Source organism: Lolium perenne, chromosome 1 (genome assembly GCF_019359855.2).
Source record: "Lolium perenne isolate Kyuss_39 chromosome 1, Kyuss_2.0, whole genome shotgun sequence".
In the NCBI taxonomy this organism is placed as follows: domain Eukaryota; kingdom Viridiplantae; phylum Streptophyta; class Magnoliopsida; order Poales; family Poaceae; genus Lolium; species Lolium perenne.
This window is the reverse complement of record NC_067244.2, coordinates 156,896,162-156,968,250: the sequence shown is the minus strand read 5'-3', so window position 1 is coordinate 156,968,250 and position 72,089 is coordinate 156,896,162. Positions and strand designations below refer to the sequence as shown.

Sequence of the window (72,089 nt, the reverse complement as noted above, 5' to 3'; positions counted from 1 at the left end):
ATCGACATCACGTTCGCCCCGTCCACTTCTCCCGGCGAGAAACAAATGTGGCGGCTAGGGTTCATGTCGCCGGCCAAATCCTCCCCGCTGCTGGCCGAATCCTCCGGCGTCCGCCCGTCCCCAAGTTCCCCGTATCCTTCTCCATCCATTCATGCCTCCCGCTCGCAGCCTCCGACCTTAGCCGGCCGTCGGGCACGCTGCTGAAGACCGATCTGACCTGCTCTGCCTCCGCCTGACCTGCGTAGAAACTCTCCTGGCACAACCGAAACACGAATACCGTCGATCCAATTCACCAGGCTATAGCTCGCATCTGCCTGCCCGCTTGCATACTCGCTCTTGCCGGAGCCACCTAGCTCGTCCGCTATGCTTGACACCACCCGCTGCTCCAAGCAATTGCTCTTGCGTTTGCTGATTTTTTTGTATGTACAACTGTTTCAGGGCCTGTCATGTGTGGAACAAAAATATTGTTGAGTTTTACAAGATAGGTATATGCAGAATTTTGAAGTTAAATTTTCTGCTAAGCCGCAAAACTAGCATAATTAAAACACATCTAATTTAGAGGCGTTACAGACATTTCTCACTAACACATCAAATAAACCAAGTTTCCATAAGCCTAAAAGAATAGGAGTAACTAGTTTCTAAGAGCTTCTTTCCACCACAGTTTTTCCCACCATTTTCTATAAGCCGTCTTATGCATAAGCAGAAGCCCAAAAGAAGTGGCCCTAAGATATCTTTGAGAAGCTCCTTCTCCCGACTAATCTTTGCTTGTGTTGGAGTTAGGAGAGTGAGGGCAGGCATATCCTGACTAATCTTTTCTTCTGTTGAAGTTAGAAAAGTGAGGGTATATTTATACATAATTGATGGCGTGCATGCACCATGCTTTTTTTTGAGGTTAAAGTATCTCATTCATTCAGAAAAAACAAGATCCCGATTACAATCATTGTTGGAAAAAGCTAATAAGAAGCGCCGCACTACATGCAAGCTTGTGCGGCGGCAGATTTTTGGTGCTCTCTCCCTATAGGAGTGACTACGATACATGCATGTACCAATGTGCCAGCTCACAATGGCATCATTGCATTACTACTAGTAGAATTTGAAAATTGAAAATGATTTTTCTTCCAAACCGTTTATCTAATTTATGGTCCGTTTGCACTATTGCGTTCGTCTCGGAGAGATCTTCAAAACTAGATCCGTTGTTGCTATGTTTGGATGATTTTTTTTTTCACCGCATCAGTTACCAGATTAATATCGAACAACTATCACAATAGTTATTGATGGCTGCCGGAAAAGTTTTTACGTGTCTTTTAAACATTGCATTAATATGCACAACTACACTATGTTTGTGAAATTATTTTCTGTAACACCAATTTCAGGTTATAGTAATATGATTTACCAGATTAGCAACGGACATACTATGATAATTGTACATGGTTATCGGATAAAAGTGTACTCATCTATAAATATTGCAATGATATGTACATCTAATGAACAGTGTTAAAGTGTCTCTAGGAGCTAAGGGATGATATCATTTCACACAAATTAGGTGTCCTGAAGCTTTACATTGGTGTACAATGACATACATGAGCCGAACAACCAACTTATTACAATCTGACAACTAACTAGTGAATAATCTGGTAAGTAAGTGATAACAATCTGGCAATTACTGACAGAAAAAAAAGTTCTCAAAACATACCAACATGGGATCTAGTTTTGAAGATCTCGTCGTAACTAAGCCTACGGTGAAAACGGATTTTCTAATGAATTAACGGTTTGAGAGATAATGGTTTTTAAATTTACAAATTAGAGGGAATCTTAATGACGTAATTGCATATGTCACTGCATGCATGCATGTATATTAGATAAGTGAAATCCGCCGCACGGAACAACCTTTGGTGCGGCGCCGCCGTGTAGTGCCGTCCATCATTGTTTAGGGCTCTATTGATCTGTTCTGGAAACATATTGTTCCAAAGGGTTCCAGATCCTAATCTCCTAACATAATTAGCACAAACATGTGCTACAACATTTCGCTCTCTTTTAACAAACATACATTTCCATGCTGGAAAGTTGGAACTATTATGAAGAAAATCAGAGACAAAACTCCTCAGCTTGGACTCGCAATCATTCTTCCGATGGATAGAATTCACTAGTGTCAGGCAATCCAATTCAAAAATGACCGGTTGTTTTGTCCAGTTCATCCCTAGACGGCATCCATCCAATAGGGCGGTGGCTTCAGCTTCCTCTGCACTGGGGCATTTTGTAATGATTGAGCCTCCCGCCAAAATTGTGTGTCCCATATGTGTAGGGATTCGTTGCATAGAAAACAAAAAATTTCCTACCGCGAGAACGCAATCCAAGCCAAGATGCAATCTAGAAGACGGGAGAAATGAGGAGATGATCGAGACTCACCCTTGAAGATTTCCAAAGCCTACAAGATGAGGCTCCTGTTGCTGCGGTAGACGATCACTTGCCGCTTGCAAAAGCGCGTAGAAGATCTTGATCACGGTGCCACGATCGGGCAGCACCTCCGTACTCGGTCACACGTTCGGTGTTGATGAAAACGACGTCCTTCTCCCCGTTCCAGCGGGCAGCGGAAGTAGTAGCTCCTCCTTGAATCCGGCAGCACGACGGCGTGGTGGCGGTGGTGGTGGAGAACTCCGGCGGAGCTTCGCTAAGCGTGCGGGAGAGATGGAGGAGAGAGGGGGCGGCTAGGGTTTGGGAGAGGGGGGCGCCGACCACTATGGGGTGCGGCCACCTTGTGGTCTTGGGGTGGTCGGCCCCCTCCCCTATGCCCCTCATTATATAGATGGATCCCCAAGTGTTGGACTACAAGTCTTCGAATAAGACCCCAACACAAGAACCTTCCATGTAGTAGGTAAACCTACCCAAGGTGGGTGATACGTCTCCAACGTATCGATAATTTATTATGTTCCATGCTACTTTTATGATGATACTCACGTGTTTTATACATACTTTATGTCATATTTATGCAATTTCTGGCACTAACCTATTAACGAGATGCCGAAGAGCCAGTTGCTGTTTTCTGCTGTTTTTGGTTTCAGAAATCCTAGTAAGGAAATATTCTCGAAATTGGACGAAATCAACGCCCAGGATCTTATTTTTCCACGAAGCTTCCAGAAGTCCGAAAGGGAAACGAAGTGGGGCGACGAGGCGCCCACACAACAGGGCGGCGTGGCCCAGGTGCTGGCCGCGCGGCCCTGGCGTGTGGGGCCCTCGTGACGCCCCCTAACCTACCTCTTCGCCTATAAGAAGCCTTCGTCGATAATAGTTCCAGTACCGAGAGCCACGATACGGAAAACCTTCCAGAGACGCCGCCGCCGCCAATCCCATCTCGGGGGATTCAGGAGATCGCCTCCGGCACCCTGCCGGAGAGGGGAATCATCTCCCGGAGGACTCTTCACCGCCATGGTCGCCTCTGGAGTGATGTGTGAGTAGTTCACCCCTGGACTATGGGTCCATAGCAGTAGCTAGATGGTCGTCTTCTCCTAATTGTGCTATCATTGTTGGATCTTGTGAGCTGCCTAACATGATCAAGATCATCTATTTGTAATGCTACATGTTGCGTTTGTTGGGATCCGATGAATATGGAATACTATGCTATGTTGATTATCAATCTATCTATGTGTTGTTTATGATCTTGCATGCTCTCCGTTGCTAGTAGAGGCTCTGGCCAAGTTGATACTTGTAACTCCAAGAGGGAGTATTTATGCTCGATAGTGGGTGATACGTCTCCGACGTATCGATAATTTCTTATGTTCCATGCTTATTTTATGACAATACCTACATGTTTTGTTCACACTTTATATCATTTTTATGCGTTTTCCGGCACTAACCTATTGACGAGATGCCGAAGTGCCAGTTCCTGTTTTCTGCTGTTTTTGTTTTCAGAAATCCTAGTAAGGAAATATTCTCGGAATTGGACGAAATCAACGCCAGGATCTTATTTTTCCACGAAGCTTCCAGAAGTCCGAAAGGGAAACGAAGTGGGGCGACGAGGCGCCCACACAACAGGGCGGCGCGGCCCAGGTGCTGGCCGCGCGGCCCTGGCGTGTGGGGCCCTCGTGACGCCCCCTAACCTACCTCTTCGCCTATAAGAAGCCTTCGTCGATAATAGTTCCAGTACCGAGAGCCACGATACGGAAAACCTTCCAGAGACGCCGCCGCCGCCAATCCCATCTCGGGGGATTCAGGAGATCGCCTCCGGCACCCTGCCGGAGAGGGGAATCATCTCCCGGAGGACTCTTCACCGCCATGGTCGCCTCCGGAGTGATGTGTGAGTAGTTCACCCCTGGACTATGGGTCCATAGCAGTAGCTAGATGGTCGTCTTCTCCTAATTGTGCTATCATTGTTGGATCTTGTGAGCTGCCTAACATGATCAAGATCATCTATTTGTAATGCTACATGTTGCGTTTATTGGGATCCGATGAATATGGAATACTATGCTATGTTGATTATCAATCTATCTATGTGTTGTTTATGATCTTGCATGCTCTCCGTTGCTAGTAGAGGCTCTGGCCAAGTTGATACTTGTAACTCCAAGAGGGAGTATTTATGCTCGATAGTGGGTGATACGTCTCCGACGTATCGATAATTTCTTATGTTCCATGCTTGTTTTATGACAATACCTACATGTTTTGTTCACACTTTATATCATTTTTATGCGTTTTCCGGAACTAACCTATTGACGAGATGCCGAAGTGCCAGTTCCTGTTTTCTGCTGTTTTTGGTTTCAGAAATCCTAGTAAGGAAATATTCTCGGAATTGGACAAAATCAACGCCCAGGATCTTATTTTTGCACGAAGCTTCCAGAAGTCCAAAAGGGAAACGAAGTGGGGCGACGAGGCGCCCACACAACAGGGCGGCGCGGCCCAGGTGCTGGCCACGCGGCCCTGGCGTGTGGGGCCCTCGTGACGCCCCCTAACCTACCTCTTCGCCTATAAGAAGCCTTCGTCGATAATAGTTCCAGTACCGAGAGCCACGATACGGAAAACCTTCCAGAGACGCCGCCGCCGCCAATCCCATCTCGGGGGATTCAGGAGATCACCTCCGGCACCCTGCCGGAGAGGGGAATCATCTCCCGGAGGACTCTTCACCGCCATGGTCGCCTCCGGAGTGATGTGTGAGCAGTTCACCCCTGGACTATGGGCCTATAGCAGTAGCTAGATGGTCGTCTTCTCCTAATTGTGCTATCATTGTTGGATCTTGTGAGCTGCCTAACATGATCAAGATCATCTATTTGTAATGCTACATGTTGCGTTTGTTGGGATCCGATGAATATGGAATACTATGCTATGTTGATTATCAATCTATCTATGTGTTGTTTATGATCTTGCATGCTCTCCGTTGCTAGTAGAGGCTCTGGCCAAGTTGATACTTGTAACTCCAAGAGGGAGTATTTATGCTCGATAGTGGGTGATACGTCTCCGACGTATCGATAATTTCTTATGTTCCATGCTTGTTTTATGACAATACCTACATGTTTTGTTCACACTTTATATCATTTTTATGCGTTTTCCGGAACTAACCTATTGACGAGATGCCGAAGTGCCAGTTCCTGTTTTCTGCTGTTTTTGGTTTCAGAAATCCTAGTAAGGAAATATTCTCGGAATTGGACGAAATCAACGCCCAGAGTCTTAGAATTGCACGAAGCTTCCAGAACACCCGAGAGTCACCAGAGGGGGGCCCTGGGGGCCCCACACGCCACCCTGGCGTGACCAGAGGGGGGCCGCGCCCCCCTACTGTGTCGTCGCCTCGTCAGCCCTCCGACTCCGCCTCTTCGCCTATATAAAGGTCCCTGACCTAAATCTTCGATACGGAAAAGCCACGGTACGAGAAACCATCCAGAGCCGCCGCCATCGCGAAGCCAAGATCTGGGGGACAGAAGTCTCTGTTCCGGCATGCCGCCGGGACGGGGAAGTGCCCCCGGAAGGCTTCTCCATTGACACCGCTGCCATCTCCACCGCCATCTTCATCACCGCTGCTGTCTCCCATGAGGAGGGAGTAGTTCTCCATCGAGGCTAAGGGCTGTACCGGTAGCTATGTGGTTAATGTCTCTCCTATGTACTTCAATACAATAATCTCATGAGCTGCCTTACATGATTGAGATTCATATGAGTTTTGTATCACTATTCATCTATGTGCTACTCTAGTGATGTTATTAAAGTAGTCTATTCCTCCTCCACGGTGTAAAGGTGACAGTGTGTGCATCGTGTAGTACTTGGCGTAGGTTATGATTGTAATCTCTTGTAGATTATGAAGTTAATTATTGCTATGATAGTATTGATGTGATCTATGCCTCCTTCATAGTGTGATGGTGACAGTGTGCATGCTATGTTAGTACTTGGTGTAATTGCAATGATCTATCATGCACTCTAAGGTTATTTAAACATGAATATCGAATATTGTGGAGCTTGTTAACTCCGGCATTGAGGGTTCGTGTAATCCTACACAATTAGTGGTGTTCATCATCCAACAAGAGAGTGTAGAGTATAGCATTTATCTATTCTGTTATGTGATCAATGTTGAGAGTGTCCACTAGTGAAAGTATAATCCCTAGGCCTTGTTCCCAAATACTGAAATCGTTGCTTGTTTACTGTTCTACTGCATCTGTACTGCCTGCAATATTCCCACCATCAACCACACGCCAGTCGTAGCATCAAGCTATTTTCTGGTGCCGTTACTACTGCTCATATACATTCATACCACTTGTATTTCACTATCTCTTCGCCGAACTAGTGCACCTATACATCTGACAAGTGTATTAGGTGTGTTGGGGACACAAGAGACTTCTTGCTTTGTGGTTGCAAGGTTGCATGAGAGGGATATCTTTGACCTCTTCCTCCCTGAGTTCGATAAACCTTGGGTGATCCACTTAAGGGAAACTTCCTGCTATTCTACAAACCTCTGCTCTTGGAGGCCCAACACTGTCTACAAGAATAGAAGCACCCGTAGACATCAAGCACTTTTCTGGCGCCGTTGCCGGGGAGGAAAGGTAAAAGGTACTCACACTCCGGATCTCGGCTACTAAGCTATTTTCCGGCGCCGTTGTAAGTACTCGAAGCTATTTCCTTTAGATCCTGCAGTTGCATCTTTTTGTTTCTTGTTTTACACTAGTTTGGCATAATGGAAAGCAACATGGAGCTTTTTATTCTTTTTCCTGAGTTAAGACATGGATGGTTTGATGCGAAAATTAAAAAACCCATGGAACAAATTAGTGTGAACACTTTGAACACCATTGTTGCTAATGATATGGAAAATTCTAAGCTTGGGGAAGCTGGTTTTGATGAGCATGATCTTTTTAGTCCCCCAAGCATTGAGGAGGAAATTTACTTTGATGATACTTTGCCTCCTATTTATGATGATTATAATGATAGTAGTCTTTTGGTACCACCTGTTATGGAGGATAAATTTGATTATGATTACAATATGCCTCCTATATTTGATGATGAGAATAATAATAATAGCTACTTTGTTGAATTCGCTCCCACTATTGCTAATAAAATTGATTATGCTTATGTGAAGAGTAATAATTTTATGCATGAGACTCATGATAAGAATGCTTTATGTGATAGTTATATTGTTGAGTTTGCTCATGATGCTACTGGACATTATTATGAGAGAGGAAAATATGGTGGTAGAAATTTTCATGTTACTAAAACACCTCTCTATATGCTTAAAATTTTGAAGTTGAGTTTGTCTAGTTTTCCTATGCCTGTTGCATTATGCCTACATAACTTGTTTATTTACAAGATTCCTATGCATAGGAAGCATGTTAGGCTTAAATTTGTTTTTAATTTTCTTTTTGATGCTCTCTTTTGCTTCAAATACTATTTCTTGCGAGTGCATCATTTAAACTGCTGAGCCCATCTTAATGGCTATAAAGAAAGCACTTCTTGGGAGATAACCCATGTGTTTATTTTACTACAGTAATTTTGTTTTATATTTGTGTCTTGGAAGTTGTTACTACTGTAGCAACCTCTCCTTATCTTAGTTTTGTTGCATTGTTGTGCCAAGTAAAGTCTTTGATAGTAAGGTTCATACTAGATTTGGATTACTGCGCAGAAACAGATTTATTGCTGTCACGAATCTGGGCCTAATTCTCTGTAGGTAACTCAGAAAATTATGCCAATTTACGTGAGTAATCCTCAGATATGTACGCAACTTTCATTAAATTTGAGCATTTTCATTTGATTAAGTCTGTTGCCCCTTAAAAATTTGTCTTTACGGACTGTTCTGTTTTGACAGATTCTGCCTTTTATTTCGCATTGCCTGTTTTGCTATGCTTGATGGATTTTTCTATTCCATTAACTTTCAGTAGCTTTGTGAAATGTCCAGAAGTGTTAAGAATGATTGTGTCACCTCTGAACATGTGAATTTTGACTGTGCACTAACCCTCTAATGAGTTTGTTTTGAGTTTGGTGTGGAGGAAGTTTTCAAGGGTCAATAGAGGAGGATGATACAATATGATCAAGGAGAGTGAAAGCTCTAAGCTTGGGGATGCCCCGGTGGTTCATCCCTGCATATTTCAAGAAGACTCAAGCATCTAAGGTTGGGGATGCCCAAGGCATCCCCTTCTTCATCGACAGATTATCAGGTTCCTTCTCTTGAAACTATATTTTTATTCGGTCACATCTTATGTACTTTACTTGGAGCGTCTGTGTGCTTTTGTTTTCATTTTTGTTTGGTTTGAATAAATGCATGCTTGTTTGGGAGAGAGACACGCTCCGCTGGTTCATATGAACACATGTGTTCTTACCTTTTAATGTTCATGGCAAAGGTTGAAACTGCTTCATTCATTGTTATTTGGTCGGTTCAGGAAATGCTACATGTGGTAGTGGTATAATGAAACACTTGCATAATCTTGTAGATCATTGAGCTTTGATAACTTGATTCTTTGCAAATGTTTTGAGGTATTTAGATGGTAAAGCTTGCTGGATGAATAAGTTAAAATTAGTAGTGGATTGTTGTCTTTAAAGCTTGTGCCGTACTACAAACTCTATTTAAATAGTTGAAGGTGTAGTTGGACTTGATAGCTTTCCATGTCTGAGAGTTCATCGTAATAACTAAGTTGTGCTGAAGGTCGAGGGAGCTAACGGGGTACTTGTGTCACCGTGAACGGCCCTCCTTGGAGTAAATTTTAATCATGCTCTTAATGATGAACCTGCTAGTTGTTTGCAATAAGCTTGTGAGTTCTTTTTGACTAATGTTAAGCTACGGTTTTTGGCACTTCCACCATCCAAATTTTGTAGCCTCTTCGGCACTGTGCATTGCCTTTTGCTCACATTGAGAATTGTGCATACTTCGCCGGTACATCCAAACACGTGGGAGGAATTTCTCTTGTTCTCCTACACATAAGCCCATACATCTCCTCAAAACAGCCACCATACCTACCTACCACAGCATTTCCATAGCTGTTCCGAGATATATTGCCATGCAACTTCCATCTTACATTACATGACTTGTTGTTATTCATTATTTACATATTGCTTTGCATGATTCTATACAACTGATGTGTGGTTTACCCATGTTACGCTAGATCATTGCACATCCTGCTACACTGGCAGAGGCATACAGTTTCATACATCATGTTTTATTCATTAAGAGTTATTTGTACCAAAAAGCGTGTTGTCATATTAGGATGTTGCCCCTAAAAATGAAAAGAGCCATGGAGGCCATCAAAAAGAGAAAAAAGAAAAGAAAGAAAAAGAAAAGAAAGAAAAAATAGAAAGAAAAGAAAAAAGAAAAAAAAGAGAAGGAAAAAAAAGGAGAATAAAGAAAAAGGGGGCAGCATTACTATCTTTTATCCACACTTGTGCTCATGTTTTAGCACCCGCATTATTCATAGTCATCATTTGTGCTCATGTTTAGCACCTACACTTCATATGAGAGAGTTTTCATGTTTTATTAGTATAACTATGTGGGGAATTTACACTATAGAACTTGGGTTGTATATTCCAATGATGAGCCTCCTCAAAAGTGCTCTAGGTCTTCGTGAGCAACCAAGTTGGATGCACCCCCACTAGTTCCATTGGAGAGCTTTCATACACATATAGCTCTATGTGCATCCGTTCCATGGCAATCACTACTCCTTGCATAGCTTCGATCATAAGGCTTCCTCTTGTCTAATGGTCACTTATAGCTTTGCAAGCCTTTCTTCCATTTGGCCTTCCAAACCCCCATTAACGTTCTTTATGCCATAACATCCTAGTGCTAATACCAAATGCTTGCGCTCACCAGTTGAGTAGACTTCGAAACAGTTGATTCATGACGTTCATGTTTATGTTTACTTGACTGAATCCTTCTTATGTTGTGAAAATTTACTTGATGCTTGGAATGAAGGATAGAACTTCTACGCTGAATACTTAACACATCTTTAATAAACTTTGTACGGTTTCATGTCTTTTAAGCAATAGTTCATGAAAACTTATAGTTTGTTTAACTCTTGCATTATCATCTCTTATATCAATATAGACATTTGCTTTGAGTGATTTGATCTCAGTTCATATGCTTTACATTATTATTGGATCAAGATTATGTTGGTAGCATGTCACTTCAGAAATTATCTTTGTTATCGTTTACCTACTCGAGGACGAGTAGGAACTAAGCTTGGGGATGCTAATACGTCTCCGACGTATCGATAATTTCTTATGTTCCATGCTTGTTTTATGACAATACCTACATGTTTTGTTCACACTTTATATCATTTTTATGCGTTTTCCGGAACTAACCTATTGACGAGATGCCGAAGTGCCAGTTCCTGTTTTCTGCTATTTTTGGTTTCAGAAATCCTAGTAAGGAAATATTCTCGGAATTGGACGAAATCAACGCCCAGAGTCTTAGAATTGCACGAAGCTTCCAGAACACCCGAGAGTCACCAGAGGGGGGCCTTGGGGGCCCCACACGCCACCCTGGCGCGGCCAGAGGGGGCCGCGCCCCCTACTGTGTCGTCGCCTCGTCAGCCCTTCGACTCCGCCTCTTCGCCTATATAAAGGTTCCTGACCTAAATCTTCGATACGGAAAAGCCACGGTACGAGAAACCATCCAGAGCCGCCGCCATCGCGAAGCCAAGATCTGGGGGACAGAAGTCTCTGATCCGGCACGCCGCCGGGACGGGGAAGTGCCCCCGGAAGGCTTCTCCATCGACACCGCTGCAATCTCCACCGCCATCTCCATCACCGCTGCTGTCTCCCATGAGGAGGGAGTAGTTCTCCATCGAGGCTAAGGGATGTACCGGTAGCTATGTGGTTAATCTCTCTCCTATGTACTTCAATACAATAATCTCATGAGCTGCCTTACATGATTGAGATTCATATGAGTTTTGTATCACTATTCATCTATGTGCTACTCTAGTGATGTTATTAAAGTAGTCTATTCCTCCTCCACGGTGTAAAGGTGACAGTGTGTGCATCGTGTAGTACTTGGCGTAGGTTATGATTGTAATCTCTTGTAGATTATGAAGTTAATTATTGCTATGATAGTATTGATGTGATCTATGCCTCCTTCATAGTGTGATGGTGACAGTGTGCATGCTATGTTAGTACTTGGTGTAATTGCAATGATCTATCATGCACTCTAAGGTTATTTAAACATGAATATCGAATATTGTGGAGCTTGTTAACTCCGGCATTGAGGGTTCGTGTAATCCTACACAATTAGTGGTGTTCATCATCCAACAAGAGAGTGTAGAGTATAGCATTTATCTATTCTGTTATGTGATCAATGTTAAGAGTGTCCACTAGTGAAAGTATAATCCCTAGGCCTTGTTCCCAAATACTGAAATCGTTGCTTGTTTCATCGTTCTATCGCATCCGTATCGCCTGCAATATTCCCACCATCAACCACACGCCAGTCGTAGCATCAAGCTATTTTTTGGTGCCGTTACTACTGCTCATATACATTCATACCACTTGTATTTCACTATCTCTTCACCGAACTAGTGCACCTATACATCTGACAAGTGTATTAGGTGTGTTGGGGGCACAAGAGACTTCTTGCTTTGTGGTTGCAGGGTTGCATGAGAGGGATATCTTTGACCTCTTCCTCCCTGAGTTCGATAAACCTTGGGTGATCCACTTAAGGGAAACTTGCTGCTCTACAAACCTCTGCTCTTGGAGGCCCAACACTGTCTACAAGAATAGAAGCACCCATAGACATCAGTGGGTTCATGTCTTCATTAAATCTGGGGGAGTGACAGCAACCTCTAAGGTTGTGGATGTGCTGTTGCCACTAGGGATAAAACATCAATGCTATGTCTAAGGATGTATTTGTTGATTACATTACGCACCATACTTAATGCAATTGTCTATTGTTTGCAACTTAATACTGGAGGGGGTTCGGATGATAACCTGAAGGTGGACTTTTTAGGCATAGATGCATGCTGGATAGCGGTCTATGTACTTTGTCGTAATGCCAAATTGAATTTCACAATACTCATCATAACATGTATGTGCATGGTCATGCCCTCTTTATTTGTCAATTGCCCAACTGTAATTTGTTCACCCAACATGCTATTTATCTTATGGGAGAGACACCACTAGTGAACTGTGGACCCCGGTCCATTCTTTTACATCGGATACAATCTACTGCAATACTCGTTCTACTATTCTCTGCAAACATCATCATCCACACTATACATCTAATCCTTTGTTACAGCAAGCCGGTGAGATTGACAACCTCACCGTCACGTTGGGGCAAAGTAATTTGGTTGTGTTGTGCAGGTTCCACGTTGGTGCCGGAATCCCTGGTGTTGCGCCGCACTACACTCCGCCGCCATCAACCTTCGACGTGCTTCTTGGCTCCTACAAGTTCAATAAACCTTGGTTTCTTACTGAGGGAAAACTTGCTGCTGTACGCATCACACCTTCCTCTTGGGGTTCCCAACGGACGCGTGCTGTACGCGTATCAGTGGGACTCCCACTTGAGGTGGGATTCCCCCCTTCCATGTGGGGGGGGGGGGGGTGGCCGGCCCCCTTAGGTGGAGTCCACCTTGGACTCCCCCACTAGGGTTGGCCGGCCATGGGAGGTGGAGTCCCTTCGGGACTCCGCCTTCCAATTTGATTTCTTCCAGACTTTTCTAGAACCATCTAGAAACTTCCATACAATCTTCCGGATCATTTTAAATCTTATAAAATGACTTCCTATATATGAATCTTATTCTCCGGACCATTCCGGAACTCCTCGTGATGTCCGGGATCCCATCCGGGACTTCGAACAATACTTCGAACTCCATTCCATATTCAAGTTCTACCATTTCAACATCAAACCTTAAGTGTGTCACCCTACGGTTCGCGAACTATGTGGACATGGTTGAGTACTCTCTCCGACCAATAACCAATAGCGGGATCTGGAGATCCATAATGGCTCCCACATATTCAACGATGACTTTAGTGATCGAATGAACCATTCACATACGATACCAATTCCCTTTGTCACGCGATATTTTACTTGTCCGAGGTTTGATCATCGGTATCACTCTATACCTTGTTCAACCTCGTCTCTTGACAAGTACTCTTTACTCGTACTGTGGTATGTGGTCTCTTATGAACTTATTCATATGCTTGCAAGACATTAGACGGCATTCCACCGAGAGGGCCCAGAGTATATCTATCCGTCATCGGGATTGACAAATCCCACTGTTGATCCATATGCCTCAACTCATACTTTCCGGATACTTAATCCCACCTTTATAACCACCCATTTACGCAGTGGCGTTTGATGTAATCAAAGTACCTTTCCGGTATAAGTGATTTACATGATCTCATGGTTATAAGGACTAGGTAACTATGTATCGAAAACTTATAGCAAATAACTTAATGACGTGATCTTATGCTACGCTTAATTGGGTGTGTCCATTACATCATTCATACAATGATATAACCTTGTTATTAATAACATCCAATGTTCATGATTATGAAACTAATCATCCATTAATCAACAAACTAGTTTAGAGGCATACTAGGGACTCTTTGTTGTTTACATATCACACATGTATCAATGTTTCGGTTAATACAATTATAGCATGGTATATAAAAATTTATCATAAACATAAAGATATATAATAACCACTTTTATTATTGCCTCTTGGGCATATCTCCAACAGTCTCCCACTTGCACTAGAGTCAATAATCTAGATTACATTGTAATGTACCTAACACCCATGGCATTCTGGTGTTGGTCATGCTTTGCCCTAGGGAGAGCTTTAGTCAACGGATCTGCTACATTCAGATCAGTGTGTACTTTGCAAATCTTTACTTCTCCATCTTCGATGTACTCGCGAATCGAGTGGTAACGCAGCTTGATATGCTTCAGCCTCTTGTGTGATCTTGGTTCTTGTGCATTGGCGATGGCACCCATGTTGTCACAGTAGATGACTAATGGGTCCAATGCACTAGGAACCACACCGAGCTCTACAGTGAACCTCTTCATCCATACCGCTTCCGATGAAGTCTCTGAAGCCGCTATGTACTCTGATTCTGTTGAAGACTTCGCCACCGTGCACTGCTTCGAGCTTGCCCAGCTTACTGCAGCACCATTCAATATAAACACGTACCCAGACTGTGACTTAGAGTCATAAGGATCAGTGTTCCAACTTGCATCGGTGTAACTTGTTACAACGAGCTCTTAGTCACCTCCATAACAAAGAAACATATCCTTAGTTATTTTCAAGTACTTCAGGATATTCTTGACCGTTGTCCAGTGTTCCATTCCTGGATCACTTTGATATCTGCTAGTCAAACTAACAGCATGTGCTATATCCGGTCTAGTACATAGCATGGCATACATAATAGAGCCTACTGCCGAGGCATAGGGGATCTGACTCATCCTTTCTCTTTCTTCTGCCGTAGCCGGTCCTTGAGTCTTACTCAAGACCTTGACTGGTAACATAGGTAAGGACCCTTTCTTACTTTCGTTCATTCTAAACTTCTTTAGAATCTTGTCCAGGTATGTACTCTGTGATAGCCCTATTAGACGTCTTGATCTATCTCTATAAATCTTGATGCCTAATATATATGATGCTTCACCAAGGTCTTTCATTGAAAACTATTATTCAAATAACATTTTACACTTCTTAATAGTTCTATATCATTCCCAATCAATAATATGTCATCTACATATAATATCATGAATGCTACAGAGCTCCCACTCACTTTCTTGTAAATACAGGCCTCTCCATGACACTGTATAAACCCGAAGTCTTTGATCACCTTATCAAAGCGTCGGTTCCAACTTCTCGATGCTTGCTTCAGTCCATAGATTGAACGCTGAAGTTTGCATACTTTGTCAGCATTTTTAGGATCGACAAAACCTTTGGGTTGTACCATATACAACTCTTCCTCAATGTCTCCATTAAGGAACGCCGTTTTGACATCCATCTGCCAAATCTCATAATCGAAAAATGCAGCTATTGCTAACAAAATCCTCACAGATTTTAGCTTTGTTATAGGTGAGAAAGTCTCATCGTAGTCAACTCCTTGAATTTGTCGGAAACCCTTTGCGACAAGTCGAGCTTTATAGACAGTAATATTACCATCAGCATCTATTTTTCTCTTGAAGATCCATTTATTCTCGACAGCCTTGCGGCTATCAGGTAAGTCTACCAAAGTCCATACTTTGTTATCATACATGGATCCCATTTCAGATTTCATGGCTTCTTGCCATTTGTTGGAATCTGGGCTCATCATCGCTTCTTCATACGTCGCAGGGTCCTCATCATTGTTGTCCACAATCATGACATTTAGACAAGGATCATACCAATCAGGAGTGGCACGTTCCCTTGTCGATCTGCGAGGTTCAGTAGTTTCCTCGTTCGAAGTTTCATGATCATTATCTTTAACTTCCTTTGTTGCCGGTGTAGGCGGTACAGGTACAACTTCCGGTACTGCGCTACTCTGATCAACGAGTAAAGATTCATCAATCTCATCGAGTTCTACTTTTCTTCCAGTCACTTCTTTAGTGAGAAATTCTTTCTCAAGAAAGGTTCCGTTCTTAGCAACAAAGATTTTGCCTTCGGATCTGTGATAGAAAGTGTACCCTATAGTTTCCTTAGGGTATCCTATGAAGACGCATTTCTCCGCTTTGGGTTCTAGCTTGTCCGGTTGTAACTTTTTTACATAGGCTTCGCAACCCCAAACTTTAAGGAACGACAGCTTAGGTTTCTTATTAAACCATAGTTCATACGGTGTCGTTTCTACGGATTTTAATGGTGCTCTATTTAAAGTGAATGCGACTGTCTCTAATGCATAACTCCAAAATGATAACGGCAAATCAGTAAGAGACATCATAGAACGAACCATATCTAAGAGAGTTCGATTACGATGTTCGGACACACCGTTTCGTTGTGGTGTTCCCGGCGGTGTCAATTGTGAAAGTATTCCGCATTTCTTTAAATGCATGCCAAACTCATAACTCAGATATTCACCTCCGCGATCAGATCGTAGAAATTTAATCTTCTTGTTACGTTGATTTTCTACTTCACTTTGGAACTCCTTAAACTTCTCGAAAGTTTCGGATTTATGTTTCATGATATAGATATACCCATATCTACTCAGATCATCTGTGAAGGTTAGAACATAACGATAACCACCGCGCGATGCTACACTCATTGGTCCGCACACATCGGTATGTATGATTTCCAATAAGTCAGTAGCTCGCTCCATCATACCAGAAAATGGAGTCTTAGTCATTTTTCCATCAGACATGCTTCACATCTATCAAGTGACTCAAAGTCAAGTGATTCAAGTAATCCAACGGTATGGAGTTTCTTCATGCGTTTCACTCCAATATGATCAAGACGACAGTGCCACATATAAGTAGAATTATCATTCAATTTAATTCGCTTAGCATCAATGTTATGTATATGTGTATCACTACTATCGAGATCTAACAGAAATAAGCCATTCTTTTCAGGTGCTCGACCATAAAAGATATTATTCATAAAAATAGAACAACCATTATTCTGAGACTTGAATGAATAACCGTCTTGCATTAAACAAGATCCAGATATAATGTTCATGCTCAACGCGGGTACAAAATAACAATTATTTAGGCTTAAAACTAATCCCGAAGGTAGATGTAGAGGAAGTGTGCCGACAGCGATCACATCGACTTTGGATCCATTTCCAACGCGCATCGTCACTTCATCCTTCAGTAGTCTTCGTTTATTCTTTAGTTCCTGTTTCGAGTTACAAATATAAGCAACCGAACCAGTATCAAATACCCAGGTACTAGTACGAGAACCAGTGAGATAAACATCTATAACATGTATATTAGATATACCTTCTTTCTTCTTCTTGACAAGGCCGCTCTTCAGATCAGCCAGATACTTGGAGCAATTACGCTTCCAGTGTCCCTTCTCCTTGCAGTAATAGCACTCAGCATCAGGCTTAGGGCTGTTCTTAGGTTTCATTGGAGGCGTGTCAGCTTTCTTGCCACCCTTCTTGAATTTTCCCTTAGACTTGCACTGTTTCTTGAAACTGGTGGTCTTGTTGACCATCAACACTTGGTGGTCTTTCTTGATCTCAATCTCTGCAGCTTTTAGCATGCCAAAGAGTTCAGGTAACTCCTTGTTCATGTTCTGCATATTGTAGTTCATCACAAAGTTCTTGTAACTAGGTGGCAGTGATTGAAGGACATGATTAATTCCCAGTCTATTAGGAATCACTATTCCCAAGTCACTGAGTTTCTTCGCATGCCCGGTCATGGCGAGCATGTGCTCACTAATGGAGCTGCCTTCTTCCATCATGCAACTGAAGAAGTGTTTCGATGCTTCATAGCATTCCACGGCCGCATGAGTTTCAAATATAGCTTTCAGTTCATTGACCAACTCATGAGGATCGTGGTGCTCAAAACATTTTTGAAGATCGACTTCCAGACTGCACAGGATGGCACACTGAACTTGAGAGTACCGAGCTTTCCGAGTCGCGTAAACATTCTTTACTTCATCGGTTTCAGTTTCTGCAGGAGGGTCACCTAGCGGTGCATCAAGCACATATTGCAGATTTCCGCCAGAGAGGAAGATCCTCACATGACGGAACCAGTCGGTGAAGTTGCTACCGTTGCTCTTAAGCTTTTCTTTCTCTAGGAACTGGTTAAAATTGATTGGGGATGCCATCTCTACAACATATTTTCAACATAATTAAAAATCTAGGTGAACTCCCACTCAAAACAATATCCCTCGCATTGTCTTAGTGATCACACGAACCAAATCCACCACACCTAAGTCCGATCATCACGAGACAAGGTGTAATTTCAATGGCGAACACTCAAAGTATTCATCATATCAATTATATGATTCATGCTCTACCTTTCGGTATCACGTGTTCCGAGACCATGTCTGTACATGCTAGGCTCGTCAAGGCCACCTTAGTATCCGCATGTGCAAAACTGGCTTGCACCCGTTGTATGCACTTGTTGATTCTATCACACCCGATCATCCTACGAGATGCTTCGAAATGACAAGTCTTGGCAACAGTGCTACTAAGGATGAACACTTTATTATCTTGATATTTTAGTGAGAGAGATCATCTTATAATGCTACCGTCGCGATCTAAGCAAAATAAGATGCATAAAAGGATTAACATCACACGCAGTTCATATGTGATATGATATGGCCCTTTTTATCTTTGCGCCTTTGATCTTCATCTCCAAAGCACGGAATGATCTCCATCATCTTCGGGCATGATCTCCATCATCGTCGGCGTAGCGTCAAGGTCCATGACGCCGTCTTCATGGTTGTTCACCTCATGTAGCAACTATTACAACTACTTTGAAATACTACTCAACATGAAATTTAAAGACAACCATAAGGCTCCTGCCGGTTGCCACAATACAATAATGATCATCTCATACATATTCATCATCACATTATGGCCATATCACATCACCAAACCCTGCAAAAACAAGTTAGACGTCTCTAATTTGGTTTGCATATTTTACGTGGTTTAGGGTTTTCGAGAGAGATCTAATCTACCTACGAACATGAACCACAACGGTGATACTAATGTTGTCAATAGAAGAGTAAATTGAATCTTCACTATAGTAGGAGAGACAGACACCCGCAAAGCCTCTTATGCAATACAAGTTGCATGTCGAACGAGGAACAAGTCTCATGAACGTGGTCATGTAAAGTTAGTCCGAGCCGCTTCATCCCACTATGCCACAAAGATGCAAAGTACTCAAACTAAAGACAACAAGAGCATCAACGCCCACAAAACCATTGTGTTCTACTCATGCAACCATCTATGCATAGACACGACTCTGATACCACTGTAGGGATTCGTTGCATAGAAAACAAAAAATTTCCTACCGCGAGAACGCAATCCAAGCCAAGATGCAATCTAGAAGACGGGAGCAACGAGGAGATGATCGAGACTCACCCTTGAAGATTTCCAAAGCCTACAAGATGAGGCTCTTCTTGCTGCGGTAGACGATCACTTGCCGCTTGCAAAAGCGCGTAGAAGATCTTGATCACGGTGCCACGATCGGGCAGCACCTCCGTACTCGGTCACACGTTCGGTGTTGATGAAAACGACGTCCTTCTCCCCGTTCCAGCGGGCAGCGGAAGTAGTAGCTCCTCCTTGAATCCGGCAGCACGACGGCGTGGTGGCGGTGGTGGTGGAGAACTCCGGTGGAGCTTCGCTAAGCGTGCGGGAGAGATGGAGGAGAGAGGGGGCGGCTAGGGTTTGGGAGAGGGGGGCGCCGGCCACTATGGGGTGCGGCCACCTTGTGGTCTTGGGGTGGTCGGCCCCCTCCCCTATGCCCCTCATTATATAGGTGGATCCCCAAGTGTTGGACTACAAGTTTTCGAATAAGACCCCAACACAAGAACCTTCCATGTAGTAGGGAAACCTACCCAAGGTGGGACTCCCACTTGAGGTGGGATTCCCCCCTTCCATGTTGGGGGGGGGGGGGTGGCCGACCCCCTTAGGTGGAGTCCACCTTGGACTCCCCCACTAGGGTTGGCCGGCCTTGGGAGGTGGAGTCCCTTCGGGACTCCGCCTTCCAATTTGATTTCTTTCGGACTTTTCTAGAACCTTCTAGAAACTTCCATAAAATCTTCCGGATCATTTTAAATCTTATAAAATGACTTCCTATATATGAATCTTATTCTCCGGACCATTCCGGAACTCCTCGTGATGTCCGGGATCCCATCCGGGACTTCGAACAATACTTCGAACTCCATTCCATATTCAAGTTCTACCATTTCAACATCAAACCTTAAGTGTGTCACCCTATGGTTCGCGAACTATGTGGACATGGTTGAGTACTCTCTCCGACCAATAACCAATAGCGGGATCTAGAGATCCATAATGGCTCCCACATATTCAACGATGACTTTAGTGATCGAATGAACAATTCACATACGATACCAATTCCCTTTGTCACGCGATATTTTACTTGTCCGAGGTTTGATCATCGGTATCACTCTATACCTTGTTCAACCTCGTCTCCTGACAAGTACTCTTTACTCGTACCGTGGTATGTGGTCTCTTATGAACTTATTCATATGCTTGCAAGACATTAGACGATATTCCACCGAGAGGGCCCAGAGTATATCTATCCGTCATCGGGATGGACAAATCCCACTGTTGATCCATATGCCTCAACTCATACTTTCCGGATACTTAATCCCACCTTTATAACCACCCATTTACACAGTGGCGTTTGATGTAATCAAAGTACCTTTCCGGTATAAGTGATTTACATGATCTCATGGTTATAAGGACTAGGTAACTATGTATCGAAAGCTTATAGCAAATAACTTAATGACGTGATCTTATGCTACGCTTAATTGGGTGTGTCCATTACATCATTCATACAATGATATAACCTTGTTATTAATAACATCCAATGTTCATGATTATGAAACTAATCATCCATTAATCAACAAGCTAGTTTAGAGGCATACTAGGGACTCTTTGTTGTTTACATATCACACATGTATCAATGTTTCGGTTAATACAATTATATCATGGTATATAAACATTTATCATAAACATAAAGATATATAATAACCACTTTTATTATTGCCTCTTGGGCATATCTCCAACAATATGATCTCTAATAACCACTCCGGTAGCTCCATTTTCTGTTTCCTGCACAGAAGAGCCATCTATATTTACCTTGAGCCAACCTCGTGGCGGGGGTTCCCAGTAGCCTTTTGCTTTGGATTTCTCTTCTTCATTCTTCATGTTTATTGTCAGGAGACGATCTATGGTGCGGTAGGTGGCTATGCGATAGTGAATCTCCCAGGCTACTATTGGCAACATGACCCGATAGGGTCCGCTACCAATAATCCGCGTTGGTTTTTTTATAATTTTTATATTGTATTTTTAAAACATGAAATTCTATCATAAAAGTTAATTTAGAAAAAATAAATATATACAAATCTGATGGATATAATATGTTTATTTGATTTAATGGCATCCATGCATATATCATGCGATAATTTATTTTTACATAGCAGAAAATAGAGTGGCACATCCTTAAACTAAGACACTCTTTTTTAAGTGAGAAGGATTCATGAAAAAACAAAAGCAATGAACTTGAACCTAACTAATAAGTAAGACTGATTCACGTTGCTTTCATCGTTGTCCGCGTGGTACTAGTTTCGGGACATTGTGTCATCAAACGCCTTACCGTGAGCATGTCATCTCCTTCAAATTTGAAGTGTAAGAAGGATCCGACCTCCACACTGTTGTCACGGGCGAATTTCTAACAGCTTTTGTTGAGGTACATCTGGCTTTCCCATCAAACAAGACCTCCATGGACTAGACACGAGGACCGCAATCGGATGCATGCAAATACACTTTAGCGGGCTCCATGCCTTCAAGAAATTGCATGAACTTTCCGAGATTTTCTGTGGGGAGGCCGAACATGGTTTTTCATTTATATAGGATCGGATGTACATGCTCGACCATAATCACATGGACACGATCGAGATATATACACATACCTTCTGAACCAAAGGGTTTTCATGGATGGGGATGAAGAACTCGAAGTACTCCTCTATGGACGACGATGGTGTTGACGATGATCCGTCACCAAGGCCACAACCATGGCCCTAGAACCTATAGCTAAGGATTCCTCCTTCATCGACGAGCAGACGTGACGATTGAGATGGGAAGCTGGTGAGATAATTGGGGAGCTCACACACGTCTGGTTAAAATGGGCGAAAAAGCCGGCCAAAATGAGACGCATAGTTAAACAGGCGTTGGCTTCATCAACAACTCGTGAGAAAGACGCATGCAACAGGAACTTTGGCCATCCGGGATCAAAGAAATTAGTAGCGCGACGAAAAAACTGCACACGACTAGTATTACTATATTTGAGGCGTGTTGCCGCAACCGGCCGCTGCCGATAATTTCTGGTCCCATGTACATATGGTCCCCACGTATTAGTCGTGTGCTCTTACTAGAGGTGCACTAAAATTAATGACATACTAGCAGCGTGGCGTTCTATGCCCCGATGCAAGAAATACATGTCGCGTGCAAGAAATCAGGCCCGCTTACATTCGTCCTATCCCTATAGCGTTTTCCCTACTAGTGATCACCTCTGAGCAAACCTTCCTTCTCCATTAGTTTCGATGTGATTAATCAATATTAATTTGGGAAAGAAAAGATGCTTTGACTCTTCGATTTCCTTGAGAATTTGGAGAGTTTGACATGTAATTTATCACCGGATTTATTCCTTGAACCAAAATGACGGAAAAGAGATGTCCATCCAAAGCCCTTATAGGGGAGACTTAGAATGTGGTTATTGCCCTCATCTTCTTCCCATACCAGATCAGTTCCTTCCATGAATCATGCTCCCAGAGGTAGTTGAGGTCGCGGTGGTGGTCGTAGCACGAACTTATCCCAACTATTGATTCAAGAAGAAGGTCCGCTGGAAGGAGGTGTAGTGCCGCACGGACACGACCATGGTCGAGGTAGAGGCCGCGGGGGACGATTGGGGCCATGGCGGAGGTTGAGGACGAGGCATCGGAGATGATTAGGGATTCTTTGATTCATAGGATTGGTATCAGAATCGTGTAGGATTTTGATCCTATAAGAATATTTCCTACACTAGTTGTTTGATTCGTAGGAACATATCCTGTAGGCACTAATCCTATAAGAATATTGTAGTCTAAATCCTAACGGAATAAAACATTAGGTCCTACCTCATAGAAAATTTTCTTTTGCAGAATCAAACACAGTTCATCTTTCTATAGGATTTAACTAGCATGGCATCTCAATCCTATGCTTTTCCTATTTCTATGATTTTCCTAACCTATGAATTAAAGGAGCCCTTAGGATCGTAGTTGTTCTTCTCCTTCATCATCATCCAAGGGGAGCGCCTTCGTCGACTTCATGTTCTTCGCCATCTTGCATGAAGATTTCCGGGAGCGGCTAAAATTCCTCGACAACTTCACACGATCCCTTGAAGGTCAAGAGCCACATCATGTATACCTGAAGGACTCCAATGTTGGCCAGAAGGTTTTGGAAGATGGGGGTGATGTTCGAATGAGAGGGGCACATGTTTCTCGCCACCGGCTAGGGGCGATTTGCCTTAACATACGGCTTGCATCATGGATTCTTCCCGATGTTCCACAGTCACGAGGCCCGAGGTTTACTGTCAGGATCTTCGACATGACGATGTGTTGCTGGTTGTACCACCCTGATAATGAAGATGAATCTTGACAATCTTCTTGTGTCTGGCTTGACGATGCAATCTGGGTAGGTGCCGCCTTGTGCCACCAAGCCACACCTGTCTTCGGTCTATTTGACTCCAATGTTCCTCTCCCCGCGGGCGAAACGTACAGAGCTTTCCAAATAGGCCGGTGTTCTCGCTCATGGCGAAGCTTTCCGGATCCCACTAATCGGGACCAGCTCGACGAAGTTCTTCGGGCCGACTCAAAGGTCCTAAGCCCCCCGAGTCGGTCCGCTTAGCTTTCTTGCAATTTCCCGCATCTCAAGTTTCGAGCTTTCATCTCCATGCATCATGAAATTCATGACGAGCAAGTTCATCCCCGACTCTGCAATTACCTCGTGGAGCATTTATGGGCGAGGAAAGGAAACACCCTTTAATGTGTGTCTTGAACTATTGGATTGCTTGTGTGAACTTCATTTTATTTGTTTTAATTATTGTAATAAACTATTTGATTTGGCACAAAATATTTAATTTATTGATTCAAATTATTTTAATAAATTATTTATTTAAATCGTGCAAGCATGCAAAAAAGTTAGCGTGACACTATAATTAATTATGAGAGAGATCATTGTGGTATCGTAGGTAGATACCGTATCATAGCAGTAGAACAAGAAAACTAATGCATATATTATATATGTAGATATCGTATCATAGCACGTGCAATTAAAAATATTAATATCAAATAGATCATAATTTTGCACTAAATTAAATTCTACAAATCAGCAAACATAATAAGGTAAATATATTACATGATATCATGTATTATAGAGATAGTATAATACGCTAATATCATATGCATACTATTATATGGTACTACCACTGTAAGTAGCCAAGGTCTGACTTTCTGCAATCAAAGTTTCTCGAAGAAAAAGAACTCTGCAGTATACATTTTGACCTGCGTACCCAAATCATTAACGGCCTAGCGGGCACTAGATGCCACTTCCAAGATGTGGTTTTATTTCTGTTTCCTCGAAGGTGTGATACTCTAGTCGTACGCACGTCAGCCGGTGGCTCCATTCCTCCATGATTCACTCTGTAGCCATGTTACCTTGTAGCTCTACACACCCTATACGAACTTAGTCGTCGTCGTCGTCGGGTGCAACTGCAACTGGCGGTCTGGCGCCGACTCGTCATTCTCACCTCATTTTGCCTCTCGGCCTACCTATAAATGCCCCGGCAATGTCCTCCCGTCCAGCCATCAAAACACAAACAGGAGTAGTACCACTCCGGCAAGCACCGATCCTACAAGTCTAAGGAGGTTCTCAATAGACCTCCAGTATGGCCGGTGTCACCACCACCAATGCGGTTGCCATTGTCGCAGTCCTCTCCCTGCTAGTGCTGTCCGTCTGTTCTGCAGAAGACTACGACACCTCCCTCGCCAAATCCTACAAGTCCGGCTGGCTCCCCGCCAAGGCCACCTGGTACGGCGCTCCTACCGGTGCCGGCCCCGATGACAACGGTACGCTCATATGAGATGACGGCACAATGTCTTGGTGCTTCACGCAGCGCAGCTCAGCAGTAATAACGCCGATCGATCTGTTTGCAGGTGGTGCTTGTGGCTTCAAGAACGTGAACAAGTACCCGTTCTCCGCCATGATTTCTTGCGGCAATGAGCCGCTCTTCCAGGGTGGCGCCGGCTGCGGCAGCTGCTACCAGGTTAGTTCGTAATTGCAGTACCATGCGTGGCGCCGACAATGTCAGTTTAGTTGGTCGATGCTAATCATTTTAATTACACTACATTGGTCAAACCCAAACCTGAGAGCATCTCCATTTAACGATATCGATCACCGTTAATTAGTGAAGGCCATGTGAGTGCAAGTACACACATCAATATGTTGACATTTTCTGCTTTCCTCTGTGTTTCAGATACGCTGCGTCAGAGCCAACAACCCTGCCTGCTCCGGCCAGCCTAGGACGGTCGTCATCACCGACATGAACTACTACCCCGTGGCCAGGTACCATTTCGACCTCAGCGGCACGGCGTTCGGCGCCATGGCTCTGGGAGGCCAGAACGACAAGCTCCGCCACGCCGGCATCATCGACATGCAGTTCAGGAGGGTGCCCTGCAACTTCCCGGGCATGAAGGTGACCTTCTTCATCCTGCCAGGGGCTAACCCCAACTACTTCCCGGTGGTGCCGGCGTACGGGAACCGGGACGGGGCCGTGGTGAAGATGGACGTCATGCGGAGCAGGAACGGCCGCCCGACGGGGAGCTGGGAGGCGATGTACCGTTCGTGGGGCACCGTCTTCCGGTTGGACACCAGGGAGCCGCTGCAGGGGCCATTATCCCTGCGCATCACCAGCGACTCCGGCATGACGCGCATCGCCAACAATATCATCCCCTATGGCTGGAAGGGCGGCAGCAGCTACTGGTCCAACATCCAGTTTTGAGTTACCTGCTTCTCGCATCGAGTTAATCGTTTCGGTATCATCTGATCGATTCCTATTTACGATGGATCGACGGATTTTAAGTTACTGCGTTGCCTACTGCCAGGCGTCTTTATTTGTGCGTCTTCCAGAATCCAGATGTGTACGTGCTTGTGAGCGTGTGTGTGCGTGTGTAAAAGGAGCTAGCTAGGCAAGTGGAGTAGCATCCATGTGCTACCCCGGCTTAGTGAATCCCGGCCTAAGGAGAGAAACATGCTTCTTTTCTTGTTTTATTGTATTTTGAAAATTATATGATCTATATACTATGGATGCAAATCAAATGTTTGTAAATGATGGGAGGGGGTGGCGGTGCACGGGAAAAAAGTGCTTCTCTCTCTCTCGCAACCTGGTCGCCTCCCATGCGGGCAACTAGGCTGTGCGGCCGACCCCCTTCCCCAACCCTCTCCCTCGACCCCTCCCCTCCGCTGTCACCAACATTCATCGCCGCGCAAGGCCTAGGCGGCACCGGCCGCAGCCCTGTGTTTCGTCCCTCGCGGTGGCTACCTTACGCGGGGCAGTGCCACACCTTCCAATTCAGCGATGGCAGGGTGGCATGCGGCCGCCCGGGTTGTGCACGCAGAGGTGGCACCATCGTTGGTGGCGATGGTGGCTAGTTTGAGCTCGGCTAGAGCCCTGCAGGCCCAGATTTAGGCCCTTTCGGACCGATCTGTGTTAGGGTGGGTCGGGCTCGCCCCGTCTAGCGGGTCTAGCCGGAACTATGGTGTCGATCAAGATGGTAGTGGTGGCGCTGGCCTACGTGTAGTAATGTGGCGGCAGGGACTTTACGAGCCCTATCGGAGCTTAGCCGGGCCTGCCTGACCTGGTATGTCCCTGCTGTCGTGTCCGGTCGGCACCTGGCGATGGCGGTGGAGGGTGTTCCCTAGGTGGTCGTGCTGCTGCCACCTTCTGGCTCCAATAGCCTGGTGTGCTCTTGTCGTTGTGTCTGGTCGACTGTCGTCTATGGCTGTGGAGGTTGCGCTCTCCCGCGTGGTTGTGGTACTACTGCCCTTGTCTAGCGTTGTCTCTTCTTAGTCCGATCGGTTTCGTAGATTTTTCCATGGTGAAACGACGATGGTGACTACAAGAACATGGTGGAGTATGTTGATGAGTGGAAAGATTGGTGTGGCGCTACGGATTGTCTGGAGATGTGGTTTTTTGGGGGGTCAGGAGAAATCCCTATATCTTGCCACCGATGCAGTGACGCTTGCTGGTGTCGTCATTTCTTCCTGAAGGGCATTGGATGTACCTCTTTCCCACTTCCTGTAGCGTAGCTACGGAAACCCTAAGATTATTTCGGGGATCGGTGTCTTCATCGTTCTTTCCTTCTTGGAGGTGTTGCGTAGTACGCGGCGATTCGGAGTGCTAGGATAGTAGTGGGAATACTCCGAAGGGCACGGCGGTTGCGAGTCATCTTCATTTAGGGGAACCACCAATTTCATCTTTTCTTTTCTTTTCTTCTCTCTTTTGTTTTTTGGGCTTGATTGTGTTGTTTTGTCCAGGAATGGTCTAGAAGTTGTATCGTGTTATTGCTATATTTATATAGCGGAGGGAAAGCGTGTTTTCACGAGGAGGAGGTGGCGGTGCAGAGAGGGAAGATAAACACTAGACATTATTATGTCCGTTATGACTAAGTCATATACAAGCGAGTATATCTTATTTACTACTACTAAATTGGAGTTGATGAAGGTGACAGTATGTCGCCCCTCTCCCCTTATCAAAACTTTTGAAAGATATAGATTTTGAACACAAGATTCAAGGTGCGTCGCCTTAATTATATCATTTGTAGATATATGAACATAAAAAATAGCAACGTCACGGGAGCATCGTTCCAACGTCTGTATCAAAATGATGCACGTAGACATCATTTGTCTGCAAAGTTCGAAGTATTAAGATTTGCAAATTCAAGTATCACTCAAAGTGGCAGAAAAAATCATCCATTTAAACAAAGAACACAAGTAGTAGACGTTTAGAATGTTGCCAGTCACCCTGACTAAATATAGCATGTACAACCGCCATCAGTCGATTAGACCCAGTATCTATAGGTCCCATCTTCTCGGCATAAAGGAGGTAAGTCCACATTATATATAGCATGTACAACATGCAAGAAATTTGGTTTTGCAACTTTGTAAAAAACTACTTTGTTTTGGAGAATTCCATGTTGCCTGCCAAACTAAAGCACACACTTTCACCTGAATTGGAGCTCGATCAGCTACTATATTTTCGTTAGTGTTTTAGAATAACTAATTGGAGTTGCATGATTGATATACTGTTGGAAAGCTAAACTTTGTGTCTTGATAGTTTATGAAATTTTATATTGTTTTAAGTTAATTTCGAATATACTAATTAGATTTTTCATGAATTTTACCATATTCGTACAGTACTTTGCTCGTGGTTTTCTAAACATTTATTCATACAGTAGTATCGGATTGCTACGGAAATTACAGAAAAATTTCTTCTTAAATCTTATTCGAAATTTTGTATAGATTAAAAATTAATTTCAATTTTTTTATGTAAAATGTGGACTAGGACCAGCCGGCAGCACCTCCTCTGCGCGGATTAACCAAATGTTTTTCTCCTTTTTATGTAAAATGTGAACTTTTAGGGCCAAGAAATATGTAAATTAAGTTTTTTTTTGCTCTAAAGTTTTTTTATTTTTGCGGTTGCCGGCGCTAGGTGCATTGCCATCCACAAATGGAGTTGGGCCGCTGACTTGTCAGCGGGCCACTACAAATAAATCGATTGAGACATTCTACGTATCCAAAATGCGATGAACCATTGGAGACACGCTAAGCTTCTTTTGTAACTGATTAATTTGCACTATTATTTATCTACGAAGAAGTCCTAGTTATTTTGTGCCGTTTATCATTTGAATCAGGATAAATTGTTGGAATTTTGCCTTAAGCCTTAGCTCATCATAGGCCAATACAAATTGTGAAATTCTCTTTGGCCCATTCATTTATGATAAAAGGGTGACTAAAGTTTAGTCCTAAATTGCTAGTTGAGAGACATGTGAAGTGGTTTATAAGGGTGTGTTATAGTCCCGATTAGTGAGTGAGAAAAGAAATATCCCTTGTGCACTCCTCTTCCTCCGCCGCATGCGCCACGTCACATCACGCCGCTGTTGCGGGAATTTCGCCAAGCTAAGGTAATCTCTTTGTTGTTCAGGAAATTAATCATGTTACTAATTATGCGACTACCTCCTTCTAGAACCTTATGCCGATGCCATCATCTTCCTCATCCCGTCCTTTGGCGTGCACCCACCAATAGGACAGTAGGCCTCCAGAACCCTGCCTCTCGTAGACCTGTATGGGTGAAGGGCAATCAGGTTTCTGGGAAGCACTTACTCTGGACTACTGGCAACAAGACGTCATTCGATGATGACTTCTTCCATGACGTCAACGACCTTTTCGCCAACCTCAACATGGGATACAACACCGACAATGCAGATGCCGCCGCTAAAGCCATTCCTGCTCACACTACATCTTAAGTGACTCTTCTATCTCTTTGTCAGATCTTGCTAGAGTTTCTATTTTTAGTGTTTGGAGTAGATGCGATAGGTTTGTCTTGTTTAGATGCTATATGTTCAACTACTATGTTAGTCGGCATGATTAGTTTTATTACTACCTCTATGATCATGCTATGTCAATTATTTGTTCGGATTAAATCATAAGGTAATTTGCTTATATATTCAACAATCAAAAGCCTGATTATAGGCAAATAAATTTCAAGTGGCGTTGCCGCTGGTACAATGTCATCTCTCTTTAATGGTTCGCACTATAATCGATGGCACATGATTCTAGTTCTCTGGTTTAGAAACCTGAACTGCTACAACGCCACTCGTGGCCAACCTGAGGGTGAGCTTTCTGCCGCTCAGGATCAAGCTTATAAAAAATCGATGCCATGTTTAAGGTGATTCTCTTTAGTGTTCTTGGGGACAACATTTTTGACACATATATGAAATTTGATCGACGCGTGGGATGCGCTAGAGGCAAAATTCAGGGTCTCGGACACTGGCACGGAGTTGTATGTCATTGAGCAATACTATGACTACATGATGACCGATGAGCACTTCGTTCTTGACAAAAGCTCACAAAATACACTCACTTGCCAAAGAAGTTGAGTAGTTTAAGTGTACCTTACCGGAGAAGTTTGTTGTTGTTGGAGGAACTTTGCTACTTCTTTGGAACATAAGAGACACAAGAGTTTTCCATTTCAGATCTCATTGGGTCTCTTCATGTGGACGAAAGGGCGAGAGCAAAGGACACACACGCTCAAGGCTTTGAGGGAGATTATAGTGTCAATGTGGTAAAGAAGAAAAACTTCCAATCCCACAAGTTCAGGAACAAAAACAAATCAGAAGGTAAAGGCAAGTTTTATGGCTAGAACAAGGCCTCACACTCAACCAACTTCAAGAGGAAGAGTGGTAAGAATAAAGGGCTTGCTACATCTGTGGTGATCCTGATCATTGGGATCCTAACTGCCAAAATCTCTATGAGAAGCGTAGGAACAGCGGCAAGACTGCAAATATTGTTGTTGGTGGTGATACTGAGATGAAGGGCGCGAGGTACAATATTTTTCCTATTATCCTTTTAGTATATAACTCTCCTGATTGGTGGATAGACACGATGCCAACACATGTATGTTCTGATATTTCCATATTTTCTTCTTATCAGGTCGCATGGACTTCCTCCATGCTTATGGAAAATGGCTCATGTGCTTCTGTTCATGTTGTTTGTACGATAAATATGAAGTTTTCTTCGGGGAAGACGTCCAGCTCAAGAATGGGTAGCACGTTCCCTCCATCAAGAGTTCCAAGTGTCAAGTGTTGATGACGTCGCAACTCCAAGTGCAGTGTGTTGTGGTGAGCGAAGAATTTCCCCCACAAGGGCGACTCGAGGGTTTATATCGAACTCTCGGGGAATTGGGAAAGAGTTTTCTATTTCCTCTTCTTCTAGCAATTCTGCAGAGTAAAATAATGTCTTATGTCCACAACCCACCGTGTTATTTTCAAGCACATGCTTTTGTATTAGTAATAGTAAATAAAAGATGTGACAAAAATAAAGTAAACTAAACAAATAAAGCAAACTAAGTAAAAGCAGTAAAGAGATAGTTGTTTTTGGGTTTTGTGTGTAATTAAGTGAACTAAATATTTTTGTATTTTTGGATTAAAATATTGCTGCAAATAGAGAGTAAGATAAAGTCAATGGAAATTTGTTTCTAATGATTAAAATTAGACCGGGGTTCATGGGTTCACTTGTCTACTCTCTGTTTAAAATTGTAGTTGATAATATCAATTCATCAATGAGATAATATTGGTGGAACTTCAAATGTGTTTGATAAGCATTCATATGAGCATTAAGTACTAACATAGAGATGATGCAACACATATCTCTTACACTCCACAAGAAATGGAAAAATCCATGCAATATGCTATTTAGAATTAATAGAGCATAGCCATAAGTAGTTTGACATGATATTTTAATATCAAATATGCTACCTTGAACAAACAAGATCATCACTTTTTTCATGTGACGAACATAGCACATGCATTCAGTTTATCTCTAGTGAGGTAACAAAGGAAAAGGCAAAACCATCATAGATTATGCATTTGTTCTCACTATCCAGCCACTAAAATCATGCTACTCCATCTAACACACACATCTCCCCACACATGTTCTTGCATATAAGTTCGATCAAAACCAATACTTAAGAACGGGGTACATAATATGCATTTATCAATACATCTTACACATAATAGATTCCACTCTCATATCACAATATCATAGAATAAAGATCCACCACGTAGAAATTACATATATGACCATAATCATGTGGGGCAGCTCATATGGTACGAAGATCATGAACAACAAGAGAGAAGTACATCAAGCTACTGCCACAAACCCATAGTACATAGGTGGACTACTCCCCCTTTAACATGGTGTTGATGATCCAGGAAGACGTTGGAGAAGGTGGAGATCCCTCCGGCAGCGGCTCTGGCGGAGTTTCCCCCTCCAATCTTTCCTGTTGTAGCCTCTGTTTTCATGTTTCGGTTGTTTTGTGGCGCTCTCCTAGAGGAAACCCTGGGGTCATATATGGGGTTTTTAGGTCAAAAGAAGTATGTGGACGCAAGATTGAAGCGAATCAGATGGTCTAGGGGGAGAGAGGCATGGTCCCCCCTCCCTATAGGGCGCGCCACCTCTGCTCTCTTGGGCCTCCAGGCCTTCCAGGTGAGGTCCAAGTGCTCTAGTTGTTTCTTATGATGAAATATTAGCATCCCGGAAATTCTAGATCAATTTGACTCAGTATAGGTCCCTGAAAAAGAAAAATACGCACAACATGGTTTTGTTGTCTTGCAGGGTTATAATCCAAATAAAGGAGATCATTGGTAAATCCCCATAAATCAGTATAAAACATGGAAATGACATCATATATGTTGCAAATATGTGGGAATATGTGTTAACAAAGTGCAATGTTCATGTATGCATTTTACATGCATCAAGTGTGTGTGCAAGCTTAGCAACCTTGGAATTCTCACAAGACTGCTAAGGTAAGAGAATTGGTACCGCTAGAACTCACACATTAAAATCTCTGTGAAATGAATGGCGAGTTGAAAAATGGTGGAAAGAGATAATTCATGAATTTTATTCATGAATCAAAAGTCTTTACTATTATGTGTACCTTCTGAAACCTAAATATGAAGCTTTTAATCACTTCAAAATCTATAAAGATAAAGAAGAAACCCAACTTGAATGTGAGATTAAACGTCTTAGGTCTGATCGTGGTGGAGAGTATTTTTCCAATACGTTTCATTCCTTTTGTTTGGAGTATGGTATTATCCATGAGAGGACGCCTCCCTACTCACCTCAGTAATATGGGGTGTCTGAAATAAACAACAATACTCTAACTGATTTGTTTAACATCATGTTAGATACATCGGGTCTATCCAAGGTACGGTGGAGGGAAGCGATAAAGACCATATGTCATGTCCTAGACCGTGTTCCCACAAAGAACAAAACCATTTCTCCATTTGAGGAATGTGAACGGAAAAGGTAAAACTCTCTTACTTACAGATTTGGGGTTGTTTGGCGGAAAATGAATGTGTCAATACCTAAGAAGCGTAATCTTGGACCAAAAACCATTGATTGTGTTTTTCTAGGATATACGTTTCGTAGCATTGGCTATAGAATTTTTATAGTGAAATCTAAGGTATCCGACATGCATGTGTGGCTCCCAAAGTGCATGACATCAGTTATAGTATTTTTCAATAAGAAAGGTTGTCGAACCCACGAGGAGCTGAAGGTATTGGTTAGTAAGTTTGATAAGTACAAAAATAAAAGGGTTCAGTGGTTTTGGTGTTTTGGGTTTGTAGTTTTCAATAAAATAAAGTATTGAAAGTAAATAGCAACAAATAATGCTATCAAAGAGAGAAATCCCATTCCTCTATGCAGCAAGAGGACAAGCTCAAGTGTGTGTGTGTGAACTTATATGTGACAAGCGTTCCCAAGTTTCATTCCTTTATAGCAGAGCCTAAATTAGGTGCAGCCATAGATATGAGAAAATACACCCTTTATGATGGGTCCTAACTAGAACCATTTTCATGAGAAAGTATAGGAATCATTAAGACATAAATGCCCCACCATAGCATTCGGTTCATGGGTCCCAGACATAAATCCCTCTAATGAAACTTAAAGATTGGAAGACAGTTTCTATCATTCCGTCCCTTCCAACCCTCATCATTACATCATAGTGCAACCTTTTGAGCCCATATAGTGATGTAATATGCAGTTGGTGTTCGCATAAAACCATCATATAATGACATAAAAGATAAAAACTTGACCAAATACTCATTGCATATTATATGGGGATATGGGGAATATGGGGATCTAATCACAAGTGACAAACACGGTATAGATCATATGCATATGGATTACAACCAAATCTTAAAATATAATATCTCCACCCAATAAAGACAAGTTGCCAATCACAAACATGCAAACATCACTTAAACAATATCCGGGGTTCATTAAATCATAAACGATGAGGGGGTGAAGTGGATCATGGAAATGGAGATGGTGATGGTGATGAAATGGTGCTGACGGGGATGTTGATGGTGATGCCTCCCCCTACTCCAAGGAGGAGTGGTGATGACGATGTCGTCGATTTCCCCCTCACTGGAGGCTCCGGTGCTGCAGGATCTTCCCTCTCCCGGAGTAGGAGAGAACTTTTGCCTCCGCCACCACCTCCGCAAATCTTAGGAAAAATATTGCATGGGTTCTCTAGCGAGATAGAGTCGTCTGTAAAAAAGATGGGCCGAGATGATGCTCGAGGCCCAAACGAGCCTGGGTTGCGTGCCCAGCTGAGGGGGCACACCACCTGGTCTCGTTTAGCCCTCATGCCCCCCTCTCGTGCTTCTTTGGCCCACGGTCTTTGTCTTGGTGAAAAAATGATCAGGTATATTCCTTTGATTGTTAGGCGTCCATAAGGTCCCTGAAAGAGCAAAATACGAAAAAGGAGGTTTTCTGCCACCCAGAAATTAAATACCAATGGAGGGGACTTTGTAGGAAAGTCCCATAAATCAACTAAAAAGGCATAAATAATGATGGATCATCGCAAGTATCATTCATAACTAACCATATAAGTCACTATACTTATGATGTAAAATGTACGTATCAGCATGTTGGTACAATCTGGAGTCAAATGATGGGACTTTCTTGGAGAGGGCGTCTTTCCTTTGAAAGACACGTCTAGCTCATCAAATCGGGAGATGCCTAGTTCATCCAGTCAAGAGTTAGTTATAATTTCTGAATCTACCATTATGATAGAACAATATGATAGTCCTTTGGAGGACGACATTGAACCTCCTAAAAGGAGCAAGAGACTGAGAACTGCAAAGTCCTTTGATGATGATTTCATTGTGTACCTCGCGGATCACACTCACACTTATTTTTCAGAACCCTATGCATCTCAGGATGCTGACTACTGGAAGGAATTAGTTCGTAGCAAGATGGATTCCATCTTAGATAATGCAACTTAAAAGATTAATGATCGTTCTTATGGGTTCAAACATGTAGGATGTAAATTGGTGTTCAAGCAAAAGCTTGGACTCTATGGTACTATTGAAAAGTACAAGTCACGACTTGTGTCTAGGGGTTATACCCAAAAATATGGTGAAGACTTCTTTGATGCATACTCACCTGTATCTCGACTGATCCCTATTCGAGTATTGCTTTCCTTGTCTACCGCACATGGTATTCTTGTTTATCAAATGGACATGAAGATAACTTTCCTAAACGGGGAGATCGATGAAGTAATTTATATAGAGCAGCCTAATGGATTTATAGTAGATGGTCAAGAAAGAAAGGTGTGTAAGTTATTGAAGTCTTTGTATGGTCTTAAGCAAGCACCTAAGTAGTGGAATGAGAAATTCGCTTTGTTGTAAACGAAGGTGACAAGTGCTGTATACTATTGCCATGGTGGGGCGAGTGTGTTATCCTTTGTCTCTATGTTGATGACATATTGATATCTGGGACCAGCCTATCTTTTATTAAGGAGGTCCAAGAGTTTCTATCTCATTGTTTTGAGATGAAGGTCTTAGAAGTAGCTAATGTAATCTTAAACATAAAGCTTCACAAGGACGACAATGGTGGGATTACATTGCTTCAGTACAATTATGTGGAAAACATATTGAGTCATTTTGGGTATAGCAACTTCAAGTCTTCTCCAACTCCTTATGATCCCGGAGTGCTAATTCAAAATAATAGAAAAATTCTTAGATATCAATTGAGACATTCTTAGATCATTTGCTCACTTATTTAATTAGCCAACGCCACAAGGCCTACCATCTCTTTTGCTGTAAGGAAACTCGGTTGATTTGTATCAAATCCTACATATGTTCATTTGCATGCTCTTGAGAAAGTTTTGCGATATTTGAAAGGCGCTACGAGCTATGGTAATCACTATACTTGGTATCCAAGGATACTTGACTGATATAGTGACCCAAAGTGGATTTAATTTCTGATTCTGATGAGACTAAGGTCACGAGTGGTTATTTACTTACTCTTCGTGGTGGTGTTGTTTCCTGAAAGTTTTGCAAGCAGACCATCTTACAGACATCAACAATGCAAGGAGAACTCACAGCAATAGACAATGCTACCACTATTGAAGTAGAGTGGATTCGTAAGCTCTTGATGGACATATGTGTGATTGAGAAGCCAACAACCGCTATTATGAAGTCATCAAGGCATGTGAAGAGAATATTGAAATCTGTTGAGAAAATGAGAAACTCTAAAGTTATTGCGTTGGATTATATTCAAATGTCTAGAAACTCGGCAGATCCCTTCATAAAGGGTCTATCATGCAATGTGATAGAGAACGCATCGAGTGATATGGGTTTGACACCCACACTATGAGTTACCCATAGTGGTAAACCACTCTATGTGATGGGAGATGCCGTGAATAAGAGTTGCGAGACAAGCTGTTTGTCAGCTAGGAGGAGAGTATCACACATTGAATTTACCTCTTCATGAAGATGCAATACTCTCCTAATCTGCACGGCAGGTTGATATTTATCTTAGTGTGCTCTACGTGTCTTAAATAAGCAAAAATGTTGTCCTGCAGAACGTCTTCTCATGAACACACCTATATGAGTTTGATTGTCAAACGTCGCATTCCGTGAGAGTTGGGTCTCTCAAATAAACTCATGAAGGGCCCAGGGGTATGACGGATAAGCTTCACACCGCGGGGCAGCCCCGAGTTAGCCCATTAACGGTCTAGAATTTGTGTGAAGTTAGTGCGCAGAAAAGTTGTAGTTCAAGGCATAATCCACCATTCCAATTCCAAACTAGTGTAATATAAAAATTCTTGGTACAAATTCAACTTAGCAGTCTCCACCATGCACCAATATATAAACAATGTTCTGGAATAATGATATTCAATGTGCCAATGAGACTTTGTGGGGGTTACTGGAATTTTACCTCGGGCCTTAGCACATAGCCCAATACAAATTCTGAAATTCTCTTTAGCCTATTTCATGTATGGCAAGAGGTAGGACTAAAGTTTAGCCTCATTGAGAGAGATGTGGTCATTTATATGGGTGGTTGTTGTAGTCCTTGTAAGTAAATGAGAAGAGAGAGAGAGAGAGAGCCCTCGTGCACTCCTCCTCCGCCACCACCCGGCTCGTCACGACGCGACGTGGGTTGCAAGAATCTCGTTGAGCCAAGCTTATATTTTTGTTGTTCAAGAAATTAATCGTTATATTAATTACTAGTCACTAATGGATGCGTTAACGCAGCCATTTTGTTGTGAATTTTCTAGATCGTGGTTGTGCTGACTCGGGCGTGGGTTGCGCCCCACAACCTTCCCGAACCCCACTATATAAACTCGGATGCAAACCCTAGCCTACACGAGACATATGAGACTGCCTCCTTCCAAAACCTCGCGCCGCTGTCATGATTTTCCTCATCCCATCCTTCGTTGTGCACCGATCGATGGGACAGTACGCCTCGGAACCCCGGCTCTCGTAGACCTTTACTTGTACGTGTGAGGGGCCGGCGATCAGGTTTTGTGGAGCGCTTACACGTGACTACTCGCAACATGACATCGTCGGACGACGAGTTCCGCAACAACGACTTCTTCCTGGACATTAATGACCTCTTCGGCAACCTCAACATGGGCACCGACGCTAATGATGCCGCCGTCAACGCCGCTGCTGCTCACGCTGCACCGTATGTGACTCTTCTATCTCTCTGTCATGCATATCTTGCTAGAGTTTTCAGTTCTACTGTTTGAAGTAGATGCGATAATTTTTTCTTGTTTAGATGGCATATGTTCATCTACTCTGTTAGTCTACATGATTATTTTTATTAGTGACTCCATGATCATGCTAGGTCAATTTTTAGTTCGGATTAAATCATACAGGAATTTGTTTATATTTTCAACATAAATAGCGTGGCCCGTGATCTTGAGGCACATAATGAAGGTCTGACTTTGTGGAATCAAGTTTCTCAAGAAAAAGGAAATCTACAGTAAGCATTTGTCTTGTGCACCCACATCATTTTTTCGATAAAGGAGCAATAGCCCCAGCCTCTGCATCAATTGATGCACACGGCCTTTTATTAAACATATAAAGTATCAAGTATCAAGTAACAAGTACGAAAGAAAGAAAAACAATCATGGGTCCGTCATGGTTGCCACATAAACCAACCAACGGAACAGCAAACATCTAAATAGGCTAGCCATACTCTATCATATTAATGTGTCGCCACCCAGTAGCCCGGTAATAGAAGTCCTGAGTAAGCACCAGCAGTCTGTTGCAACCAGTATCCATATCCTTGCGCTGCTCCTCCGGTAGCAGGAAAGCCCATAACTGTATCCAATGCACAGCTCGAAGAATGACCTGCAAAAAGTTAGTACCCTTTTGATTATTAAAAATCATATCATTTCTAGTATTCCATATTGCCCAACATATAGCAGATATACCAATCCTAATTTTCTGCTTATCTTTCTTCGGAACTCCATACAACCAGTTCCCAAACATATTATTAATACTAGTTGGTGGCGGAATATTATAAGCAAAGTAAATCATCCGCCAAATAATAGTAGCAAAGGGGCATGTAAGAAACAAATGATGGACCGTTTCATTAGTACTACAGAAACAACACTTTTGAGATCCTGTCCACCTACGTTTTGCCAAATTGTCCTTAGTAAGTAAGACCTTATTATTAAGAAACCACATGAAGATTTTTATTTTTAAAGGGATCTTGAGTTTCCATAAATATTTGCGTAAGAATCTAGTATGACCATTCATATAATCAAGATACATAGACTTAACAGTGAACATTCCGGAATCTGTAAGCTTCCATATAAACTTATCAGGTTCATCTGTGAGATTAATGGTAATAAGTCGTTGACACAAATGCAACCATTCCATATATTTATGGTCATTAAGGCCTCTCCTAAAAGTAATGTTCAACGGATTTTGAGCCAACACTGTGGAAACCAGAACATCTCTATGTTGTGCAATATTGTAAAGAGAGGGATATTGTTGTGATAAAGGAACATCCCCTAGCCACACATCCTCCCAAAAGCGCACCGAACTACCATCACCAACATTGAAAAATCCTCTACTGAAAAAATCAGATTTAACTTTCATAAGACCTTTCCAAAAAGGCGAATCCGTTGGTTTCGCCTCAACTTATGATAGAGTTTTAGAATGTAAATACTTGTTGTGCAAAATTTGTTGCCACATACCCTCTTCAGTTAAAAGTTTGTAAAGCCATTTACTCAGTAAGCATTTGTTCTTTAATTCCAGAACTTCGATACCCAAACCTCCCTGATCCTTCGGTCTACATATTATATTCCATTTAGATAGTCTATATCTTTTCTTTTTCTCATCAGATTGCCAGAAGAAATTAGATCTATAAAAATCTAGTCTTTTTCGAACCCCCACCGGAATCTCCATGAAGGATAACATAAACATTGATAGACTTGTTAAGACCGAATTGATGAGAACTAACCTATCCCCATAAGAAAGCATTTTACTACGCCAGCATCCTAATTTTGAAGCAAAACGACTTTCAACCGGATTCCATTCAGCATTCCTCAAAATTCGATGATGAATAGGTATACCCAAATATTTAAAAGGTAAAGCGCCCGCTTCACAACCAAAAATCTGCATATATTGTTGTTCAATATCCTTTGCTTTACCAAAACAGAATATCTCACTTTTATGAAAATTAATTTTCAGACCAGAGAGCTGCTCAAAAATACATAGAATTAATTTCATATTTAGTGCTTTGACAATATCATGTTCCATGAATAAAATTGTGTCATCAGCATATTGTAGGATAGAAATTCCCCCCTCGACTAAATGAGGTAAAAGACCCCCAATCTGACCCGCTTCCTTAGCCCTTGCAATAATAATAGCTAGCATATCCGCCACAATGTTAAAAAGAATTGGAGATAAAGGATCACCCTGTCTCAAACCTTTCCTAGTTTGGAAATTATGTCCGATATCATCATTCACCCTAATCCCCACACTTCCACCTTGCACATATTGTCTAATTCGATCACACCAGATTTCATCAAACCCTTTCATACGCAAGACTTGTTGTAAAAATGGCCATTTAACTTTATCATATGCCTTCTCAAAATCAATTTTGAAGAGCACACCATCTAATTTTTTCCTATGCAGTTCATGAATGGACTCATGAAGCACAACCACTCCCTCCAAAATATGTCTGCCCGGCATGAATGCAGTCTGAGTAGGTTTGATCACATTATGAGCAACCTCCGAAATACGGATAGTAGCCACTTTAGTAAAGATCTTAAAAATCACATTAAGTAAACAAATAGGACGGTACTGTTGTATTTGTGTCGCATTATCTTTTTTTGGAAGCAGAGTAATAACCCCAAAATTAAGCCTATGTAACGGTAACTCTCCTCTCTGGAAGGACATAAAAAGCGCCATTAAATCCAATTTTATTACTTCCCAAAAGGTTTGATAAAACTCCGCCGGAAACCCATCAGGCCCCGGCGCTTTATTATGTTTCATCTGTGAGATCGCCTCATAAACTTCCTCGAGAGAGTAATCTTTGATCAGAAGTTCATTTTCAGCCGCAGAAACTTGAGGAATATCATCAACTCTATCCTCCACCATTAGTATGGAATTGTGTTGCGGCTCACCAAAAAGTTTTTTGTAATATTCAGTAATGTAAGTTTTTAGGTTATCATCCCCAACAATTGTACCCTCGTCCTGTTCTAATTGAAAAATCTTCTTCTTCCTATGCTTCCCATTAGCAATTAAGTGAAAATATTTTGTATTATCACCCCCTTCCTGTACATACTTAACCTTGGCTCGTTGTGCCCATTTTGTTTCCTCCGCCCTTCTAAGTTTGTTCAACTTATCATTAGCCAATTTCAACTCATCCCTTTCAACATTAGATAGCGGACAAGTTTCCGCTTTAATATCCAGGAAATCAATAATTTGAAGTAACCTCTCCTTTTCTAGTTTATATTTTCCACTAAGATTTTTCGCCCATCCCCTTAAGAATCTTCGTAGGTGTCTAATCTTTTTTTGCCAAGTGTCTATTGGTGATACCCCCATTGGAGCTGCAACCCACTCAGCTGCCACCAAATCATAGAATCCGTCTTGTTGCAACCAAGACAACTCAAAAGAGAAACGAGCTTTGTTTCCTAAATGTGCATGGTTTCCTGAATCAATAAGAAGAGGTGTGTGATCAGACCCCGACCGAGATAACGCCCTAACCGACACCAATGGAAATTTTTGTTCCCACTCCACACTAGCAAGCACACGATCCAGCTTTTCATAAGTAGGGGTCACTCGACGACTAGCCCACGTATATTGACGGCCCGAGAGAGCAATTTCTTTCAAATTTAAACTTTCAATAATGGCATTAAAAATGAAGGGCCATCGAGGATTATAATTATCATTACTTTTATCCTCGGGTTTTCGAAGTATATTGAAATCACCAGCAAGAAGTAACGGCAGAGTCTCGGCCTCACATATCCGCACCAACTCAGACAAGAAAGCATGTTTAAGAGAATCCTGTGCAGCTCCATACACTGGTACCAAAACCCACTCAAAACCATCAATTTTTGATTTTAAAGATAATTTGACACAGAATTCACCATTAACTACTGTATTAACTTTCAAAGTGTTAGTATTAATGCCGACCAAAATACCTCCCGACCGGCCCTGAGGTGGCAAACAGAACCAACTAAACTCCTTCCCACAAGATAAGTCTCTAAGGAAAGGAACAAGAAATTTGATCTTCCTGTTTCCAAAAGCGCTATATAGTCTAACCGATATTCCCTAATAGCTTCTTTGACAAACAGGTGTTTTCCCGGATCACCAAAACCTTCACTATTCCAAGTTAAACCACACAGAGAATTCATCGCCATCTAACTATATTTTTTATTTCTGATTCTGTTACTTCGTCTAACCTTAGTCTTATCATAAGACTTTTTCTTTCTATTACATCTTATCTTATTTGTTACAGTGGATGCACAAGGCAAATCAGTATCTAATAGAAAATCCTCATCATCTAGATCTCCAACTAAATCAGACGCACGTGAGACAATAAGACAAGGCAATTGTTCCGCACTTTTATCTAACACAGACTCATTCTTTTTTAGGATCGTTAGTGTCCTTTGGAATTCATTCTCTTTAATTATATGCGCCGCATTAATTTGCGCTGTAAAAGAACTACCCATAGAGACTCCCAAAACAGTAGCATTATGGATAATCTGTTCATCTGAAAAATTAAGTAACGAGTGTGGCTGAGAGATACCTTGTGCAAAGCTTTCATTACGCCTTTGAGCCAGTAGCATAGCTTTTTCTAGCTGAGTCGCATCAGCATTTGGTTGCGCTCTAAGTCTTCCACTTGACCGAATACCTTTTGCCTCTTGTGATTTAATGCCTCCATACGCAATCACCTCATCAGAAAATAAAGCTGGAGATACCGGCGTGGTCATTATACCCGGTGTGGTACTCATCTTGGTAGCCAAGCCTGCCTGTGATACAAAAGAATTTGAACATGCTGTACCAGAATCATTCTCAAGTGAAACAGAAGATAGAACAACATTATCACTAACCATATCCTTAACCGGCAATGGCAAGGTAGAAACAGTTGTATTCGTCGTAGAATTCCGTTTTGGTGTTACCGTATGCACATACGTACGCTTTGAAGTACCCAGAGGCGAACTGGTAAGGCCCTTTGTTGCATTAACCAGCGATGAAGATATAGGCGTCGAGGACAAAACCCGCGCCGTCGACGAGGAGACCGCCCGAGGCATGGACGACGCGGTGCTGCATGCGCCATTCGCCGCGCTGATCGGCGTCTCAGTCGACGCACCGACGTCCCCCCTGCATGCGCCATGCACAGCTCCTCCCGATGCCCCGATCGACGTCTGCTGTGTGCATGTGTCAGGCACACACACAACAATCTCCTTCCCTTGTGGCGCTCGCTGTGTGCATGTGCCATGCACACACACAGCGGCCTCCACCACCCTCTGATCAACAAGATTAATCCTGCGGCTGCCTTGTTCATCATACATAAGATTAGCCTCCAGTTCATCAACACTGGTCTCAGCCGGGTACAAGGAGTCACCATTCCCATCACACAAGTCCAGGTCCGCCGCAGCACTAAAAAACGGTTCAAGCCATTTAGGATTCGAATCAACCAAATCACAAACTGAAGATGTAAAAGCATTATCATACCTAGGTGTAGCATGCACAATCAAATTCTCATTATTTTGAGCCCCTTTAAATGGAGAAACAGCAATAGATGTACCAGCAGAGGGATCCGGATGAGATGGTTCATAATCAGAATCTTTGCTTTCCTCCTCATTCTTCTTCCTCTTGACTTCTCTGTCGATATCATCACCAGAGTTCTTAGTAGGGCCATCATGGTCCATGTCATCATCCTTATGCATATCTTCAGACACACCATCGTCAACTGTTGTTGGAGCCCTTAAGCCCTCCACTTCAAAACTGAGTCGGAAGAAATCATTACGAATCTTGACATCAAGGCTAGTGGGAATAAGAGCAGGATCCAAACAACTTATGCGGATTCGCAAAACATTATTTGCCCTTGTGTAAGGTATATCAATATCTGTAGTCTCACCAAAAATATCACCAAAAGCCCATAAAGCTACAATCTCATCAAGAGCAAAAGGAGGAAAACCATGCACTCTGACCCACACCTCTTCTGCCGTCCAAACAGGTTCTACATCTTTTCTCCAAAAATCAAAGGACAAAGTAATTTGTGATTTCGGTACACAAAATTTGCCAAAATGCTGAGCCTTAACCAAGTCACTTCTACTTGGAAAGTTGACCCTGAATACATTATCTTCCATTTGCTGAACATCCCATTGGTACTGATCATCGTGCATCGAAACTGCAACCGTGCTATTAATTCAGGTATGGTCATGATCCCTCCTTCAACAGCCACCTTACCCAACCTAGTGTTCTCAACACGAGGCCGAACATCACCGAGACAGTGGTATCTTCCAAAAGTTAAATCTACATGTCCAACCCCATAAACAGCAATTCTTGGTCTTGGAGCACGCAAAGTAGGGCAGTCTCTAGTTGCATGATCAGCACTCGACAAACATCACATAAAACTGCTATACAATCATTGATACAATGCCCAGTTTTGTGGCACCGAAAACACTCCGGGCCTTTCTTTTTTGCCGCAGCAGCCAAAGCCAAATCAGAGGTCATATTTGGCACAGTATTCTGCGAGAGCCCAGCCCCTGTATTTCTTTCTGCCGGAGCCCCTCCTTGTACCAGTACCCCAACAGTATTAGTACCAAAAGTGCGAGAAACCTCAGAAGGCCTTGCTACCTGCGTCTGTCTCACTGTGGGTGTAACCCGCCCAGATTCTCGAGCAATTGGCAAAGCAGCATCATGAGGAACTGAATCAGAACTAGAAGTAGCAAGTATCTGTTTAGCAAAAGCTTCAGCTGCTTCCTTAACTATGCGTCTTTGGGCATCATTGAGACCACTAAGATCAGGACCATCCCTAGGCGGATCATCCCGCCGAACATAAGTGTTAGAAGGACGGCGATTAAAGTTATTACCTCCGAAACTGCGGTTGTACCCTCTGTTAAAACTTTGCTGATTCCTGAAGCCGCCCCCAGCATTATTGGGCGCCCATGACCAGCCCGAAAAATACCATCACCGAAGACATCGTTGGAGCGTTCCGCCCCAGCACCATAGTTCCCTCCATGTCCGGCATAACCACTTGGGCCGCCCTGCTCGAAACTGGATCTACCGCCTTGCGGCGGACCAGTTCCACCCCCTTCCCACCTCCCATTTCCACGGCCTCCCCTCGTCGGATTACCTCCACCGCGATTCATGACGGCGGCGACAGCAGGAACGAGCGGAGGAATACGTGGTGCGGGACAGAAAGGGGACTTACCGAAACCTAGCCTACACGGTTGACCACGATCAAAACGAGTCACGCGTGTAGGCGCACGAGACGCGATCACCCGTTCCGGGCCCATACTGCCCTTTCCTGGAACATGGCAAATCGGCTCGTCATCGTATGCGCAAGCAATGGCCCGGCCCAACTCAAAAACAGGATGTTCAAAATTCGAATTTTCCTTGTGCTGAATCTGAGATGGCACATACGTCGCCGACCATCTCTGCCGGCGATGCACACTGTGATCTAATGTCCACCTGTTTTTCACTGGCCCTGTCCTCCGAAACCGTCGCCGTCTCCGCTGAACAAGCACCCACTCAGCAGCATCAAAATTTTCGAGCAAGAAGGTCGATGGCGACATAATCGGCGTTGGAAACCTTGGTCTCCTCACCGTCGATCCGGAATCCTGGACAGGCACAGCAGAAACTGAATTGAAATACTCACCTGATCCGAGCGTGATCGCCGCTAATCTCTGTCTCCTCTTCTTCTCTTCACGTCGCCGTAGCGAAGCAGTAGCCGCCTCCTCCATCGTGCATCCTTCCGATGCAGGCGAGCAGGCGTAGTAACGTGTAGTCTCAAAGGCTGCAGGGTCATCCTCAACGTCGCCGGTCGCCGAGTCCTCGTCGCCGGCAAGCGCCCAGAACCGCCCAAACGTCGCCTCTAACGGCTCTCCGCCTATTACGGACGAGTCCATCTCGGTCCAGCATGTTAGCATGTGGTTGATTGATCTTAAAATGACCGCTCCAGCGTGCACCCACATCATTAGCGGGCAATCGATGTCACTTGCAAGATGTGGTTTAATAGTCGTACGCACGTAAACCGGTGCCTCCATTCCTCCATGATTCCCTCCGTAGCCATGTTACTTCGTTGCTCTACACACGCCATACGAGCTTATTAGTCGTCGTCGTCGTCGGGTGCAACTGCAACTGGTGCCGACTCGTCGTTCTCACCTCATTTTGCCTCTTGGCCCTGCCTATAAATGCCCCGGCAATGTCTTCCCGTCCAGCCATCAAAACACAAACAGGAGTAGTACCACTCCAGCAAGTACCGATCCTAGAAGTCTAAGGAGGTTCGTAGACCTCTAGTGCCAATATGGCTGGTGTCACCACCAATGCCGTTGCTGTTGCCATTGTCGCACTCCTCTCCGTGCTCGTGACGTCCGTCCGTTCTGCGGAGAACTACGACACCTCCCTCGCCAAATCCTACAGCTCCGGCTGGCTCGCCGCCAAGGCCACCTGGTACGGCCCACCCACCGGCGCCGGGCCCGAAGACAACGGTAAGCTCATATGCGACGGCGGCGCAATGTTTTGTTGCAGCACGCAGCGCAACCCTGTAGTAATAATGCCGCTCGATCTGTTTTCAGGTGGTGCTTGCGGCTTCAAGAACGCGAACAAGTACCCCTTCTCCTCCATGACGTCCTGCGGCAATGAACCTCTCTTCCAGGACGGCGCCGGATGCGGCAGCTGCTACCAGGTTAGGAGGACGTAGTGCATTAATTGCAGTACCATGTGTGGCGCCGACAATGTCAGTTAAATTGGTTGATGCAATCATTTTAATTACATTGGTCAAACGCAAACCTGACAAGGGATCTCCATTTTACGATATCGATGACCGTTAATTGCATGTGACTGCAAGCTGTACACACACATCGAAACGTTGACATTTTCTTCTTTAATCTTTGTTCCAGATACGCTGCCTCAAAAACAACAACCCTGCCTGCTCCGGCGAGCCTAGGACGGTGGTCATCACCGACATGAACTACTACCCCGTCGCAAGGTACCATTTTGATCTGAGCGGCACGGCGTTCGGCGCCATGGCGTTCGGTGGCCAGAACGATCAGCTCCGCCACGCCGGCATCATCGACATGCAGTTCAGGAGGGTGCCCTGCAACTTCCCGGGAATGAAGGTGACCTTCTTCGTCCTGCCGGGGGCCAACCCCAACTACCTCCCGGTGGTGCCGGCGTACGCGAACGGGGACGGGGCCGTGGTGAAGATGGACGTCATGCGGAGCAGGAACGGACGCCCGACGGGGAGCTGGGAGTCGATGTACCGCTCCTGGGGCACCGTCTTTCGGTTGGACACCAGGGAGCCGCTGCAAGGCCCATTATCCCTGCGCATCACCAGTGACACCGGCAAGTCGCGCGTGGCCAACAATATCATCCCCTATGGCTGGGCGGGCGGCAGAAGCTACTGGTCCGACGTCCAGTTTTGACTTACCTGCTCTTCTCGGATCGAATTAATCGTTCCGGTGGCATCTGATCGATCCCTATTTACGATGGATCGAAGGATTTTAAGTTATTGCGTACTGCCAGGCGTCGTTATTTGTGCGTCTTCCAGATGTGTGCTTATGTGTGTGTGTCTGTGTGTAAAATTAAGGAGCTTAGCTGGGCAAGTGGAGTAGCATCCATGTGCTATCCCGGCCACTATCGCAGTTCCATACCTGATCGAGTGTGATCAAATCAAGTTTTAAGTTGATCATCAAGTTTGTAGTTTATACACAGTACGGGTGTGTACGTCTATTGTTCATGTTCCTTTCTGAAAGAAATGTGCATTGGATTATCCAGTACACTCCCTGGTTCCTTAACTCTCCGCGCGCGTTTCCCTGTGGCCCATATAAAATGCAGATGATTCTTAATATTTTCCTTTGTCAGATCGAGATGTACGTATCATTTTTAAAAAATATGGATCGAGATGTATATCGTCGTCTCCCCTTGCTTTGGCAAACAGATCTCTGTTCGCTGGATTCGCTAGGAATGGGTGATTAGGGCACATGCAGTTGGAAACCATTGCCTCAAGGAAATCACGAACCGAACAGCAGATCGAGGTGGAAACTAATTAATCTTGGATTCGACGTTGGAACTGTCGAAGCAATCATTGCATCAAAAAAAATTAGAGTGATCATTGATCCTGTGTGTGAGTGTTAACTCAATGTGTCCGGCCATGCAGTCACCAGCTTAATTTTATTCTGGTGTACAAAAAAGATATATCTGTATTTTTCGAAAGGGGAATTCTATGCCATCCGCATCAACCGACGAACACAACAATATTAGTGCAAAGTTACCAAGCATTGTATATATTCTAAATCACAGATCACAAATAGTGAATACAAAGATCGACAGACACAATAGAAAATACATATAGGTCTTATGCATCATATACACATATAGATATCTATCTCTGAAAACGTCTCAAGATAGTTGCACGCGTAGGCCATGAGCTCTCACTCCCTCGCAATCCGATGATATGAGCACATGTGGTTCCAATATGTACCTTTTTGGATAACCTGCAAGAAATGAGCAACTATAATCTTGTTACGAACATTATCATTTTGACACTTTCATATAGCCTACAATAAAGCACAAACTCCCACACAGATTTGAGGCTTAGTTTTCTTGTCAACCACATTAAAGCAACTGTGGAACTCATCGTAACATGTTACCTTTAGTTATGTTAGTTGGAGGTGCTAAACTAAATGAAACATGAAATATGCGCCAAATAATAGAAGCAAAAGGACATGAGACAAACATATGTTGAATCGTTTCGTGAGTCACAAAAGAAACATTTTTCATACAAATTACAATTTCGATATGCAAGGTTGTGTTTTGTTAACCTGACCTTTTTATACAAGAACCCAATGAAAATCCAATTTCTCGGAGGCACTTTTATCTTCCAAATATACTCCTGGGTGAATTCAGTATGCCATGTAAGGTCAACATACATAGATTTAATTGTGAAAGAACCAGAAGAGGCCAAGCTCGACTTGATAGTATCAGGCTCATCAGATATGTCAACCATCATCAACCACTACGTTAATGCAACCAAGCAGTCCACTTATCACCATTTAAGGTCCGTGTGAAACTAATATTCAGAGGAACTTTAAATAAAATATTATCTATATAATTGTTTTTTGTTTCACAATGTTACATGAGGATGTATTGGCTTGCCAAAGAAATATGCCATCCAGTCATAATTTTGACCAGGAAGGAGCCTATACTAAAAATCCTCTTTGAGTTGTGATAGTCATTTATCTAAAAAAATAGTCCATTGGCAATATGCTATTTTTTTAGGGTTCCTTTGAGTATAGGATATGGAAAATAAAATAATAGGAAAAACATAGTATCGAGATATCATGCGTACTTGAATCCTATGAAAAGATAAATTCTCAATAAAAAAATTCATTAGGTATGACCTCATGCTTTTTTTTCTTATAAGATTAGATCCTATGGGATATGTTCCTCTGAATCAAACAGCTTATGTAGAGAAAATTTCATAAGACCCAAATCCTACACAATTCGCATAACAAATTCTATGAATCAAAGGAGCCCTTACTTGATGTAAGGTTTTAGTTTGGAGATATTTAGTTTGTAGAGACACCTACCACACACCCTCCTCATGTAGTAGTTTAAACAATCAATTCTTGGGTAGACATTTGTAGTTTATACTCAAAACCTCAAAATCCAAAATCTTTGGTATTTTTGTTTGAGCTCATCACTTTGCCAGAAAAAATCTCTATCTATAAATCAAGTATTTTTTTCTACCCGTTTAAGTATTTCGAGGAAAAGCAACATAAACATGCTGGGAAAACTTGTAAGAACATGGTTTGTAAGGACAAGACAATTACATATGAGAGAAACTTGACTTGGAAGTAGCCAAACTTTATATGAAAATTTCAACTAGCTTACAATTTTTGTTAGCTAGTTTGTCTTAATAGATATGGGCACTTGAGTATGGAAACGTTAAAGAACCAATCTCAGATATAAAAAAGAGTCTTACTGAATCTCCTCCCATTTTTTACTTTCCAAAGAAAACTATAATCCATGTTCCATGAATTATAATATATGCACCAAATGAGTTTCGTGTTCATGATTTTCTCTAAGCCATGTTCCATGAAAAGGACAAGGACATTTGGAGAATGTACAATCTACACTCAACTAAATTAGGGACGAGGACACCTACTTAGTCATCTTGTTTACAACAGTTGCTCTTACAAGAAGTAGGAAGAAATCGAGTGAGACATAATGAATGAGAGAGGTAAAGGAAGCGGATGCGATAATTGGGCAGAGGAAGTACATTTGTCCAGGAACTTTTCCCAACCCACCCCCTTGACACCAACCACCCAACAAGAAAAATACATGGAGATGTGCGAAAGGATCCGAGAGTTGTTGCTCATTGTCACTAACCAGGTTGGTGTGAACATACCCCCGAAAGGACTCCATATTCTAGGAAGTAAAGATATATAACCATCAAAACATGACCGAGATTCTCTAGGTGGGCTCGATCCTACAACCAATATGGCCTGAGCGTTGAGGAGGCTCTTTGGGATCTCACTAATTATATATTTAGATAAGATAATGACTCAAAATTCAGTTTAAATATAGGTAAGTCCCATTTTAGTAGATGAACATACATAACCATTATGTCTGCCTTTATAAAATCCCAAAAAATTCTGGTGAAACTCCGGTGGAAACCCATATGGTTCCGGAGGATTAGTATGCTCCATCTAATAAATAGCCTCATACAATTTTTCCCTAATGAAGTTAGTTGTAAGTATACTATTCTATTTGAGAGATAATCGTGGAATATCTTGAGGATCTTGATCTATAAGGGCACGTACAATAGGGTGATGTCAGCCTTCCCTTAGAGATGCCACGTCGGATTTTTGCTTAGTTGAAGGAGAGAGAATGAAGAGAGAAAATGTTGCATTCCCTTAGCTAAGGGATCATCTATTAGGAAATAAGGGAAGAAAATGTTCTCCATTGTATGACATATATTTACCCTTAGCAAAAAAATTCCAACCGAAATTTTAATTATTAATATTAATTACTAGAGATGGCTATAAGAGATAATGCATTGTATGACTTATATTTGTTGTCTTCTCCAGCTAATGTGGCGGGGTAAGGGAAGGCATGCATTCTTCACCATTGTATATGCCATAATAGATAAACAACTGGGCATCGGTGTCCCGAAGTTTGTTATAATATTTGGTAATATCAACCCATAGGATAGCTTCTCCAACAGTGGCCCACCTTTATTGTCCTAATTGATTTCGTTCTTCTTTGTGTGCTTTATATTTGGTATGAAATGAAAATATTTAGTGTTATTAATTACCACTCTAGTGAACGTGTTTAAACTTAACCCGTTGAGCCTACCTTGTTGGTTTCCTCATCACACCTACACTAGTACAGATCAGGTCTATTAAGGACCCCCTGGCACACGGAAAGGCTTTTCCGTGTGTTGTTTGGTTGAACGCTAATGATACGTCTCCGACGTATCGATAATTTCTTATGTTCCATACCACATTATTCATAATATCTACATGTTTTATGCATACTTTATGTCATATTTATGCATTTTGCGGCACTAACCTATTAACGAGATGCCGAAGAGCCAGTTGTTGTTTTCTGCTGTTTTTGGTTTCAGAAATCCTAGTAAGGAAATATTCTCGGAATTGGACGAAATCAACGCCCAGGGGCCTATTTTTACACGAAGCTTCCAGAAGACCGAAGATGATACGAAGTGGGGCCACGAGGTGGCCAAACACTAGGGCGGCGCGGCCTGGGCCTTGGCCGCGCCGGCCTGTTGTGTGGGGCCCTCGTGTGCCCCCCTGACCTATCTCCTCCGCCTACTTATAGCCTTCGTCGCGAAACCCCCAGTACCTTGAGCCACGGTACGGAAAACCTTCCAGAGACGCCGCCGCCTTCAATCCCATCTCGGGGGATTCAGGAGATCGCCTCCGGCACCCTGCCGGAGAGGGGAATCATCTCCCGGAGGACTCTTCACCGCCATGGTCGCCTCCGGAGTGATGAGTGAGTAGTTCACCCCTGGACTATGGGTCCATAGCAGTAGCTAGATGGTCGTCTTCTCCTAATTGTGCTTCATTGTCGGGTCTTGTGAGCTGCCTAACATGATCAAGATCATCTATCTGTAATGCTATATGTTGTGTTTGTTGGGATCCGATGGATAGAGAATACTATGCTATGTTGATTATCAATCTATTACCTATGTGTTGTTTATGATCTTGCATGCTCTCTGTTATTAGTAGAGGCTCTGGTCAAGTTTTTACTCTTAACTCCAAGAGGGAGTATTTATACTCGATAGTGGGTTCATGCCTCCATTAAATCTGGGACAGTGACAGAAAGTTCTAAGATTGTGGATGTGCTGTTGCCACTAGGGATAAAACATTGATGCTATGTCCGATGATGTAGTTATTGATTACATTACGCACCATACTTAATGCAATTGTCTGTTGTTTGCAACTTAATACTGGAAGGGGTTTGGATGATAACCTGAAGGTGGAATTTTTAGGCATAGATGCATGCTGGATAGCGGTCTATCTACTTTGTCGTAATACCCAATTAAATCTCACAATATTCATCATATCATGTATGTGCATGGTCATGCCCTCTCTATTTGTCAATTGCCCAACTGTAATTTGTTCACCCAACATGCTATTTATCTTATGGGAGAGACACCTCTAGTGAACTGTGGACCCCGGTCCATTATTTTAATCGAATACAATCTACTGCAATACTTGTTCTACTGTTTTCTGCAAACAATCATCATCCACACTATACATATAATCCTTTGTTACAGCAAGCCGGTGAGATTGATAACCTCACTGTTTCGTTGGGGCAAAGTACTTTGGTTGTGTTGTGCAGGTTCCACGTTGGCGCCGGAATCCCTGGTGTTGCGCCGCACTACATCTCGCCGCCATCAACCTTCAACGTGCTTCTTGGCTCCTACTGGTTCGATAAACCTTGGTTTCTTACTGAGGGAAAACTTGTCGCTGTACGCATCACACCTTCCTCTTGGGGTTCCCAACGGACGCGTGCTGTACGCGTATCAAGCAGATTTTCTGGCGCCGTTGCCGGGGAGATCAAGACACGCTGCAAGGGGAGTCTCCACATTCCAATCTCTTTACTTTGTTTTTGTCTTGCTTTATTTTATTTACTACTTTGTTTGCTGCACTAAATGAAAATACAACAAAATTAGTTGCTAGTTTTACTTTACTTGCTATCTTGTTTGCCATATCAAAAACACAAAAAAATTAGTTACTTGCATTTACTTTATCTAGTTTGCTTTATTTACTGTTGCTAAAATGGGTACTCCTGAAAATACTAAGTTGTGTGACTTCACAACCACAAATAATAATGATTTCTTATGCACACCTATTGCTCCACCTGCTACTACAGCAGAATTCTTTGAAATTAAACCTGCTTTACTGAATCTTGTTATGAGAGAGCAATTTTCTGGTGTTAGTTCTGATGATGCTGCTGCCCATCTCAATATTTTTGTTGAATTATGTGAAATGCAAAAGTATAAGGATGTAGATGGTGACATTATAAAATTAAAATTGTTTCCTTTCTCATTAAGAGGAAGAGCTAAAGATTGGTTGCTATCTCTGCCTAAGAATAGTATTGATTCATGGACTAAATGCAAGGATGCTTTTATTGGTAGATATTATCCCCCTGCTAAAATTATATCTTTGACGAGTAGCATAATGAATTTTAAACAATTTGATAATGAGCATGTTGCACAAGCTTGGGAAAGAATGAAATCTTTGGTTAAAAATTACCCAACCCATGGACTGACTACTTGGATGATCATCCAAACCTTTTATGCAGGACTGAATTTTTCTTCGCGAAACCTATTGGATTCAGCTGCTGGAGGTACCTTTATGTCCATCACTCTTGGCGAAGCAACAAAACTTCTTGATAATATGATGATTAATTACTCTGAATGGCACACGGAAAGAGCTCCACAAGGTAAGAAGGTAAATTCTGTCGAATAAACCTCTTCCTTGAGTGATAAGATTGATGCTATTATGTCTATGCTTGTGAATGGTAGGACAAATATTGATCCTAATAATGTTCCGTTAGCTTCATTGGTTGCTTAAGAAGAACATGTTGATGTAAACTTCATTAAAAATAATAATTTCAACAACAATGCTTACCGGAACAATTCTAGTAACAACTATAGGCCATATCCTTATAATAATGGTAACGGCTATGGTAATTCTTATGGGAATCCTTACAATAATAATAGGAACACACACCCTGGACTTGAAGCCATGCTTAAAGAATTTATTAGTACACAAACTGCTTTTAACAAATCTGTTGAAGAAAAGCTTGGGAAAATTGATATACTTGCTTCTAAAGTCGATAGTTTTGCTGCTGATGTTGATCTTTTGAAATCGAAAGTTATGCCTAGTGAAAATCATAATAATAAAATTGTTACTACAGCAAATGACATCCAAGTTAGAATTAATGAGAATATAAGATTGATGGCCGAATTGCGTGCTAGGTGGGAGAAAGAAGAAAATGCTAAAGAAGATAATATAGCTAAAGTTTGGACTATTACCACCACTAGTAATGCTAATGCTTCACATGTTGCTGCACCTCCTACTATTAATGGTAAAAGAATTGGTGTTGGCAATGTTTCCACTTCTAATGCAAAGCGTGAAAAACTGCACAGAAAGCTGCTAAAACTGCTGAAACTGCCTGTGATAAAACTGCTGAAATTTTTTCCAACATTGGGGATAATGATCCCATTGCTTTAGATTATAATGGTTTGGATTTTGATGATTGTCACATCTCTGAAGTTATAAAGTTCTTACAAAAACTTGCTAAGAGTCCTAATGCTAGTGCTATAAATTTGGCTTTCACGAAACATATTACAAATGCTCTCATAAAAGCTAGAGAAGAGAAATTAAATCACGAAACTTCTATTCCTAGAAAGCTAGAGGATGGTTGGGAGCCCATCATTAAGATGAAGGTCAATGACTTTGATTGTAATGCTTTATGTGATCTTGGTGCAAGTATTTCCGTTATGCCTAAGAAAATCTATAATATGCTTGACTTGCCACCATTGAAAAATTGTTATTTGGATGTTAATCTTGCTGATAACTCTACAAAGAGACCTTTGGGGAGAGTTGATAATGTTCGCATTACCGTTAACAATAACCTTGTCCCCTTTGATTTTGTTGTCTTGGATATTGAATGCAATGCATCTTGTCCCATTATATTGGGAAGACCTTTTCTTCGAACTGTTGGTGCTATCATTGATATGAAGGAAGGTAATATTAAATATCAATTTCCTCTCAAGAAAGGTATGGAACACTTCCCTAGAAAGAGAATGAAGTTACCTTTTGATTCTATTATTAGAACAAATTATGATGTTGATGCTTCGTCTCTTGACGATACTTGATACACACTTTCTGCGCCTAGCTGAAAGGCGTTAAAGAAAAGCGCTTATGGGAGACAACCCATATTTTTACTACTGCAATTTTATTTTATATTTGAGTCTTGGAAGTTGTTACTACTGTAGCAACATATCCTTATCTTAGTTTTGTGCATTATTGTGCCAAGTAAAGTCGTTGATAGTAAGGTTCATACTAGATTTGGATTACTGCGCAGAAACAGATTTCTTTGCTGTCACGAATCTGGGCCTAATTCTCTGTAGGTAACTCAGAAAATCATGCAAATTTACGTGAGTGATACTCAGATATGTACGCAACTTTCATTCAATTTGAGCATTTTCATTTGAGCAAGTCTGGTGCCTCTTAGAAATTCGTCTTTACGAACTGTTCTGTTTTGACAGATTCTGCCTTTTTATTTCGCATTGCCTGTTTTGCTATGCTTGATAGATTTTTCGATTCCATTGACTTTCAGTAGCTTTGTGCAATGTCCAGAAGTGTTAAGAATGATTATGTCACCTCTGAACATGTAAATTTTAATTGTGCACTAACCCTCTAATGAGTTGTTTTGAGTTTGGTGTGGAGGAAGTTTTCAAGGATCAAGAGAGGAGGATGATACAATATGATCAAGGAGAGTGAAAGCTCTAAGCTTGGGGATGCCCCGGTGGTTCACCCCTGCATATATCAAGAAGATTCAAGCGTCTAAGCTTGGGGATGCCCAAGGCATCCCCTTCTTCATCGACAACATTATCAGGTTCCTCTAGTGAAACTATATTTTTATTCCATCACATCTTATGCACTTTGCTTGGAGCGTCGGTTTGTTTTTGTTTTTGTTTTGTTTGAATAAAATGGATCCTAGCATTCTTTGTATGGGAGAGAGACACGCTCCGCTGTTGCATATGGACAAATATGTCCTTAGGCTTTACTCATGATATTCATGGCGAAGGTTGAATCTTCTTCGTTAAATTGTTATATGGTTGGAATCGGGAAATGCTACATGTAGTAATTGCTAAAATGTCTTGGATAATGTGATACTTGGCAATTGTTGTGCTCATGTTTAAGCTCTTGCATCATATACTTTGCACCTATTGAAGGAGATATGCCCTAGAGGCAATAATAAAATGGTTATTATTTATATCTTTATGTTTATGATAAATGTTTATATATCATGCTATAATTGTATTAACCGAAACATTAGTACATGTGTGATATGTAGACAAACAAGAAGTCCCTAGTATGCCTCTTAAACTAGCTTGTTGATTAATGGATGATTAGTTTCATAATCATGAACATTGGATGTTATTAATAACAAGGTTATATCATTGTATGAATGATATAATGGACACACCCAATTAAGCGTAGCATAAGATCTCGTCATTAAGTTATTTGCTATAAGCTTTCGATACATAGTTACCTAGTCCTTATGACCATGAGATCATGTAAATCACTTATACCGGAAAGGTACTTTGATTACACCAAACACCACTGCGTAAATGGGTGGCTATAAAGGTGGGATTAAGTATCCGGAAAGTATGAGTTGAGGCATATGGATCAACAGTGGGATTTGTCCATCCCGATGACGGATAGATATACTCTGGGCCCTCTCGGTGGAATGTCGTCTAATGTCTTGCAAGCATATGAATAAGTTCATAAGAGACCACATACCACGGTACGAGTAAAGAGTACTTGTCAGGAGACGAGGTTGAACAAGGTATAGAGTGATACCGAAGATCAAACCTCGGACAAGTAAAATATCGCGTGACAAAGGGAATTGGTATCATATGTGAATGGTTCATTCGATCACTAAAGTCATCGTTGAATATGTGGGAGCCATTATGGATCTCCAGATCCCGCTATTGGTTATTGGTCGGAGTGAGTACTCAACCATGTCCGCATAGTTCACGAACCGTAGGGTGACACACTTAAAGTTGGATGTTGAAATGGTAGAACTTGAATATGGAATGGAGTTCGAATATTTGTTCGGAGTCCCGGATGAGATCCCGGACATCACGAGGAGTTCCGGAATGGTCCGGAGAATAAGATTCATATATAGGAAGTCATATTCCAAGTTTGGAAATGATCCGGTGCATTTATGGCAGGTTCTAGAAGGTTCTAGAAAAGTCCGGAAGAATGGCACTTTGGAAAGTAGAGTCCCGAAGAGACTCCACTAGCATGGCCGGCCAGCCCTAAAGGGAAGAGTCCCAGGTGGACTCCACCTAAAGGTGGCCGGCCACCCCACCTCAAGGAAAGGTGGGAGTCCCACCTTGGGTAGGACTCCCTCCTTGAGTAGGTTTCCCACATATGGGAGGTTTTAGTGTTGGGGTCTTATTCGAAGACTTGGACTAGAACTCTTGGGGCTTCCACCTATATAATGAGGAGGAGAGGGAGGGGGGCAGCCACTCTTTGGCTCAGCCTTGGTCGCACCCCTTAGAGGGCCGGCGCCCAACCCCCCTCTCTCCCCAAACCCTAGCGGTCTCTCTCCTCCACCACATCCCGCACGCTTAAGCGAAGCTTTGCCGGATTTCTCCACCACCACCGACACCACGCCGTCGTGCTGTCGGATTCAAGAGGAGTTACTACTTCCGCTGCCCGCTGGAACGGGGAGGTGGACATCGTCTTCATCAACAACCGAACGTGTGACCGAGTACGGAGGTGCTGCCCGTTCGTGGCGCCGGAACCGATCGTGATCAAGATCTTCTACGCGCTTTTGCAAGCGGCAAGTGATCATCTACCGCAGCAATAAGAGCCTACTCTTATAGGCTTTGGAATCTCTTCAAGGGTTAGTCTTGATCATCCCCTCGTTGCTACCGTCTTCTAGATTGCATCTTGGCTTGGATTGCGTGTTCGCGATAGGAAAATTTTTGTTTTCTATGCTACGTTATCCTACAGTGGTATCAGAGGCGTGTCTATGCATAGATGGTTGCACGAGTAGAACACAATGGTTTTGTGGGCGTTGATGCTCTTGTTATCTTTAGTTTGAGTACTTTGCATCTTTGTGGCATAGTGGGATGAAGCGGCTCGGACTAACTTTACATTACCGCGTTCATGAGACTTGTTCCTCGTTCGACATGCAACTTGTATTGCATAAGAGGCTTTGCGGGTGTCTGTCTCTCCTACTATAGTGAAGATTCAATTTACTCTTCTATTGACAACATTAGTATCACCGTTGTGGTTCATGTTCGTAGGTAGATTAGATCTCTCTCGAAAACCCTAAACCACGTAAAATATGCAAACCAAATTAGAGACGTCTAACTTGTTTTTGCAGGGTTTGGTGATGTGATATGACCATAATGTGATGATGAATATGTATGAGATGATCATTATTGTATTGTGGCAACCGGCAGGAGCCTTATGGTTGTCTTTAATTTTCATGTTGAGTAGTATTTCAAAGTAGTTGTAATAGTTGCTACATGAGGTGAACAACCATGAAGCCGGCGCCATGAACCTTGACGCTACGCCGACGATGATGGAGATCATGCCCGTTGATGATGGAGATCATGTCCGTGCTTTAGAGATGAAGATCGAAGGCGCAAAGACAAAAGGGCCATATCATATCACATATGAACTGCATGTGATGTTAATCCTTTTATGCGTCTTATTTTGCTTGGAACGCGACGGTAGCATTATAAGATGATCCCTCACATTAATATCAAGATAATAAAGTGTTCTCCCCTCGTATGCACCGTTGTAACAGTTCGTCGTTTCGAAGCATCTCGTGATGATCGGATGTGATAGATTCAACGATTCACATACAACGGGTGTAAGCCATGTTGCACACGCGGAATACTTGGGTTTGCTTGACGAGCCTAGCATGTACAGACATGGCCTCGGGACAACGGAAACCGAAAGGTTGAACACGAGTCATATGGATGATATGATCAACATGTTGATGTTCACCATTGAAGCTACATCATCTCACGTGATGATCGGTTTTTGGTGTAGTGAATTTGGATCGTGTACCACTTAACAACTATGAGGGATGTTGTATTAAGTGGGAGTTCATTAGTAATTAGATTAAAACATGAACTAATTATCATAAACATAGTCTGAGTAGTATTTTGAATTAATTTTGTAGTATTGGCATCCGTTTTCTACCATGCGCTAGTCTTGTAATTGAGATAGAAATACTGTTAAAATCTGACAAGAAACTTTACGGATTGGTACCGTATTGTTAAAGAATCAAGAATTGATTAAGTCTTATTGCAAACTTTTAGTAAACCTCACATTGTTGATTCAAAGAGCTATGGTTTCAATTAGTACATAAAGTTATCTTGTCTCCATGAAACTTGAAGTTCAAATCTGTTTGAAAAGTAAGGAGCTGAAAATTTAGTTTTCAGAAATAATCAAGGTATGAGATATATGTGATATCTAAGACCTTATTGCAAGATGATAGAATAAAGTTTGGTGAGACTACATAAACTCATAAGTTTTATGGGAATGTACGAAGGTTGAAGACGCAAGGCGTCACAATCCTCCAACTATTGGGGCACTAACGATATTCGCATATCCATGAAGTGACCATCCTTAAATATGCACCGTTACTAAGACTCGTCGTTTCGAAGCATCACGTGATGATCGGGTGTGATAGATTCTACGTGTGCATAAAATGGGTGCAAGCTAGATTTGCACATGCAAATACCAAGGTTAAAACTTTACGAGCCTAGCATGTACAGACATGGTCTCGGAAAGTCGTCATGATATGATGGATAAAATTATGAGTGAAATTGTTCATCATATTACAAAGTTACTAATAGTGAAATCTGGAACACTTGTCATATGATGATCAACTTCAAAGTAAGAACCTCAAGGTTATTGGTATTTGACCAACAAACCTAGAAGTTAATGATGTTGAAGTGTTTTTCTGAACAATGAGGAAAGCTAAAAGAGAAACTGCAAAAGATATTTTGGCAAAAAGAAAAGAGAAGACTAGAAAGTCTAGCTCAGGTGTATATAAATGATATACATGTTATGGTTGTATTCCTAGTTAACTCACACTATGAAATTCTTGGGTATTAGTACTATATTGGTTGGTATGAAGTGTCATACAAAACAACGCAATACAAGAATACAATGGCCTAAGTGACTGACAAGGAATATGATAGGAATGCACGTCAGGAACAAAAATAAAGTGTTATTATGTTCGTCATTGGCATTCTATCTAGCCCTTAGAATTTATAATAAAGAGCTTAATAAATTGTTATTTTGCTCTGGTCAAATGAAAACAATAAGTTGTTTAAATTATGACATTACTCCATGTAAAATGGATAAGTTATTATAAATCTTAATGGTGAAACACACATACATAACACTGACGCTAAAAATGCCATAAGGCAAATGATTTGAATTCCACTTAATTGTGGAACCGCCATTTAGGTCATGTTAGAAAGGAACGCATGAAGGAACTCCATGCAAATGGATTTTTGGAGTCATTTGATTTTTGAATCATTTGGCGCTTGCAAATCTTTTCTAAAGAGAATGATTAAAATACCGTTCATAGGCCAAAAGTTGAGCGGGCAACTAACTTAGTGAAAAATACATGATGATGTATGTGGTTCACTGGGCATAGTTGTGTGCGGGAGATTCTTCTACTTCATGAAAACTTTCAAACAATGAATTGAGTATATATGTGGATATATTCAATAAGGAAAAGTTTGAAACATTTTGAATGGATTCAAATAAATTTCAGCATGAAGTGGAAATCATCGTAATAGAAAAGTCAAATATCTATGATTGGATCATGGTGGAATTATTTGAATTACGAGTTTTAGCGAACATCTAAGAGAGTTATGAAATTGTTCTACAACTCACGTTTCTTGGAGTATCATAGTGATGATGAAGTATCCGAGAGATGTATCCAAACCTTGTTGGATTAATGATGAGATAAAATATTATGACGCCATTATATTTTTGTGGATTATGCTTTAGTGACTACCGCTTTTACACTTAATAGAGCATCATCATGATCCGTTGAAATGACACCATACGAGTTATGGTATGGGTATGAATCCTAAGAGTCTTTTCTTAAAATTTTGGTATGCATAGCATAAGTAAATAAGTTTACAACCAAAATCGGATGAATGTCTTTGTTGGTTATCCCAGAGAATTGATTGGGAATTCTTCCCACTATGTAGACAAAGACAAAAGTGTTTGTCAATGTTTCTTATTTCCAAGAAATTGTTTCTAGTGAAGTATTTGAGTGGGAGGACAATATAATTTGATAAGGTTTATGAACCTGAGCATAATGATCAGTGTAGCGCAGCATCGGAAATTGATTCCGGAAGCGACCACGACGATCATGGCTCCCATGACTACAAAGTGTTTTAGCCATGGAGATCGAAGTACATATTGAACCTTGTAGGTATGGTTTACTTTGTGATCAAATAAAAGATTTGTGGACAAAGGATTGATTTTGAACAATAATAAACCAACTACAAACAAAGAAGTTATGATGGGCCCTGACTCCGTTAAAATGGCTATACGCCATGAAATCCAAGATAGATGAATACTTTTTGAAAGTAAATGGATCTATGAAATTGATGGGACTTGGATGAAATATCCTTGAAGAAGCTCAACTTGTCGAAAAGTTGTTTACGACAAAGTTCAAAGAGTTGACTACGATAAGATTAAATCTTCCGTAGCAATGCTTATAGTCTATGTGGATTATTCTAGTAATCACTACATATTTCTTTTATGAGATATGTTAGTAGAGTGGCAAAATACACTACTTAACAGAAGTGTGTATTAAAGGTGTATACAAGATACAACCAAGAGTTTTGCTGGTCCGTGGAATACTAGATAGGTATACGAACTTCAATGGATGAAGTAAGTATCGCGGAGTTAGAATCTTCACCAGATGAAATAGTCAAAGAGTTTTTGATTTCATCAGAAACGATGAAGAGGCTTGCATTTGCAAGAAATTAAGTGGGAGCGCTAAGACATATTTATAATACTTTATGTAGATGACATATAGTTGGTTATAAATGATGTAATTATATACTTGATTAAAAGGTTTCATTGAAAATTAAACTTCAATGAAAGGATATGGACTGAAACAAATTTAGTGACAAGATCTATGAAGATAGATTGAAACACATAAATAAGTTTAAGTCAAAGTACATATGATGGATATTGAAGTAGTTCAATATAGAAATATTAAGAAAATGTTCTTGTCATGTGAAGGTTTAACAAGACTTGAGTGTATCTGACACTCAATGAGTAAAAACACATGAGTGATTATAGATCACGAATAATATGTACACAATCAGATATCATGTGCTATAAAGTGTTATGAGCATATACCAGAATGATTCATATGATGATCATTGGACGACAGTAAGAATATCCTTGAGTACTTTAGAAGAACTAAGGATATATATATATTTTTGTATGAAGAAATGACAAACAAATCGCTGTAAGGTGTTACACCGATATTGGTTTTGTCACATATAAAATATATTTTCAAATCTCAAATTAGACTAAGTGTTGTTTAAAAGGTAGCACAATGAGCTAGAAGTTGTCTATGCTAGATTTAGAAGAGTTCTAAATATTGTGACGGATTCTACAAAAGAAGGCAGAGTATGTCATTGTTTTGACAATGACAAAGGTTGTTAAGTCAAAAGGTTCTTTGAGAACTTGGTGTAGTTCCGACAGAGTCAGAACTTTGAAGCTATATTGTGTGTGACAATATAAGTGACATATTTCAGACAGCGGAATTAAGGTTCCACCAGAAGATCAAACATATATAATGCCAACTTATTTGGAAATGAGTGATGCGTTGAGACGCAAATGAATTACAAAATACATACGTTTCTAAGCGTGTCAGATCCGATGACTAAAAACCTCTCCCGTGAGCAATACATGATAAAGCACCAGAAGGCCAAGGTGTTATATCTTTACAAATGTAAACTAGATTATTGACTCTAGTGCAAGTGGGAGACTGAAGGAGATATGCCCTAGAGGCAATAATAAAATGGTTATTATTTATATCTTTATGTTTATGATAAATGTTTATATATCATGCTATAATTGTATTAACCGAAACATTAGTACATGTGTGATATGTAGACAAACAAGAAGTCCCTAGTATGCCTCTTAAACTAGCTTGTTGATTAATGGATGATTAGTTTCATAATCATGAACATTGGATGTTATTAATAACAAGGTTATATCATTGTATGAATGATATAATGGACACACCCAATTAAGCGTAGCATAAGATCTCGTCATTAAGTTATTTGCTATAAGCTTTCGATACATAGTTACCTAGTCCTTATGACCATGAGATCATGTAAATCACTTATACCGGAAAGGTACTTTGATTACACCAAACACCACTGCGTAAATGGGTGGCTATAAAGGTGGGATTAAGTATCCGGAAAGTATGAGTTGAGGCATATGGATCAACAGTGGGATTTGTCCATCCCGATGACGGATAGATATACTCTGGGCCCTCTCGGTGGAATGTCGTCTAATGTCTTGCAAGCATATGAATAAGTTCATAAGAGACCACATACCACGGTACGAGTAAAGAGTACTTGTCAGGAGACGAGGTTGAACAAGGTATAGAGTGATACCGAAGATCAAACCTCGGACAAGTAAAATATCGCGTGACAAAGGGAATTGGTATCATATGTGAATGGTTCATTCGATCACTAAAGTCATCGTTGAATATGTGGGAGCCATTATGGATCTCCAGATCCCGCTATTGGTTATTGGTCGGAGTGAGTACTCAACCATGTCCGCATAGTTCACGAACCGTAGGGTGACACACTTAAAGTTGGATGTTGAAATGGTAGAACTTGAATATGGAATGGAGTTCGAATATTTGTTCGGAGTCCCGGATGAGATCCCGGACATCACGAGGAGTTCCGGAATGGTCCGGAGAATAAGATTCATATATAGGAAGTCATATTCCAAGTTTGGAAATGATCCGGTGCATTTATGGCAGGTTCTAGAAGGTTCTAGAAAAGTCCGGAAGAATGGCACTTTGGAAAGTAGAGTCCCGAAGAGACTCCACTAGCATGGCCGGCCAGCCCTAAAGGGAAGAGTCCCAGGTGGACTCCACCTAAAGGTGGCCGGCCACCCCACCTCAAGGAAAGGTGGGAGTCCCACCTTGGGTAGGACTCCCTCCTTGAGTAGGTTTCCCACATATGGGAGGTTTTAGTGTTGGGGTCTTATTCGAAGACTTGGACTAGAACTCTTGGGGCTTCCACCTATATAATGAGGAGGAGAGGGAGGGGGGCAGCCACTCTTTGGCTCAGCCTTGGCCGCACCCCTTAGAGGGCCGGCGCCCAACCCCCCTCTCTCCCCAAACCCTAGCGGTCTCTCTCCTCCACCACATCCCGCACGCTTAAGCGAAGCTTTGCCGGATTTCTCCACCACCACCGACACCACGCCGTCGTGCTGTCGGATTCAAGAGGAGTTACTACTTCCGCTGCCCGCTGGAACGGGGAGGTGGACGTCGTCTTCATCAACAACCGAACGTGTGACCGAGTACGGAGGTGCTGCCCGTTCGTGGCGCCGGAACCGATCGTGATCAAGATCTTCTACGCGCTTTTGCAAGCGGCAAGTGATCGTCTACCGCAGCAATAAGAGCCTACTCTTATAGGCTTTGGAATCTCTTCAAGGGTTAGTCTTGATCATCCCCTCGTTGCTACCGTCTTCTAGATTGCATCTTGGCTTGGATTGCGTGTTCGCGATAGGAAAATTTTTGTTTTCTATGCTACGTTATCCTACACCTATTAATGAAGAAATACATAGAGCTTGCTAAAATTTGGTTTGCATAATTGGTCTCTCTAAGGTCTAGATAATTTCTAGTAAGAGATTGAACAACAAGGAAGACGGTGTAGAGTCTTATAATGTTTACAATATATTTTTTATGTGAGTTTTGCTGCACCGCTTCATCCTTGTGTTTGTTTCAAATAACCTTGCTAGCCTAAGCCTTGTATCGAGAGGGAATACTTCTCATGCATCCAAAACCTTGAGCCAATAACTATGCCATTTGTGTCCACCATACCTACCTACTACATGGTATTTCTCCGCCATTCCAAAGTAAATTGCTTGAGTGATACCTTTAAAATTTCTATCCTTTATCTTTGCAATATATAGCTCATGGGACAAATAGCCTAAAAAACTATTGTGGTATTGAATATGTACTTATGCATTTTATCTCTTATTAAGTTGCTTGTTGTGCGATAATCATGTTCCTGGGGACGCCATCAACTACTCTCTGTTGAATATCATGTGAGTTGCTATGCATGTCCGTCTTGTCTGAAGTAAGGGAGATTTACCACTAGAATGGTTAGAGCATGCATAATGTTAGAGAAGAACATTGGGCCGCTAACTAAAGCCATGATCCATGGTGGAAGTTTCAGTTTTGGACAAATATCCTCAATCTCATATGAGAAAATTAATAATTGTTGAATGCTTATGCATAAAAGAGGAGTCCATTATCTGTTGTCTATGTTGTCCCGGTATGGATGTATAAGTTGAGAATAATCAATAGCGAGAAATCCAATGCGAGCTTTCTCCTTAGACCTTTGTACATGCGGCATAGAGGTACCCCTTTGTGACACTTGGTTAAAACATATGTATTGCGATGATAATCCAGGTAATCCGAGCTAATTAGGACAAGGTGCGGGCACTATTAGTATACTATGCATGAGGCTTGCAACTTGTGGGATATAATTTACATAACACATATGCTTTATTACTACCGTTGACAAAATTGTTTCTTGTTTTCAAAATCAAAGCTCTAGCACAAATATAGCAATCAATGCTTCCCTCTGCGAAGGGCCTTTCTTTTACTTTTATTGTTGAGTCAGTTCACCTATCTCTCTCCACCTCAAGAAGCAAACACTTGTGTGAAATGTGCATTGATTCCTACATACTTTCATATTGCACTTGTTATATTACTTTACATTGACAACTATCCATGAGATATACATGTTACAAGTTGAAAGCAACCGCTGAAACTTAATCTTCCTTTGTGTTGCTTCAATACCTTTACTTTGAATTATTGCTTTATGAGTTAACTCTTATGCAAGACTTATTGATGCTTGTCTTGAAAGTACTATTCATGAAAAGTCTTTGCTATATGATTCATTTGTTTACTCATGTCATTTACCATTGTTTTGATCGCTGCATTCATTACATATGCTTACAATAGTTTGATCAAGGTTATGATGGCATGTCACTCCAGAAATTATCTTTGTTATCGTTTACCTGCTCGGGATGAACAGAAACTAAGCTTGGGGATGCTGATACGTCTCCGACGTATCGATAATTTCTTATGTTCCATGCCACATTATTCATGATATCTACATGTTTTATGCATACTTTATGTCATATTTATGCATTTTGCGGCACTAACCTATTAACGAGATGCCGAAGAGCCAGTTGTTGTTTTCTGCTGTTTTTGGTTTCAGAAATCCTAGTAAGGAAATATTCTCGGAATTGGACAAAATCAACGCCCAGGGGCCTATTTTTACACGAAGCTTCCAGAAGACCGAAGATGATACGAAGTGGGGCCACGAGGTGGCCAAACACTAGGGCGGCGCGGCCTGGGCCTTGGCCGCGCCGGCCTGTTGTGTGGGGCCCTTGTGTGGCCCCCTGACCTATCTCCTCCGCCTACTTATAGCCTTCGTCGCGAAACCCCCAGTACCGAGAGCCACGATACGGAAAACCTTCCAGAGACGCCGCCGCCAATCCCATCTCGGGGGATTCAGGAGATCGCCTCCGGCACCCTGCCGGAGAGGGGAATCATCTCCCGGAGGACTCTTCACCACCATGGTCGCCTCCGGAGTGATGAGTGAGTAGTTCACCCCTGGACTATGGGTCCATAGCAGTAGCTAGATGGTCGTCTTCTCCTAATTGTGCTTCATTGTCGGGTCTTGTGAGCTGCCTAACATGATCAAGATCATCTATCTGTAATGCTATATGTTGTGTTTGTTGGGATCCGATGGATAGAGAATACTATGCTATGTTGATTATCAATCTATTACCTATGTGTTGTTTATGATCTTGCATGCTCTCCGTTATTAGTTGAGGCTCTGGCCAAGTTTTTACTCTTAACTCCAAGAGGGAGTATTTATGCTCGATAGTGGGTTCATGCCTCCATTAAATCTGGGACAGTGACAGAAAGTTCTAAGGTTGTGGATGTGCTGTTGCCACTAGGGATAAAACATTGATGCTATGTCCGATGATGTAGTTATTGATTACATTACGCACCATACTTAATGCAATTGTCTGTTGTTTGCAACTTAATACTGGAAGGGGTTCGGATGATAACCCGAAGGTGGACTTTTTAGGCATAGATGCATGCTGGATAGCGGTCTATCTACTTTGTCGTAATGCCCAATTAAATCTCACAATATTCATCATATCATGTATGTGCATGGTCATGCCCTCTCTATTTGTCAATTGCCCAACTGTAATTTGTTCACCCAACATGCTATTTATCTTATAGGAGAGACACCTCTAGTGAACTGTGGACTCCGGTCCATTCTTTTAATCGAATAAAATCTACTGCAATACTTGTTCTACTGTTTTCTGCAAACAATCATCATCCACACTATACATCTAATCCTTTGTTACAGCAAGCCAGTGAGATTGACAACCTCACTGTTTCGTTGGGGCAAAGTACTTTGGTTGTGTTGTGCAGGTTCCACGTTGGCGCCGGAATCCCTGGTGTTGCGTGATACGTCCAAATTGCATCACTATTTTGTATCATAATTTGCTGTTATTCATTGATATATTTCATATTTGGACACAATACTTATGTTATTTCATCTATTTTGCATGTTTCATCATTATTGGAGGATCGAGCACCGGAGCCAGGATTCTGCTGGAAAAAGCACCGTCAGAACGCAATATTTCGGAAGATCAACTGTGGAAGGAAATTATACCAAAAATCCTATTTTTCCAGATGACGAAGGAAGCCAGAAGGGGGAGCCGAGAAGACCCAAGGTGAGCCCAGACCACAGGCCGGCGCGGCCCATGGCCTGGCCGCGCCACCTGGTGGTGAGGGGGCCCCACAGCCCCTTTCGCCTCCTTTTCTTCGCGAAATCCTTCGTCCCGAAGACCTAAGCCACAGAGGGTACCTCACGAAGAGTTACAGCCGCCTCTGCGGGGCGGAGAACACCAGAGAGAAAAGAGCTCTACGGCGGCTGAGATCCGCCGGGGAAATTCCCTCCGGGAGGGGGAAATCGACGCCATCGTCACCGTCATCGAGCTGGACATCATCTCCATCACCATCATCTCCACCATCATCACCGCCATCTCCACCGCTGGACATCGTCACCGCCGTAGCAATTTGGGTTTGATCTTGATTGTTTGATAGGGGAAACTCTCCCGGTATCGATTTCTACTTGTTGTTGATGCTATTGAGTGAAACCGTTGGACCAAGGTCTATGTTCAGATTGTTATTCATCATCATATCACCTCTGATCATGTTCCATATGATGTCTCGTGAGTAGTTCATTTAGTTCTTGAGGACATGGGTGAAGTCTAAATGTTAGTAGTGAACTATGGTTGAGTAATATTCAATGTTATGATATTTAAGTTGTGGTGTTATTCTTCTAGTGGTGTCATGTGAACGTCGACTACATGACACTTCACCTTTATGGGCCTAGGGGAATGCATCTTGTACTCGTTTGCCAATTGCGGGGTTGCCGGAGTGACAGAAACCTAAACCCCCGTTGGTATATCGATGCAGGAGGGATAGCAGGATCTCAGAGTTTAAGGCTGTGGTTAGATTTATTCTTAATTACTTTCTTGTAGTTGCGGATGCTTGCAAGGGGTATAATCACAAGTATGTATTAGTCCTAGGAAGGGCGGTACATTAGCATAGGTTCACCCACACAATACTTATCATAACAATGAAGATTATTTAGCCGTATGTAGCGAAAGCACTAGACTAAAATCCCGTGTGTCCTCGAGAACGTTTGGTCATTATAAGTAAACAAACCGGCTTGTCCTTTGTGCTAAAAAGGATTGGGCCACTCACTGCAATTGTTACTCTCGCACTTTACTTACTCGTACTTTATTCAACTGTTACATCAAAACACCCTGAATACTTGTCTGTGAGCATTTACAGTGAATCCTTCATTGAAACTGCTTGTCAACACCTTCTGCTCCTCGTTGGGATCGACATTCTTACTTGTCGAAGATACTACGATACACCCCCTATACTTGTGGGTCATCAAGACTATTTTCTGGCGCCGTTGCCGGGGAGTGAAGCGCTATTGGTAAGTGGAATTGGTAAGGGAAATATCTACTGTTTGTGCTGATTTTATTTCTGCCTGCTGCCATAATTCATTATGGAGAGATCTCCTCTTGAATGTTTATTTGGGAAATCCGCTACTACTGCAAAGGTAGTGGATGAGGCGCCAGGTGAGGAAGAGATACCATACAAAATACCGATGAAAATTATTGAACGTGTAGTGAATAACCGTTATACAGGGGATGGAACTGTCCACCCTGGAGATCATTTACTGTTCTTGCATGAATTATGCGGTTTATTCAAGTGTGCAGGTATTGCTATGGATGAAGTGAGGAAGAAACTATTCTCTATATCGCTGTCTGGTAAAGCGGCGCATTGGTATAAATTACTGGATAATGGGGATTCTCTTGAATGGGATGATATTGTGCCCCGGTTTTATTCTAAGTTCTATCCTCCAAGTGAAATTCACAAGGATCGGAATCGCATATATAATTTTTGGCCTCATGATGGAGAGAGTATTGCCCAAGCTTGGGGGAGATTGAAGTCTTTAATGCTCAAATGCCCCATTCATGAGCTTCCTGGTAATGTTATTATTGATAATTTCTATGCAAGACTTTCTTTTGAAGACAAGACCTTGCTGGATAGTTCTTGTTCTGGATCATTCGCGCGTAATAAGGAAGAGTTTAAAAGGGACCTTCTTAATCGGATCCAGGAAAATACTGAAGGATGGGAAATCGACAAAGATAGAGAATCAGGTATAAATTATGATTATAAATGCATTGAAGCTTTTATGGATACTGATAAATTTCGTAATATGAGTGCTACATATGGCCTTGATTTTCAAGTTGCTGCAAATCTTTATAAAGCTTTTGCCTCTCATTATGAATTGCCTAAGAAGAATTTTGATAAGTATCATGAACCGTATAAAGATAAAATTGATTCATCTATTAATAAATGCGTTGTAGTTGAAACTGTTGATCATGTTATTCCTGAAGCTTATATTGAAAAAACTCCTTTCCCTGCTAAAATGTAGGAGCATTCTGTTATAAATAGTGCGGTTCATAAAAGTGAAAAGAAACCTATAGAACCTGAAGAACAAATAAAAGTTGAACCTGCGGTTGCAATAGTTAAAGATCTTGTGACTGAAAATTTGGAGAAAGGTCATATTATTTTCTGTGAAGATGCTTCTAATATTGTTTCACATCCTAATAAACCCAAGCAAGCTAGTGTTCCTATGCTATCTGTTAGAATTGGTGATCATTGCTATTATGGTTTATGTGATATTGGTGCAAGTATTAGTGCTATTCCTTATGAGCATTATACGGAGATTATGCACGAAATTGGTTCTTGTGAACTTGAAGATATTGATGTGGTTATTCAGCTGGCTAATAGAGAAACTATTTCTCCAATTGGTATTGTTCGAGATGTGGAAGTTCTATGTGGTAAGATTAAATATCCTGCTGACTTTTTGGTACTTGGTTCTGCTGCTAGTGATTATTGTCCTATTATTTTTGGTAGACCTTTTCTAAATACTTGTGGAGCTATTATAGATTGCAAGAAAGAGAAAATTTTGACTAAATTTGCTGGTGAATCTTATGAGTTTAACTTCTCTAAATTTACCAAAACTCCTTATAAAGCTGATTTGCCTAGTAATGATTTTAAAATGGAACAGTGTGCATCTATTGTTCTTGTTCCTAATAATCCTTTGCAGCAACATTTGGAGAATAGCGAGAGTGAAGTTTTCAGGAAAGAAAGAGATGAGCTTGAGGAAATTTTTCTCCGCCAACCTATTCTCAAGCATGATTTACCGGTGGAAGATCTGGGTACAACACCGCCACCGAAGGAGGATCCTGTCTTTGATTTAAAACCTTTGCCTGATAATCTTAAATATGCTCATATTGATGATAAGAAAATATATCCTGTTATTATTAGTTCTAAGCTTTCAGAGTTTGAAGAAGAAAGGTTATTGGAAATATTGAAGAAGCACCGAGGAGCTATTGGCTACACTCTTGATGACTTGAAGGGAATTTCTCCCTCTATTTGCCAACAAGCCATTAATATGGAAGATGATGCGAAGCCTGTGGTTGAACCTCAGCGTCGTCTAATTCCTAAGATGAAGGATGTGGTAAGAAATGAGGTATTACGACTTCTTGAAGCTGGTATTATATATCCTATTGCTGATAGTAGATGGGTTAGTCCTGTGCATTGTGTTCCTAAGAAAGGAGGAATGACTGTTGTGCCTAATGATAATGATGAGCTCATACCTCAAAGAGTAGTTGTAGGGTATAGAATGTGCATTGATTATCGAAAAGTTAATAAAGTTACTAAGAAAGATCATTACCCTTTGCCTTTTATTGATCAAATGTTAGAAAGGTTATCTAAAAATACTCATTTTTGTTTTCTTGATGGTTATTCTGGATTTTCACAAATTGCTGTTAAAACTAAGGATCAAGAGAAAACCACTTTCACTTGTCCCTATGGAACTTATGCTTATAGACGTATGCCTTTTGGTTTATGTAATGCTCCTGCTACTTTTCAAAGATGCATGTCTGCTATTTTTCATGGTTTTTGCGAGAGTATTGTAGAGGTATTCAT

At 42.0% G+C, this 72,089-nt stretch overlaps 3 protein-coding genes across 3 annotated transcripts; 2 read left to right on the top strand and 1 right to left on the bottom strand.

Moving 5' to 3' along the window:
- The first annotated feature begins 24,894 nt into the window (after positions 1-24,894).
- On the top strand, positions 24,895-26,422 carry LOC127309095 (expansin-B6). The gene is made up of 3 exons (XM_051340078.2): positions 24,895-25,163; positions 25,251-25,360; positions 25,571-26,422. The coding sequence occupies exons 1-3, from the start codon at positions 24,983-24,985 to the stop codon at positions 26,093-26,095; spliced, it is 816 nt and encodes a 271-aa protein (XP_051196038.1). The 5' UTR covers positions 24,895-24,982; the 3' UTR covers positions 26,096-26,422.
- An 11,767-nt stretch (positions 26,423-38,189) lies between these two features.
- Positions 38,190-45,772, bottom strand: LOC139833187 (uncharacterized). The gene is made up of 7 exons (XM_071823384.1): positions 45,523-45,772; positions 45,288-45,379; positions 44,448-44,597; positions 43,371-44,011; positions 42,746-43,295; positions 42,442-42,664; positions 38,190-38,525 (listed from the first exon to the last, which is right to left on the bottom strand). Exons 1-7 carry the CDS (start codon positions 45,770-45,772, stop codon positions 38,380-38,382), a joined length of 2,052 nt encoding a protein of 683 aa, XP_071679485.1. The 3' UTR covers positions 38,190-38,379.
- Positions 45,773-46,077: 305 nt separating this feature from the next.
- LOC127309085 (expansin-B2) lies at positions 46,078-47,662 on the top strand. The gene is made up of 3 exons (XM_051340069.1): positions 46,078-46,354; positions 46,442-46,551; positions 46,766-47,662. The coding sequence occupies exons 1-3, from the start codon at positions 46,171-46,173 to the stop codon at positions 47,288-47,290; spliced, it is 819 nt and encodes a 272-aa protein (XP_051196029.1). The 5' UTR covers positions 46,078-46,170; the 3' UTR covers positions 47,291-47,662.
- The last annotated feature ends 24,427 nt before the right edge of the window (positions 47,663-72,089 follow it).

Bases quoted from the DNA above. Each gene is read 5' to 3' on its own strand.
- LOC127309095 (XM_051340078.2), top strand. From the start codon at position 24,983: ATGGCCGGTGTCACCACCACCAATGCGGTTGCCATTGTCGCAGTCCTC. The intron at 25,164-25,250 runs GTACGCTCATAT...ATCTGTTTGCAG, and splicing joins TGCCGGCCCCGATGACAACG to GTGGTGCTTGTGGCTTCAAG. The intron at 25,361-25,570 runs GTTAGTTCGTAA...TCTGTGTTTCAG, and splicing joins GCTGCGGCAGCTGCTACCAG to ATACGCTGCGTCAGAGCCAA.
- LOC139833187 (XM_071823384.1), bottom strand. From the start codon at position 45,772: ATGGACTCGTCCGTAATAGGCGGAGAGCCGTTAGAGGCGACGTTTGGG. The intron at 43,296-43,370 runs GTATGATAATGC...ACCGTTTTTTAG, and splicing joins ATTGTGCATGCTACACCTAG to TGCTGCGGCGGACCTGGACT. The intron at 42,665-42,745 runs GTTAGTGATAAT...TTTGTATCACAG, and splicing joins CATTGCCGGTTAAGGATATG to GCAGGCTTGGCTACCAAGAT.
- LOC127309085 (XM_051340069.1), top strand. From the start codon at position 46,171: ATGGCTGGTGTCACCACCAATGCCGTTGCTGTTGCCATTGTCGCACTC. The intron at 46,355-46,441 runs GTAAGCTCATAT...ATCTGTTTTCAG, and splicing joins CGCCGGGCCCGAAGACAACG to GTGGTGCTTGCGGCTTCAAG. The intron at 46,552-46,765 runs GTTAGGAGGACG...TCTTTGTTCCAG, and splicing joins GATGCGGCAGCTGCTACCAG to ATACGCTGCCTCAAAAACAA.